The 71639-nt window shown below is 42.2% G+C and overlaps 4 protein-coding genes, 1 long non-coding RNA gene and 2 pseudogenes across 5 annotated transcripts; 1 reads left to right on the forward strand and 6 right to left on the reverse strand.

Moving 5' to 3' along the window:
• Window positions 1-6341: 6341 nt before the first annotated feature.
• On the reverse strand, window positions 6342-7524 carry LOC113896969 (interferon tau-3). The gene has a single exon (XM_027549127.1). It carries the CDS (start codon window positions 7472-7474, stop codon window positions 6887-6889), a length of 588 nt encoding a protein of 195 aa, XP_027404928.1. The 5' UTR covers window positions 7475-7524; the 3' UTR covers window positions 6342-6886.
• Window positions 7525-20066: 12542 nt separating this feature from the next.
• On the reverse strand, window positions 20067-20656 carry LOC113896970 (annotated as a pseudogene).
• An 11350-nt stretch (window positions 20657-32006) lies between these two features.
• LOC113896971 (interferon tau-1-like) lies at window positions 32007-32894 on the reverse strand. Its single transcript, XM_027549128.1, has one exon. The coding sequence runs from the start codon at window positions 32892-32894 to the stop codon at window positions 32307-32309; it is 588 nt and encodes a 195-aa protein (XP_027404929.1). The 3' UTR covers window positions 32007-32306.
• A 2545-nt stretch (window positions 32895-35439) lies between these two features.
• On the forward strand, window positions 35440-47134 carry LOC113896973. The gene is made up of 3 exons (XR_003512204.1): window positions 35440-37245; window positions 37786-37963; window positions 47024-47134. It is a non-coding gene; the product is annotated as an uncharacterized LOC113896973 (long non-coding RNA).
• Window positions 47135-49115: 1981 nt separating this feature from the next.
• LOC113897785 (interferon alpha-B-like) lies at window positions 49116-49903 on the reverse strand. Its single transcript, XM_027550763.1, has one exon. The coding sequence runs from the start codon at window positions 49705-49707 to the stop codon at window positions 49138-49140; it is 570 nt and encodes a 189-aa protein (XP_027406564.1). The 5' UTR covers window positions 49708-49903; the 3' UTR covers window positions 49116-49137.
• A 3736-nt stretch (window positions 49904-53639) lies between these two features.
• On the reverse strand, window positions 53640-54902 carry LOC113897786 (interferon omega-1-like). The gene is given in 2 exon segments (XM_027550764.1): window positions 53640-54622; window positions 54625-54902. Coding segments are annotated over 2 exon segments (471 nt in total). The 5' UTR covers window positions 54851-54902; the 3' UTR covers window positions 53640-54377.
• Window positions 54903-64621: 9719 nt separating this feature from the next.
• LOC113897787 lies at window positions 64622-65261 on the reverse strand (annotated as a pseudogene).
• Window positions 65262-71639: the final 6378 nt, after the last annotated feature.

Below are 71639 nucleotides of genomic sequence, written 5' to 3' on the forward strand. Positions count from 1 at the left end.
GCAGTCCATGGGGTCCCTAGGAGTCGGACACGACTGAGCAACTTCACTTTCACTTTTCACTTTTATGTACTGGAGAAGGAAATGGCAACCCACTCCAGTGTTCTTGCCTGGAGAATCCTAGGGATGTCAGAGCCTGGTGGGCTGCCGTCTATGAGGTTGCACAGTGTTGGACACGACTGAAGTGACTTAGCAGCAGCAGCAGCATAGTCCTCGACAGGCTGTGCTAATACCCCGACCAGGAATCCTGTTTCTTTCCTGTGCACTTAAATGTGAAGATTCTAAACCAAGATAATAAATTATATTTCCAACACTGCCTCACTCACAAGGTAGTTTTCACCTCTAATAGCATGATTCGTCTGAATGACAGTGTCCTTCACCCAAACTCTCTGACACTCACTCGTGAGGGTAGGCTTACCTCATCCTGAGAAGTTCAGGATCTACTATGGAGGGGCCTGTCTCTTTCTCTGCAAAATCATTCATCTTCCAGGATCCCCACCCTCTCCCTGGAGTGTTTCTGTGAAGGACCCGAGTTCTCAGTGGTGACCTCCTCTTCTGACCTGTGTCCCCTGGTATCAAGGGTCAGCAACCAAGATGCTGAGAGCTAAAGTGTGTTTTTGTCTATGTGTGTGCGTGTTAGTCGCTCAGTTGTGTCTGATTCTTTGCGTCCCTATGGACTGTAGTCCTCCAGACTCTATGTCTATGGGATTTTCCAGGTAAGAATACTACTTAGGTGGAGGCATTATCCAGTTGTAATAGTTACATCTTTAGTAGGCAATTTCTATTTTGCCACTACAGCTTCTATTATTCAAACCTTCTGTTTAAACTGTTGAACATTTGTTTTCCTCAGAATTTCTGAGTTGGCTATAGGGAATTCAGAGGTGGTGTTATATATTCTTAGAAGCTTGTATCACAGAAACCAGTGACCTTTAGTTGTTCATGGGGTACATCCGAATGGGCTGACTTGTGTATCCATCTCTGTTTTGTGCTGAGAATGTGGACCCATGAGGCCAGGCTGTGTCAGGGAGAAATAGCCTTGCTTCATTACTTACTCATGATGTTTGGTTTTAAATTTAAATAACAACAAAAGATTTAAGAACTTATAATTCTATAGTGATTTGCTGGTCGATGTTTGTCTCTCTCCTCCTGGCTTACGTTCCATTTCATCCTAGGGTTAATACAAAGGGAAATAAAAGAATGGCAGAGGGGCTTCACCGCATTTTCTGTGATTTTCAAGACTGGATATTTTGTCTCTCATTTGATCTTGCCTAGAAAGCAAAACAGTAGTGTTTGTGGGCAAAATAAAACATATATCTATCTCTATATCTATATATATATATCTGAATGTCATGAAAGTGAAGAAAGATAAGTGACATTTCTGCTGACAAATGGCAAAGTGCAAGTTAAATCTAAAAAAAGCTCAGCCAAACAGTGGAAGAATTGTAGTATTTAAAGGATGTTAAACAGTCACAAAGACAAGCTGGTGTGCGAGCAAAGTCGCTTCAGTCATGTCTGACTCTTTAGGACCCAGTGAACATCCTCCCTTGTCTATGGGATTCTCCAGGCAAGAATACTGGAGTGGGTTTCCATTTCCTTCTCCAGGGGATCTTCCCGACCCAGGGATCAAACCCAGGTCTCTTATGTCTCCTACAGTGGCAGGTGGGTTCTTTAGCACCAGTGCCACCTGGGAAGCCCCACAAAGACAGCCAGATGAGTCCAAAAATATCCACGTAGTCTTGCCCCCCAAAGTGTCCCCAAAGTGTTGAAGGAAGAGAGAAAATAACTCAAAACTTACTTAATATACAGGAGAAGGAAATGACAATCCACTCCAGTTTTCTTGCCTGGAGAATTCCATGGACCGAGAGCCTGTGGGGTACAGTCCATTTCAGTTCAGTTGCTCAGACGTGTCTTAGTCTTGTAACCCCATGGACTGTAGCATGCCAGGCCTCCCTGTCCATCCCCAACTCCCAGAACTTACTCAAACTCATGTCCATTGAGTCGGTAAAGTCATCCAGCCATCTCATCTTCTGTCACCCCCTTCTTGTCCCACCTTTGATATTCCCCAGCATCAGGATGTTTTCAAAGCATCAGTTCTTCACATCAGGTAGCCAAAGTATTGGAGTTTGAGCTTCAGCATCAGTCCTTCCAATGAATATTCAGGACAGATTTCCTTTAGGATGGACTGGTTGGATCTCTTTGCATTCAGTGAGACTCTCAAGAGTCTTCTCCAACACCACAGTTGAAAAGCATCGATTCTTCGGTGCTCAGCTTTCTTTATGGTCCAACTCTCACATCCATACGTGACTACTGGAGAAACCATAGCCTTGACTAGATGGACCTTTGTTGACATAGTGATGCCTCTGCTTTTTAATATGCTGTCTAGGTTGGTTGTAAGTGACAAATGTGGTCCACTGGAGAAGGGAATGGCAAACCACTTCAGTATTCTTGCCTTGAGAATCACATGAACAGTATGAAAAGGATACAGTCCATGGAGTTGCAACTGGGTTGTACTCAACTGAGCAACTGACATGTATTTAACCTAGAAATTAGAGCTGTCTGAGAGTGTCAGTTCCTAGGCAAATTGATAAGAAGTCTGGGGTCCCCAAGGACGAGAGAGGGGTCTGGCACTCTCCAGGAGGATATAGGGTCTGGAGTTCTCAAGGAGGAGAAAAAAATAAACTTTTTTTCATGATCGCTTTGTCTTAGTTAATAGAACAAGGTATCTTGCTCGAGGATGTGTTTCTCCTTAGCAAGAACCTGCTGACTTACCTTGAGATGTACATTATAGGAGTGGGTGTGATAAGATCTTTCTATTGTTAGTTCTCATCCCATTATCTTAAAATGTATATTGTGGGAGTGGATCTAGTAAGATCTGTAAACCTTGAGACTTTCTTTCATTTACTGTAATAACCAATTAAAAAGTATATAGCTCCCTCACTAAGGCTAGTGAGCGGGGCTCTGTCCGTCCCCCTTCTGATGTCTATGTCAGAAGCTTTCTCTGTCCCTTTTTATGGTTTAATAAAACCCTGCTATACAAAAGCTCTTGAGTGATCAAGCCTGGTCCCCGGTCCCAAAGCTAAATCTTCTTTTGAGATCAGATATCCGACATCCTTTACGGTAAGCTGTCAGCCCTCTCATCCATTAATTGCAGAGAAGCAATCTAAAGATGAAGTCTGTAACCTGAAGCAGAGATTTGAGAGATCTAGTCTATATTGAAGCCCTTCCCCGCTGCTTGATCAGTAAACCCATACACACACACACTCTCTCTCTCTTCCAGGTTAACTTCCTCATTTACAGTATGCCATTACCTTACTAGTTCTCAATTGGACTCAAGTAGGTACACCACAGGTTATTGGTTGGCAATAATTGTATTCTCTGAAATCCCCTTATTTGTTTCTGTGTGCTCTCTTATAGACTTCTCTGATGGCTCAGATGGTAAAGGCATCTGCCTACAATATAGGAGATGCCGGTTTGATACCTGGGATGGGAAGATCCCTTGGAGAAGGAAATGGCAACCCACTCCAGTATTCTGCTTGGAGAATCCCATGGACAGAGGAGCCTCGGAGGCTACAGTCCATGAGATCACATAAGTCGGACACAACTGAGTGACTTCTCTCTCATACTACTGACTCAAGGTGGGAAGGATGCAAGTGCAGTTATTATCAAAGGGACATTGAGAATTTTCAACTGAAGTCAAGGAACTGACAATGTACATTTTAGGAAAGAGTTAATGCACCTTCAAACAGGAGCTATTTCCGCTGATTTCCCTTGTATTTTCCTAGCCAGAATGCCATGGTCAAGGCTCAAGGGTGTTAAAGTAGGTAAAGCAAATGATGAACGTGCAACCTTGGCCAGATAAGCAGCCTGGAAGCGAGAAACACATCCTGACCTTTCTCTCCATGCAGCCTCCTTAGGCCAAGACATGTCCTACCTGAAGCTGGGAGTATTTTCCTCTCTAAAATACAAAAGCTTAGGAAGCAGGCTTTTTCAAGTTATTGGTGTCAGTTCTTTCCAGGAAAGGTCCTCCTTGAGCTCTTGTAACAAGGACATTCATTCCCAAAAATATTCATCTCAAGAAAAACAATAACCACTTATTTAACAGTTTCTTAAAAGCCTAGAACTTTCCCTCAAACTTGTAAGTGGTAGCTTTGCACTGTCAGGGCTTCCCTTGTGGCTCAGACAGTAAAGAATCTGCCTCCAATGTGGGAGACCCAGGTTTGATCCCTGGGTGGGGAAGGTTCCCTGGAGAAGGAAATGGCAATCCACTCCAGTATTCTGCCTGGAGAATCCCATGGACAGAGGAACCTGGTGGGCTGTGGTTCATGGGGTGGCAAAGAGTTGGCACGACTGAGTGACTACGCTTTGCACTCTTAAGGGAAAATCGGTGGCCAGAACCACAAACAGGAAAGAGCTGTATGAATGGCTGGTGCAGGGGAAGGACCAGTGAATCTGGGGAGCATACTGGGAATTGCCACACTGTGAGGAAGTACTGGCATACTTTGTTTTATCCCATTTCCCAGTAATTGCATTTTTTATACATTGAAGGTTTCTGACAACCCCATGTCAAGCAAGTCTATCAATGCCACTTTCAACAGCCCTTGCACACTCACTGTCTTTGTGCCACACTGCAGTAATTCTCAGGATAGTTCAAATGTTCACCAACAAAACATTTCGAAGGTCCAGTTGATCAATGGTGAAATTTAGCAGTAAAGTATTTTTTAAATTAAGGTATATATGTATGGTCAGGCCACTCAGGATGACTGTTCTCTTACTCTCTGTACATCCCCTGCCCCACCAGTACACCCTATGCACATGACTGGCTTTTCTCTGTACCTGTCCCAGGCCCCAAATTTGATCTTTTTTATCAAAGGGGTGGTGAGGAGCGTGTCCCTCTACTGCTTTCCATGATAACTAATGAGCCCACCTGATCTCACCCCTAGGACCAGCACTCTCCTCACCCACGTGCCTCTCCCTCTTTCCCCATTCCCCACTTCCCCACCCTCTACTCCCCACCCCTCCATTGCTCTCAGAATGAAGCCTGTCACCATGTATTAGTACTTCCCACCCCCAGTGCACCACTCATGGTGGGGTTGTTGCTCCAGGACCTTGCTTCAGACATGTGAGCGCCTCCCATCCATTAAAGTATCCCTGTCTCTGTTCTTGACGGGAGATTCTTTCTTTGGTCTCGAAGCTGGGCCAACATAGGTCTTGTAAGCCTGCAGGGTACAACCCAACAATTGGTGACAGGCAGGATTGGGAGAAACTCCTGTGAGTGCCAAGATAAAGGATGGGGGGATGGAAAGTTATTGGGGGCATCCACTAGCATGTGGGGCCCAAAAGTTGCTGGATGATCCTGAGGTGGCTGTCCACTAACCGAGGGGGCCCAAAAGTTGCTGGCTGTAATCCCCAAGCTGTAGGGTACTCCTGAGGTGGCCATCCACTACCATATGGTGCCCAAGAATTGCAGAGGGAATCCCAGCAGCAGCAGGGAAATCCCTGGGTGGCTGTCCACTAGGACATGCAGCCTTTCAGGGGCTGTCCTTGTTGAATGGGGGCTGCCCAGAGATCTGGAGAACAATGGCCTCTGCTAGCTCTGCTACTGTTTCAAAGTGAGCCTTTTGTAATTGGTTAAGCCAGCTTTCTGGAAGGAATTGGTGTTTCTCTTGTGCCTTTGCCATGTAAATGATCTACCTGGGCTCTCTGGAACTAATCATCTGTGATTTTTAAGAGTAAGGAGAAAAAAGTGCTTTTAGGTAAACTATAGATATAATTATGTTTAGGTAACATCTATCTAAGAACGTCACCCTGGATTTTGGTAACTTGAAACTAAGTTAAGAGAACTCATTGCCTTTCTGTGCCGTGTGCCTCACTGTGTTGCACTCTTTGGGAACCCATGGGCTACAGCCCTCCAGGCTCCTCTGGCCATGGGGATTTTCCAGACAAGAATACTGGAGTGGGTTGCTTAACCCTCCTCCAGGGGATCTTGCCAACCCAGGTCTCCGGCATTGCACACAGATTCTTTACCAATTGAACCACCAGGGAAGCCCAAGAATACTTGAGTGGTTAGATAGCCCATCCCTTCTAAAAGGGATCTTCCTGAACCAGGAATCGAACAGGGGTCTTCAGTTCTGCAGGCGCATTCTTTACTAGCTGAGTTACCAGGGAAGCCCTGAGGCAGTTTAGAAAGATATATAATATTATTTGTCTTTTCAGCAACATTTGGACCTAAAACCTCCTGTGTGAGGACATTCTTTTCCTTTACTTCTCTTTGCAGTCCTTAGTATAATTGAAATAAAATAATACTGTTTTTATGTCCTCTTCTCTGAAAGACTGAGAGTTTCCATGCAGTAGGAACTACATTTGCTTTATTCACTTGTATTCCTTGGTGAGAATTACACAGTCTGTCACGTAGGTACTCAATGTATATGCATAATATGAATGGAATGAATGAATAAACAAATGTAACCACCCATTCTTTAATAAAGTTTTAATAATAATAATAAAGTTTTTGAGTAAAGAAACTCATTTTCTTTGATTTAATAAATAGAACAAAGGACAAATTTAATAACACAAAATGGTAAACATGTTTTAGAAATTTTAATAGATGTACAAATGAAATGTAACTTTACAAATATCCTAATATTTTAAGTATGTTAGATGCAAGAAGGAATACATAAATCAACAACAGATAACATCAGGGCAGGCATCACTTAAGGACTCATGCCCCTACAGCTGAGTACTTTTATATCTACTTGCTTATTACTGCTGACAAAGTATCGGCTAAAGTAATTCAATGAATTCGGTGGCTGAAGCAGAAATCAGAGTCTTCTGAAATGAACACAGGTGAGTGTACGAAGGTGATGTGGCATCTTAGTCAGCGAGAGTCATCTCAAAGTGAGTTCAGATCTCCACCCATCTTTCTTAACCTTTTTTGCAAGGTGGTTGATGAAGAGAGGGCTCTCATCATCTCCACTCTGATGATTTCCCAGGCGCAGTCACTGTATTCCTTTTCTTTCAGGTAGACATGGATGTCCTGGAAGTACTTCTTCACAGTCAGAATGGGGCCCATCCTTCCCATGTCAGAGTCCTTCTCTCCCATCACTGGGCCCAGGCAGGCGTCCAGGTCCTCCAGCTGCTGTTGGAGCCCAGTGCAGAGCTGCTCCAGGAGGGTGGTGTTCCAGGCAGCAGACGAGTGCTCTATGTGGAAGAGGTTGAAGCACTGCTGGAGCATCTCGTGGAGCACAGAGATAGCCTGATCCTTCTGGAGCTGGCTGCCCTCCACCATCTCCTGAGGAAGACCAAAGTCTTTTCTGTCCTGCAGACAGGGATGAGGAGAGAGTCTGTTCATTCGGGCCAGGAGCCTGAGGTTCTCCCTGGCACCTAGCATGTGGTCCTCAGACAGGTAACAACCCAGAGATCGTCCCGGGCCGTAGCTGACCAGCACCAGGGCCATCAGTAGAGAGAGCACGAAGGCCATGGGGAAGATGTGGCTGCTGCTGGGCTGGCTGAGATGGGGTCTGGGTGAACCTTCAGGTAGGTTCTCTGATGATGATCGTTCTAAGCAAGGCTTTTAAATAGGGAAGACGGTACTCATTATCCGAAAATTTCTCTCTCACTTCCTGTTTGTGTTTTCAGTTAGATATTTTCTATTTGACCTAGGAAATGTAGTCAATCTAAACTCTTAATTTTTACAGTAGAAGTTTAATTTTCCCAATAAAATTTGGGTTTGTCAATGTAAATGTATATCAATTAAATGAGAAACTAAATAAAGGCTGAAGTTATGTAAGTATGCAAAGACTTATAGATGTGTACATAGTTATTATGTACAAATTTAGGTATAATATATATAAACATTCCTTTTGTTTATCTTATCTCAGGAATATAATTTTCCGTTGATTCTTAACTGCATTTTTCCCTCCTTATCTTACACATAGGTATGCAGAGTCACTCAGGCCATATTGATGTTTGTATTTTCTTTTCTGTCTCACAGAGGATAAGCTTGCAATTAAGGGTGAATGAACTACTCAGTTGTTTCTGTTCTTTTGAGAACATTCATTCAGGTTCCTGAGATTACATTTCACTGGGGCCACAAGATGCCGAGGGTGAAGTATTTCCCGCCATATCAGTAAACCAGGATGACACAGTCATCAAGAGTTTCCAGCCCTCCAGGGCGCTCAGGGAGGGGGAATACACCTGTGGGCTCAGTTCAGTTCAGTCTCTCAGTCGTGTCCCAATTTTGTGACCCCGTGAATTGCAGCACACTAGGCCTCCTTGTCCATCACCAACTCCCAGAGTTCACCCAACCTCACGTGCATCAAGTCGGTGATGCCATCCAGCCATCTCATCCTCTGTTGTCCCCTTTTCCTCCTGCTCCCAATCCCTCCCAGCATCAGAGTCTTTTCCAGTGAGTCAACTCTTCACATGTGGTGGCCAAAGTATTGGAGTTTCAGCTTTGGCATCAGTCCTTCCAAAGAACACCCAAGACTGATCTCCTTTAGGATGGACTTGGATCTCCTTGTAGTCCAAGAAACTCTCAAGAGTCTTCTCCAACACCGCAGTTCAAAAGCATCAATTCTTTGGTGCTCAGCTTTCTTCACAATCCAACACTCAAATCCATACATGACCACAGGAAAAACCATAGCCTTGACTAGACGGACTTTTATTGGCCAAGTAATGTCTCTGCTTTTTACTATGCTATCTGGGTTGGTCATAACTTTCCTTCCAAGGAGTAAGCGTCTTTTAATTTCATGGCTGCAATCACCATCTGCAGTGATTTTGGAGCCCCAAAAAATAAAGTCTGACACTGTTTCCCCATCTATTTCCCATGAAGTGATGGGACCAGATGCCATGATCTTCGTTTTCTGAATGTTGAGCTTTAAGCCAACGTTTTCACTCTCCTCTTCACTTTCATCAAGAGGCTTTTTAGTTCCTCTTCACTTTCTGCCATAAGGGTTGGTGTCATCTGCATATCTGAGGTTATTGATATCTCTCCCAGGATTCTTGAATCCAGCTTGTGCTTCTTCCAGCCCAGCATTTCTCACGCTGTCCTCTGCATATAAGATAAATAAGCAGCGTGACAACATACAGCCTTGATGTACTCCTTTTCCTATTTGGAACCAGTCTGTTGTTCCATGTCCAGTTCTAACTGTTGCTTCCTGACCTGCATATAGGTTTCTAAAGAGGCAGTTCAGGTGGTCTAGTTTTCCCATCTCTTTCAGAATATTCTAGAGTTTATTGTGATCCACAGAGTCAAAGGCTTTGTCATAGTCAATAAAGCAGAAATAGATTGTTTTTCTGGAACTCTCTTACTTTTTCCATGATGGGAATTTGATTGTTGGCCATTTGATCTCTGGTTCCTCTGCCTTTTCAACAGCTACCAAATTGCAGCTACTCCCTAAGGTGAGCCCAAGGCAACTCAGGAAGTGAAAAAATGCAAGATGCAAGAAAATGCAAGGAAAGGTGCCCCAGGAGAGCTGAGATTGAGGAAAGGAATGTTTTCAGTGAGCCCAGACACTTGCCTCTTCCCATACAAAGGAAAAGTGCTAAATTCCTTAACTTGAGATAGCTGGTTTTCTTTAATTCGCAAAACTACTTTGATGTTCAGACTACCTCCCCTTTCTTGCAAACTCCTATATAACCTGACTCTTCCCTTCTCCTCCTTGGAGCAATCTCTCAGGGTGAATTGACATACTGCCTGCCGAATTCCCATCAAATAAAGCATAACTTTCAACTTTTAGGTTGTCATTATTTCTTTATGTTTTTTAAATTAACTTATTTATTTTAATTGGAGGCTACTTACTTTATAATATTGTAGTGGGTTTTGCCATACACTGACATGAATCACCCATGGGCGTACATGTGTCCCCCATCCTGAACACCCCTCTCGCCACCCTCCCTGTCCCATTCCCTCAGTGTGGTCCCAGCGCACCAACCCTGAGCGCCGTGTCACATTCATAACACCGGGACTGGCGATCTACGTCACATACGGTATATTACATATTTCAATGCTATTCTCTCAAATCATCCCACCCTCACCTTCTCACACGGAGTCCAAAATTCTGTTCCTTGCATCTATGTCTCTTTTGCTGTTTTCTCTCTGACTTACTTCACTGTGTATAATAGGCTCCAGATCAACAGTCAGGAACAATATACAAGACATGACGGTTTCTTTCAACCTGCTTTTTATGGTAGATCTATTGGAGAAGAAAATGGCAACCCACTCTAGTATTCTTGCCTAGAAAAGCCCATGTACGGAGGAACGTAGTAGGCTACAGTCCTTGGAGTTGCAAAGAGTCGGACATGACTGAGAGACTTCACTTTCACTTTTATAGTCTTGCACAGGCTGTGCCAATATCCCCACCAGTAATCCTGCTTCTTTTCTGGTGCATGTAGGTGTGAAGATTCTAATTCCAAGGTAATTAATTGTCTTTCCAGCACCACCTCACTCACAAGGTGGCTATCACCTCTAGTAGCACTTTTCCTCTGGAATGACAGTGTCCTCAACCAAACTCTCTGGGCCTCACCCATGAGGGCAGGCTAACTGCATCCTGAGAACTTCAGAATTCTACTGTGGAGAGACTTGTCTCTTTGTTTGCAAAATCATTCATCTTCCAGCATCCCCACCCTCTCCCATGCAGTGTTTGTGTGAAGGAGGGGAGTTCTCAGTGATGACCTCCTCTTCTCCTGATCCATGTCCCCAGGTATCAAGTGTCAGCAGCCCTCAAATGCTGAGAGATAAAGTGCGGAGAGCTAAGTACGTGGAGGCATTATCCAATGGCAATTGTTACACCTTTGGTAGACAATTTTTATTTGGCCACTACAGCTTTTATCGTTCAAGTCTTTTACTTAAAGTGTTCAAGATTTGTTTTGCTCAGAATTTCTGCATTGGGTATAGGGAATTCAGTGATGATGTAATGTAATATCAAAAGCTTCTGTCACAGAAATCAGTGCACTTCGGTTGTTCATTCAGCCTACATCTTTCTGTTGGGCTGTCTTGTTGATCCATCTCTGTCTCGTGCTCAGAATGCAGAGCAGTGAGGCCCAGGCTGTGTCAGGGAGACATAGCCTTGTTTCTATACTTATTCTTGATGCTTTGTTTTAAATTTAAAGAACAGCAAAAAAAATTTAAGAACTTATTTTCTGCATATTGATTTACTGGCCAGTTTGTCTCTCTCCTGCTGTGTTCCTTTACATTTCATCCTAGGGTTAATGAAAAAGGAAGGAAAAGAATGGCAGAGGGCGTCACCATATTTTCTGTGATTTTTAAGATGAGAGATTTTTTGTTTCTCATGTCAACTTTCCTGAAAGACAAAACTTGATGGCTGTTTGTGGACAAAAATAAAACAAATATAACTTTGAAGTCCATGAAAGAGAATATAGACAAATGCCTTTTTTGCTGACGCTATGGCAAAGTGTAAGTTAAATCTAAAGAAGGTCAACCAAAAAATGGAAGGAATCATAATATTTGAAAGTTGTCCAACAGTCTCAAAGACAGCCATGTGCACGTGCTAAGTCGCTTCTGTCACGTCTGTCTGCCCATGGGATTCTCCAGGCAAGAATACTGGAGTGGGTTACCATTTCCTCTTCCAGGGAATCTTCCTGACCCAGGCATCACACCCTGGTCTTTATGTCTCCTGGTTTGGCAGGCAGGTTCTTTACCACTGGTGTCACTTGGGAAGCCTCCACAAAGATGGCCAGGTGAGACCAAAAATTGTACATGTAGTCGTGCCCCCAAAAGGGGCCCCAGATGCTGAAGGAAGAAGAAAAGGAACAAAACTTCTTTCACATATGAATTAGAGAGCCCTCTCATTTGTCAGTTGGAGAGAAGCAATGTAAAGACAAGTCTGTAAATTGAGGCAGAGATTTGATGGATCTAGGCAAAACTGAAGCCCTTCCCCACTGTCTAAGGAAACGCACACACACACACACATGCACGCACACACACGCACATACACATCATGGTTAATTCCTGAATTACAATTAGATTTCTTTAATAGTTCTCAATTCTGCCTAAATAGACACATCCCAGGCTGTTGGTTGGCAACAGTTGTGTTCTCTGAAATCCCTTTATTTGTGTCTGTGTTCTCTCTTACTCCCGAGGATAATGGAAGGGATGCAAGTGCAGTTATTATTCAAAGGGAATAGTAAACTTAAAGCAAGGCTTTCAATAGGGAAGACAGTACTCATTTTCAGAAGTTTTCTGAAAATGTTTTCTCACGTCCATTTTGTTTTCATTTAGACATTTTCTATTTGACCCAGAAAATGTAATGAATCTATAGTTTTAATTTTTACAATAGAAGTTCAGTTTTCCCCTTAAACCTTGGATTTGTCACTCCAAATGGATATCATATACATGAGAAACTAAATAAAGGCTGACATTATCTAGGGATGTAAAGACGTATACACATGTACATACTTATGTACATGTTTTAAAATATGTAAAGATTCCTTTTCTTTGTGTCAGGAACAAAATTTTTCCTTGACTCTGGACTGCATTTTTTCTCTCCTTACCTTGTACATAGGAGGTCAGAGTCCCTCAGCCCCTATAGGTTTCTGTATTTTGTTTTCTGTTTTAATCAGAGCAGAGGCTTGTGAGTATTAGTGCATGAGCTAATCGGGTGTTTCTGTTCTTTTGAGAACATTCATTCAGGTTCCTGAGGTTTCATTTCATGGGACCACAGGTCATGAGGAATGGGGTGTTTCCCGCCATATCAGTAAACCAGGATGACACAGTCATCAGAGTTTCCAGCCGCACTGGCAACCCACTCCAGTACTCTTGCCTGGAAAATCCCAGGGATGGAGGAGCCTGGTGGGCTGCAGCCCATGGGGTCGCTAGGAGTCGGACACGACTGAGCGATGTCACTTTCACCTTTCACTTTCATGCATTGGAGATGCAAATGGCAACCCACTTCAGTGTTCATGCCTGGAGAATCCCAGGGACGGAGGAGCCTGGTGGGCTGCTGTCTATGGGGTCACACAGAGTCAGACACGACTAAAGCGACTTAGCATGGTGCTCAGGAAGGAGGAATATACCCCTGGTCTGACAGCTATCAGATTGGAGCCACTCCCTAAGATGAACCCAAGGGAACTCAGGATGTGAAAAATGGAAGGCTCATGGCCCCAGGATAGGTGAGATGCATGAACAGAATGATTTCAGTGAACTCAGACTCTTGCATCTTCCCATACAGAGCAAAGTGCTAATTCCTTACCTTGAGATATCTGGTTTTCTCTACTTCACAAAAATACCTTTGAGGTTCAAGCTACCTGCCCATTCTTGCAAACTTCTATATAACCTGGCCTCTACCCCCAGTTCCTTGGAGCACTTCTCTCCAGGTGACTTGAAATACTGTCCCCTGAATTCCTACCAAATAAAACGTAACTCTCAACTTTTAGGTTGTGACTTTTTTCTTCAAGTTGACAGTCAGGAATAATATACTAGACATCTCTGTTTTTTTCCACCTTTTTTTTTATGGTAGATCTATAGTCCTCTACAGACTGTGCCACTACCCCCACCAGGAATCCTAGTTCTTTCTAGTGCACTTAAATGTGAAGATTCTAAACAAAGGTAATTGTATTTCCAACACTGCCTCACTCACAAGGTATAGTTTTCACCTCTAATAGCACTTTTCATCTGGAATGACAGTGTCCTCAGCCCAAACTCACTGGGACTCACTCGTGTGGGCAGGCTTACCACATCCTGAACTTCAGAATTCTACTGTGGAGGGGGCTTGTCTCTTTGTTTGCAAAATCATTCATTTTCCAGGGTCCCTACTCTCTCCCTAGAGTGTTCCTGTGAAGGACCCGAGTTCTCAGTGATGACCTCTTCTGACCTGTGTCCCCAGGTATCAAGGGTCAGCAGCCCTCCGATACTGAGAGATAAAGTGTGTTTCTGTCTATGTAGGTGGAGGCATGATCCAATTGCCATAGTTACACCTTTAGTAGACAATTTTTATTTTGCCACTACAGCTTTTATTGCTTAACTCTTTTACTTAAAGTGTTGAACATTTGTTTATCTCAGAATTTCTGAGTTGGCTATAGGGAATTCAGTGATGGTGTTATGTATTAATAGAAGCATAAAAGTGATGGAAAAAAGTGACCTTTACTTGTTCATGCGGTACATCCATCTGTTGGGCTGACTTGTCTATCCATCTCTGTCTCATGCTCAGAATGCAGAGCCATGAGGCCCAGGCTGTGTCAGGGAGAAATAGCTTTGTTTCTTTACAAACTCATGATGTTTCATTTTAAATTTAAATAACAACAAAAGATTTAGGACTTATATTTTACATAGTGATTTGCTGGTCGGTGTTTGCTTCTCTCCTCCTGGGTTGCGTTCCATTTCATCCTCGGGTTAATACAAAGGGAAATAAAAGAATGGCAGAGGGGCTTCACCTCATTTTCTGTGATCTTGAAGACTTGAGATATTTTGTTTCTCCTTTCAACTTACTTAGAAAGCAAAACGATAGTTGTTTGTGAAGAAAATGAAACATTTGTATATCTGAACATAAAATATATGTATATCTGTCATGGAAGTGAAGAAAGATAAGTGACTTTTCAGCTGACAAAATAGCAACATGTAAGTTAAATCTAAAAAAGCTCAGCCAAACAGTGGAAGAATCATAGGATTTGAAGGATGTTAAACAGTCACAAGACAGGCATCTGTGCGTGCTGAGTTGCTTCAGTCATTTCTGACTCTTTGAGACCCAGTGGACAGCCTCCCCCGTCCATGGGATTCTTCATGCAAGAGTACTGGAGTGGGTTGCCATTTCCTCCTCCAGAGGATCTTCATGACCCAGGGATCAAACCCAGGTCTCTTATGTCTCTTGCAGTGGCAGGTGAGTTCTTTAGCACCAGTGCCACCTGGGGAGCCCCCACAAAGACAGCCAGATGAGTCCAAAAATTATCCACGTAGTCTTGCCCGAAAATTGTCCCCAGAGTGTTGAAGAAAGAAAAAAAAAAAAGAACAAAAGTTACTTAACATACAGGAGAAGGAAATGACAATCCGCTCCAGTTTTCTTGTCTGAAGAATTCCATGAAAGGAAGAGCTTAGCGGGTACAGTCCCTTTCGATTCAGTCACTCAGTTGTGTCTGACGCACTGCGACCCCATGGACTGCAGCAGGCCAGGCCTCCCTGTCCATCACCAACTCCAAGAATTGACTCAAACTCATGTCCATGGAATCGGTGATGCCATCCAACTATCTCATCCTCTGTCATCCCCTTCTCCTCCTGCCTTCAATCTTTCCCAGCATCAGGATCTTTTCCAAGGAGTCAGTTCTTCGCATCAGGTGGCCAAAGTATTGGAGTTTCAGCTTCAGCATCAGTCCTTCCAATGAATATTCAGGATTGATTTCTTTAGGTTAAACTGGCTGAATCTCCTTGCAGTCCAAGGGACTCTCAAGAGTTTTCTCCAATAGCCCAGTTCAAAAGCATCAATTCTTCGGCACTCAGCTTTCTTTATGGTCTAACTATCACATCCATACTTGACCTCTGGAAAAACCATAGCCTTGACTAGACGGACTTTTGTTGCCAAAGTAATGTCCCTGCTGTTTGAAATGCTGTCTAGGTTGGTCATAAGTGACGAAATGTGGTCCACTGGAGAAGGAGTGGCAAACCACCTCAATATTCTTGCCTTGAGAATAAACTTTCCCTTTGTATAGTCCACGGAGTTGCAAGAGAGTCATACTCAAATGAGCAACTGACATGTGTTTCACCTAGAAATTAAAGGTCTCTGAACGTGTCAATTCCCAGGCAGATTGATAAGAAGTCTGGGGTCCCCAAGGACGAGAGAGTGGTTTGGGGCTCTCCAGGTGGAGATAGGGTTCTGGAGTTCTCAAGGAGGAGAAAAGAACAAACTTTTTTTGTACATTGCTGTGTCTTAGTCAATAGAACAGTGTATCTTGCTCTAGGATATGTTTCTCTGTAACTAGAACCTTGTGATTTATCTTAAGATGTATTTTATTGGAGTGGGTCTGGTAAGATCTTTCTATTGTTAGTTCTAATCTCATTATCTTAAAATGTATTTGGTGGGAGTTTGTCTAGTAAGATCTTTAAACTTTGAGACATTCTTTTGATGTATTGTAATAAGCAATTAAAAAAGTATATAGCTCCCTCGCTAAGGCTAGGGAGTGGGGCACTCTCCATCCCCCTTCTGATGTCTATGTCAGAAGCTTTCTCTCTTTTTATACTTTAATGAAACTCTGCTATACAAAAGCTCTTGAGTGATCAGCATGGTTGCTGCTTCTGGAGCTAAATCTTCGGAGATCAGGAATCCTACATTCTTCACCATAAGCTATCAGCTCTCCCATCCCTTAATTGGAGAGAAGCAATGTAAAGATGCAGTCTGTAACCTGAAGCAGAGATTTGAGAGATCTAGTCTATATTGAAGACATTCCCTGCTACTTGATCAGTACACACACACACACACACACACACACACACACACACACTCTCGCTCTCTCTTCCTGGTTTACTTCCTCAATTACTGTAGTTCATTACCTTACTAGTTCTCAATTCTACCCAAGTAGCTGCACCCCAGGTTATTGGTTGCCAACGATTGTATTTTCTGAAATAGCCTCATTGGTGTCTGTGTTCTCTCTTACTACTGAGTCAAGGTGGAAGGTGGAAGGTGGATGCAAGTGCAGATATTATTCAAAGGGACATTGAGAGTTTTCTCCAGAAGTCAAGCAAAGAACAATGTACTGTTTAGGAATGAGTTAATGCGCCTTCAAACAGGAGCTATTTCCTCTGATTCCCCTTGCATTTCCCTACCTAGAATGCCATGGTGAAGGCTCCAAGGGTGTTAAAGTAGGTAAAGCAAATGACGAATGTGTAACCTTGGCCAGATGAGCAGCCTGGAAGCGAGAAACACGTCCTGACCTTTCTCTGCACGCAGCTTCCTTAGGCCAAGACATGTCCTGCCTGAAGCTGGGAGTATTTTCCTCTCTACAATATGAAAGCTAAGGAAGCAGGCTTTTTCAAGTTATTGGTTTAGTTATTTCCAGAAAAAATAATCTTCCCCTAGTTCTGAAGAAAATGCTAATAAGAAGGCAGACTTCTGCCTAGAAGAGCAAGAAGCCTGTTCTACAGACTTGATCAGTGTCCTAGTCCATCTGAGCCGGTAGGTGGCACGCTTCCCCCGTAATTATTTTTAGTAGCCTCAAGAGGAAAAGGGATCCTGCTTTCTAGTCCATTTTGGCCAAGGCTGTTGTTACAGTATTGTAACAAGGACATTCTCTCATTCCCAAAAGTATTCATCTCAAGAAAAACAATAACCTCTTACATAAGAGTTTCTGAAAAGCCTAGAACTTTGACTCAAACTTTTAAGTGGTGGCTTTGCACTGTCAGGGCTTCCCTTGCAGCTCAGACAGTAAAGAATCTGCCTCCAATGTGGGAGACCCAGGTTTGATCCCTGGGTGGGGAAGATCCCCTGGAGAAGGAAATGGCAATCCACTCCAGTATTCTGCCTGGAGAATCCCATGGACAGAGGAGCCTGGTGGGCTATGGTTCATGGGGTGGCAAAGAGTGGGCACAACTGAGACACTATGCTTTGCACTCTTAAGGGGAAATCGGTAGCCAGAAGCAGAAAGAAACAGGAAAGAGCTGTATGAATGGCTGGTGCAGGGGAAGGACCCAGTGAATCTGGAGAGCATACTGGGAATTGCCACATTGTGAGGAAGTAGTGGCATACTTTGTTTTATCCCATTTCCCAGATAATTGCATTTTTTACACATTGAAGCTTTGTGACAGCCCCGTGTCAGGCAAGTCTATCAATGCCATTTTCAAAAGCCCTTGCACACTCACTGTCTTTGTGCCACACTGCAGTAATTCTCAGGATAGTTCAAACCTTCACCAGCAAAAAATTCTGAAGGCCCAGATGATCACTGGTGATTTTTCACAATAAATTATACATGGTCAGGCCACTCAGGATGTCTGTTCTCTTACTATCTGTACATCCCCTGCCCGACTAGTACACCCTATGCACATGACTGGCTTTTCTCTGCACTTGTCCCAGTCCCCAGATTTGATCTCTTTTGTCAAAGGGGTGGTGAGGGACATGTCCCTCTACTGGTTTCCATGATAACTAATGGGCCCAACTGATCTCACCCGTAGGACCAGCACTCTCCTCCCACATGTGCCTCTCCCTCCTTCCCCATTCCCCACTTCCCCACCCTCTACTCCCCACCCCTCCATTGCTCTCAGAATGAAGCCTGTCACCATGTATTAATACTTCCCACCCCCAGTGCACCACACATGGTGGGGTGTTGCTCCAGCACCTTGCTTCATGTCCTGGGGCAGCACATGTAAGTGCCTCCCATCCATTAAACCATCCCTGCCTCTGTTCTTGATGGCAGATTCTTCCTTTGGTCTCAAAGCTGGGCAAACATAAGTCTTGTAAGCCTGCAGGGTACAACCCAACAATCGGTGGCAGCCAGGAGACGGCAGAAACTCCTGTGAGTGCCCAGAGACAGGATGGGGAAAGGAAAGTTATTAGGGGCATCCAGTAGCACGTGGGGCCCAAAAGTTGCTGGGTGATCCTGAGGTGGCTGTCCACTAACCGAGGGGGCCCAAACGTTGCTGGCTGCAATCCCCAAGCTGTAAGGTACTCCTGAGGTGGCCATCCACTACCATACGGTGCCCAAGAATTGCAGGGGGAATCCCAGAAGCAACAGGGAAATCCCTGGGTGGCTGTCCACTAGGATGTGGGGCCTTTGGGTGGCTGTCCTCGTTGAATGGGGGCTGCCCAGAGGTCTGGAGAACAATGGCCTCTGCTAGCTCTGCTACTGTATCAAAGTGAGCCTTTTATAATTGGTCAAGCCAGCTTTCTGGAAGGAATTGGTATTTCTCTTGTGCCTTTGCGATGTAAGTGTTCTACCTGGCTCTCTGGAACTTTAATATTCTCTGATCTCTTAAAGTAAGGGAAAAAAAGAGCTTTTAGGTAAACTCTATAGAAATAATTATGTTTTAGGTAACACCTATCTAAAATAGTCTCCCCAGATTTTGGTGACTTGAAACTAAGTAAAAAGAATTCATTGACTTTCTGTACTGTGTGGTTCGTTGTGGTGGCCTCTTTGGGACCCCATGGGCTATAGCCCTCCAGGCTCCTCTGTGCATGGGGATTCTCCAGACTAGAATACTGGAGTGGGTAGCCCAGCCCTCTTCCAGGGGATCATCCCAACCTAGGTCTCCTACATTGCAGGCAGATTCTTTAGCGACTGAACCACCAGGGAAGCCCAAGAATACAGGAGTGGGTAGGTAGCCTATCCCTTCCTCAAGCCATCTTCTGACCCAGGAATTGAACCAGGGTCTCCTGCTCTGCAGGTAGATTCTTTACCAGCTGAGTTATCAGGGAAGCCCTGCAGGCAGCTTAGAAAGATATATAATATTATTTGTCATTCCAGTATCATATGTACCTAATGCTTCCCATGTGAGAACATTCTTTCCTTTACTTCTCTTTGCAGTCTTTAGTATAATTGAAATAAAATAATACTGTTTTTATGTCCTCTTCTCTGTAAGACTGAGAGTTTCCATGCAGTAGGAACTACATTTGCTTTATTCACTTGTATTCCTTGGTGAGAATTACACAGTCTGTCACTTAGGGACTCAATATATATGTATAATATGAATGGAATGACTGAATAAAAAAATGTAACCATGCATTGTTTGATAAAATGTTAAATGGAGGTTTGGATTTAATTTTTGAGTAAAGAAACTCATTTTCTTTCATAAGAATTTAATAAATAGAACAAAGTACCAAATTAATAACATGAAATGGTAAACATGTTTTAGAAATTTTAATATGATGTATAGAGGAATTGTAATTTTAGAAATATTTTAAGTATATTAGGTGCAGGAAGGAATAAGTCAATCAGCAACGATAACATCAGGGCCGGCATGACTTTAGGACTCATGCCCCTACAGCTAAATACTTTTATATCTACTTTTTATTACTACTGACAAAGTATTGGCTAAAGTAATACAATGAATTTGGTGGCTAAAGCAGAAATCAGTCGACTGAAATGAACACAGGTGAGTGTACGAGGGTGATGTTGCATCTTTGTCGGTGAGAGTCATCTCAAGCTGAGTTGAGATCTCCATCCATCTTTCTTAACCTCTTTTACAAGCTGCTTGATGAAGAGAGGGCTCCATCATCTCCACTCTTGATGATTTCTCAGGCACAGTCACTGTATTCTTTCTCTTTCAGGTAGACGTGGATTCCGTGGAGGTACCTCTTTAAGGGCAGAGTGAGGCTTATCCTTCCCAGGGCAGAGTAGTCTTCCTGTGCCATCACCTGACCCAGGCAGGCGTCAAGGTCGTCCAGTTGCTGTTGGAGTCCAAGCGGAGCTGCTCCAGGAGGGTGGTGTTCCAGGCAGCAGATGAGCACTCTGTGTGGAAGAGGTTGAAGCTCTGCTGGAGCATCTCGTGGAGCACAGAAATGGCCTGGGCCTCCTGGAGCTGGTCACCCTCCACCATCTGCTGGGGAAAACCGAAGCCTTTTCTGTCCTACAGACAGGAGTGAGGGGAGAGTCTGCTCATTCGGGCCAGGAGGCTGAGGTTCTGCCTGCCAACAAGCACGTGGTTCTGAGACAGATCACAGCCCAGAGATCCTCCCGGGCTGTAGCTGACCAGCACCAGGGCCATCAGTAGAGAGAGCACGAAATCCATGGGGAAGATGAGGCTGCTGCTCAGCTGGCTGAGATGGCGTCTGGTGGAACCTTGGAGGTAGGGTGTCTGATGATAATCTTTCTAAGCAAGGCTTTTAAGTAGGGAAGACAGTACTCATTGTCTTAAATTTCTGTCTCACTTGCCCTGTGTGTTTTCATTTAGAATATTTTCTATTTGACCTAGAAAATCTAAACTCTTAATTTTTATGGTAGAAGGTTAATTTTCCCAATAAAGTTTGGATTTGTCAAAGCAAATGTGTATCAGTTAAATGAGAAATTAAAGAAAGGCTGAAATTATGTAAGTATGTAAAGACTTATAGAGGTATACATACTTATGTATACATTTAAGTATAATATATATAAACATTCCTTTTGTTCATGCTATGTCAAAACAAAATTTTTCCTTGATTCTTAAGTGCATTTTCCCCCCCTTATCTTACTCATAGGAATTCAGAGTCACTCAGGCCATATTGGTTTCTGTAGTTTGTTTTCTGTTTCACAGAGCAGAGGCTTGTAATTAAGAGTGAATGAACTACTCAGTTGTTCTGTTCTTTTGAGAACATTCATTCAGGTTCCTGAGATTACGTTTCACTGGGGCCACAAGATCTTGAGGAGTGGAGTATCTCCTGCCATATCAGTAAACTAGGATGACACAGTCCTCAAGAGTTTCCAGCCCTCCAGGGCACTCAGGAAGGGGGAATACACCTGTGGACTGACAGCTACCAAATTGCAGCTACTCCCTAAGGTGAGCCCAAGGCAACGCAGGAAGTGAAAAAATGCAAGATGCAAGAAAATGCAAGGAAAGGTGACCCAGAAGAGCTGAGATTCAGGAAAGGAATGTTTTCAGTGAGCCCAGACACTTGCCTCCTCCCATACAAAGGAAAAGTGCTAAATTCCTTAACTTGAGATAGCTGGTTTTCTTTAATTCACAAAACTACTTTGATGTTCAGACTACCTCCCCTTTCTTGCAAACCCCTCTATAACCTGTCTCTTCCCCTCAGCTCCTTGGAGCAATTCCCTCAGGGTGACTTGAGATACTGTCTTCTGAATTCCCACTAAATAAAGCATAACTGTCAACTTTTAGGTTGTCACTATTTCTTTATTTTTTAAATTAACTTATTTAATTGGAAGCTAATTACTTTACAATATTGTAGTGGTTTTTTTCATACATTGACATGAATCACCCATGGATGTACATGTGTACCCCATCCTGAACACCCCTCCCGCCTTCCTCCCTGTCCCATCCCTGAGTGTGGTCCCAACGCACCAGCCCTGAGCGCTGTGTCCCATTCATTGCACCTGGACTGGTGATCTACTTCACATATGGTAAATTACATATTTCAACGCTATTCTCTCAAATTATCCCACCCTCACCTTCTCACACGGAGTCCAAAATTCTGTTCTTTTCATCTGTGTCTCTTTTGCTGTCTCACATATAGGGTCATCGTTACCATGTTTCTAAATTCCATATATATGCGTTAATATACTGTATTGGTGTTTTTCTTTCTGACTTACTTCACTGTGTATAATAGGCTCCAGATCAACAGTCAGGAACAATATACAAGACATGACGGTTTCTTTCAACCTGCTTTTTATGGTAGATCTATTGGAGAAAGAAATGGCAACCTACTCTAGTATTCTTGCCTAGAAAAGCCCATGTCTGGAGGAACCTAGTAGGCTACAGTCCTTGGGATTGCAAAGAGTCAGACATGACTGAGAGACTTCCCTTTCACTTTTATAGTCTTGCACTGGCTGTGCCAATATCCCCACCAGGAATCCTGCTTCTTTTCTGGTGCATGTAGGTCTGAAGATTCTAATTCCAAGATAATTAATTGTCTTTCCAGCACCACCTCACTCACAAGGTGGTTATCACCTCCAGTAGCATTTTTCCTCTGGAATGACAGTGTCCTCAACCCAACCTCTCTGGGCCTCACCCATGAGGGCTGGCTAACCACATCCTGAGAACTTCAGAATTCTACTGTGGAAGGACTTGTCTCTTTGTTTGCAAAATCATTCATCTTCCAGGATCCCCACCCTCTCCCAGTGCATGTTTGTGTGAAGGAGGGGAGTTCTCAGTGATGACCTCCTTTTCTTCTGCTCCGTGTCCCCAGGTATCAAGTGTTAGCAGCCCTCAGATGCTGAGACCTAAAGTGTGGAGATCTAAGTAGGTGGAGGCATTATCCAATGGCAATTGTTACACCTTTGGTAGACAATTTTTATTTTGCCACTATAGCTTTTATCGTTCAATTCTTTTATTTAAAGAGTTCAAGATTTGTTTTGCTCAGAATTTCTGAGTTGGCTATATGGAATTAATTGATGGTGTTATGTAGTATTGAAAGCTTCTGTCACAGAACTCAGTGCCCTTCAGTTGTTCATTCAGTCTACCTCCTTCTGTTGGGCTGACTTTTCGATGCATCTCTGTCTTGTGGTCAGAATGCAGAGCAGTGAGGCCAGGCTGTGTCAGGGAGAAATAGCCTTGTTTCTTTACTTACTCATGATGTTTTGTTTTATATTTAAAGAACGGCAAGAAAACATTTAAGAACTTATTTTTTGCATATTGATTTCCTGGCTAGTTTGTCTCTCCTACTGCATTCCTAAACATTTCATCCTAGGGTTAATACAAAAGTAAGGAAAAGAATGGCAGAGGGCGTCACCGTATTTTCTGTAATTTTAAACACTAGAGATTGTTTTGTTTTTCACTTCAACTCTCCTGGAAGGCAAAACTTGATAGTTGTTTGTGGACAAAAATAAAACAAAAATAAGTTTGAATGTCATGAAAGAGAATATAGGCAAATGTCTTTTTTGCTGACAGTATGGCAAGTGTAAGTTGAAGAAAGATCAACGAAAAAATGGAAGGAATCATAATATTTGAAAGTTGTCAAACAGTCTCAAAGACAGTCATGTGCACGTGCTAAATTGCTTCAGTCATGTCTGACTCTTTGTGACCCTGTGGACAGGCTCCCCTGTCCATGGGATTCTCCAGGCAAGAATACCTGAGTGGGTTGCTATGTCCTCCAGTTATCTTCCTGACCCAGGGGTTAAACCATGGACTCTTATGTCTCCTGGATTGGCAGGCGAGTTCTTTACCACTGATGTCACCTGGGAAGCCTCCACAAAGATGGCCAGGTGAGACCAAAAATTGTACATGTATTCTTGCCCCCAAAAGGGACCCCAAAGTGTTGAAGGAAGAAAGAAATGGAACAAAACTTATTCAAGAAACGAATTAGAGCGCCCTCTCATTTGTCATTTGGAGAGAAGCAAACTAAAGACAAGCCTGTAAATTGAGGCAGAGATTTGATAGACTAGGCTAAATTGAAGCCCTTCCCCACTCACTGGGCAAACACACAGGCACACACGCAGGCATACCCATGCACACATGCATGCACACACTCATGGACACATCCTTGTTAATTCCTGAATTAAAATTGGATTACCTTAATAGTTCTCAATTCTACCCAAATAGGAACACCCCAGGCTATTCGTTGGCAATAGTTGTCTTCTCTGAAATAAATCCGTTTATTTGTGGCTATGTTCTATTTTACAGTGAGACAATGTGGAAGGGATGCGAGTGCAGTTATTATTAAAAGGGAATAATAAATCTAAAGCAAGGCTTTAAGTAGGGAAGACAGGACTCAGTGTCATGAATTTTCTCTCTCACATCCATTTTGTGTTTTCATTTAGACACTTTCTATTTGACCCAGAAAATTTAATGAATCTATTCTTATAATTTTAACAATAAGTGTTTTGTTTTCCCACTAAACTTTGGATTTGTCACTCCAAACGGATATCAAATAAATAAGAAACTAGTTAAAGGCTGAGGTTATGAAGGGATGTAAAGACTTATACACATGTACATACTTATGTACACATTTTAATACATATAAAGATTCCTTTTCTTTGTGTCAAGAAGAAAATTTTTCCTGGACTCTGTACTGCATTTTTCTCTCCTTACCTTATACATAGGAGGTCAGAGTCCCTCAGCCCCTCTAGATTTCTGTATTTTGTTTACTGTTTTAATCAGAGCAGAGGCTTGTAATTATGAGTGCATGAGCTAATCAGTTGTTTCTGCTCTTTTGAGGACATTCATTCAGGTTCCTGAGGTTACATTTCACTGGGACCACAGGTCATGAGAAATGGAGTGTTTCCTGCCATATCAGTAAACCAGGATGACAAAGTCATCAGTTTCCAGCCCTCCAGGGTGCTCAGGAAGGAGGAATATACCCCTGGTCTGACAGCTATCAGATTGGAGCCACTCCCTAAGGTGAGCCCAAGGGAACTCAGGATGTGAAAAATGCAAGGGGCATGGCCCCAGGATAGGTGAGATGCATGAAAAGAATGATTTCAGTGAGCACAGACTCTTGCATCTTCCTATACATAGCAAAGTGCTAAATACCTTTACTTGAGATATCTGGTTTTCTCTACTTCACAAAAATACTTTTGAGGTTCCGACTACCTGCCTGTACTGCAAACTTCTATACAACCTGACTCCCCCTCTCCCCCCACCCCCCAGCTCCTTGGAGCACTTCTCTCAGGGTGACTTGAAATACTGTCTCCTGAATTCCCACCAAATAAAACATAACTCTCAACATTTAGGTTGTGGCACTTTTCTTCAAGTTGATAGTCAGCAATAACATACTAGACATCACTGTTTCTTTCCACCATTTTTTTATACTAGATCTATAGTCCAATGGCAACCCACTCCAGTACTCTTGCCTGGCAAATCCTGTGGACAGAGGAGCCTGGTAGGCTGCAGTCCATGGGGTCACTAGCAGTCGGACACGACTGAGCGACTTCACTTTCACTTTCACTTTTCACTTTTATGTACTGGAGAAGGAAATGGCAACCCACTCCAGTGTTCTTGCCTGGAGAATCCTAGGGATGTCAGAGCCTGGTGGGCTGCCGTCTATGGGGTTGCACAGAGTTGGACACGACTGAAGCAACTTAGCAGCAGCAGCAGCATAGTCCTCAATAGGCTGTGCTAATACCCCGACCAGGAATCCTGTTTCTTTCCTGTGCACTTAAATGTGAAGATTCTAAACCAAGATAATAAATTATATTTCCAACACTGCCTCACTCACAAGGTAGTTTTCACCTCTAATAGCATGATTCGTCTGAATGACAGTGTCCTTCGCCCAAACTCTCTGACACTCACTCGTGAGGGCAGGCTTACCTCATCCTGAGAAGTTCAGGATCTACTATGGAGGGGCCTGTCTCTTTCTCTGCAAAATCATTCATCTTCCAGGATCCTTACCCTCTCCCTGGAATGTTTCTGTGAAGGACCCGAGTTCTCAGTAATGACCTCCTCTTCTGACCTGTGTCCTCAGTTATCAAGGGTCAGCAGCCAAGAAGCTAAGAGCTAAAGTGTGTTTTTCTTTATGTGTGTGTGTGTTAGTCACTTATTCATGTCCAATTCCTTGCATCCCTATGGACTGTAGTCTGCCAGACTCTTGTGTCTATGGGATTTTCCAGGTAAGAATACTACTTAGCTGGAGGCATTATCCAATTGCAATAGTTACATCTTTTAGGCAATTTTTATTTTGCCACTGCAGCTTCTATCATTCAAACCTTTATTTAAACTGTTGAACATTTGTTTTCCTCAGAATTTCTGAGTTGGCTATAGGGAATTCAGAGGTGGTGTTATATATTCTTAGAAGCTTGTATCACAGAAACCAGTGACCTTTAGTTGTTCATGTGGTACATCCGAATATTGGGCTGACTTGTGCATCCATCTCTGTTTTGTGCTAAGAATGCAGAGCCATGAGGCCAGGCTGTGTCAGGGAGAAATAGCCTTGTTTCTTTACTTATTCATGCTATTTGGTTTTAAATTTGAATAACCATAAAAGATTTAAGAACTTATAATTCTATAGTGATTTGCTGGTCAATGTTTGTCTCTCGCCTCCTGGCTTACGTTCCATTTCATCCTAGTGTTAATACAAAGGAAATAAAAGAATGACAGAGGGGCTTCACCTCATTTTCTGTGATTTTCAAGACTGGATATTTTGTCTCTCATTTGATCTTGCCTAGAAAGCAAAACAGTAGTGTTTGTGGGCAAAAATAAAACATATATATATATCTGAATGTCATGAAAGTGAAGAAAGATAAGTGACATTTCTGCTGACAAATGGCAAAGTGCAAGTTAAATCTAAAAAAAGCTCAGCCAAACAGTGGAAGAATTGTAGTATTTAAAGGATGTTAAACAGTCACAAAGACAAGCTGGTGTGCGAGCAAAGTCGCTTCAGTCATGTCTGACTCTTTAGGACCCAGAGAACAGCCTCCCTTGTCTATGGGATTCTCCAGGCAAGAATACTGGAGTGGGTTTCCATTTCCTTCTCCAGGGGATCTTCCCGACCCAGGGATCAAACCCAGGTCTCTTATGTCTCCTACAGTGGCAGGTGGGTTCTTTAGCACCAGTGCCACCTGGGAAGCCCCACAAAGACAGCCAGATGAGTCCAAAAATTATCCACGTAGTCTTGCCCCCCAGAGTCTCCCCAAAGTGTTGAAGGAAGAGAGAAAATAACTCAAAACTTACTTAATATACAGGAGAAGGAAATGACAATCCACTCCAGTTTTCTTGCCTGGAGAATTCCATGGACCGAGAGCCTGTGGGGTACAGTCCATTTCAGTTCAGTTGCTCAGACGTGTCTTAGTCTTGTAACCCCATGGACTGTAGCATGCCAGGCCTCCCTGTCCATCCCCAACTCCCAGAACTTACTCAAACTCATGTCCATTGAGTCGGTAAAGTCATCCAGCCATCTCATCTTCTGTCACCCCCTTCTTGTCCCACCTTCGATGTTCCCCAGCATCAGGATGTTTTCAAAGCATCAGTTCTTCACATCAGGTAGCCAAAGTATTGGAGTTTGAGCTTCAGCATCAGTCCTTCCAATGAATATTCAGGACAGATTTCCTTTAGGATGGACTGGTTGGATCTCTTTGCATTCATTGGGACTCTCAAGAGTCTTTTCCAACACCACAGTGAAAAGCATCGATTCTTCAGTGCTCAGCTTTCTTTATGGTCCAACTCTCACATCCATACGTGACTACTGGAGAAACCATAGCCTTGACTAGATGGACCTTTGTTGGCATAGTGATGCCTCTGCTTTTTAATATGCTGTCTCGGTTGGTTGTAAGTGACAAATGTGGTCCACTGGAGAAGGCAATGGCAAACCACTTCAGTATTCTTGCCTTGAGAATCACATGAACAGTATGAAAAGGATACAGTCCCATGGAGTTGCAAATGGGTTGTACTCAACTGAGCAACTGACATGTATTTAACCTAGAAATTAGAGCTGTCTGAGAGTGTCAGTTCCTAGGCAGATTGATAAAAGTCTGGGGTCCCCAAGGACGAGAGAGGGGTCTGGCGCTCTCCAGGAAGATATAGGGTCTGGAGTTCTCAAGGAGGAGAAAAAAACAACTTTTTTTCAATATTGCTTTGTCTTAGTCAATTGAACAAGGTACCTTGCTCAAAGACATGTTTCTCCTTAACAACAACCTGCTGACTTATCTTAAGATGTACATTATAGGAGTGGGTGTGATAAGATCTTTCTATTGTTAGTTCTCATCCCATTATCTTAAAATGTATATTGTGGGAGTGGATCTAGTAAGATCTGTAAACCTTGAGACTTTCTTTTCATTTATTGTAATAACCAATTAAAAAAGTATATAGCTCCCTCGCTAAGGCTAGTGAGTGGGCCACTGTCCGTCCCCCTTCTGATGTCTATGTCTGAAGCTTTCTCTTTCCCTTTTTATGCTTTAATAAAACCCTGCTATACAAAAGCTCTTGAGTGATCAAGCCTGGTCCCCAGTCCCGAAGCTAAATCTTCTTCTTTGGAAATCAGGAATAAGACATCGTTTATGGTAAGCTGTCAGCCCTCTCATCCATTAATTGCAGAGAAGCAATCTAAAGATGAAGTCTGTAACCTGAAGCAGAGATTTGAGAGATCTAGTCTATATTGAAGCCCTTCTCTGCTGCTTGATCAGTAAACCCATACACACACTCTCTCTCTCTCTCTTCCAGGTTAACTTCCTCATTTACAGTATGCGATTACCTTACTAGTTCTCAATTGGACCCAAGTAGGTACACCCCAGGTTATTGATTGGCAACAATTGTATTCTCTGAAATCCCCTTATTTGTGTCTGTTTGTTCTCTTATAGACTTTCCTGATGGCTCAGACAGTAAAGGCGTCTGCTTACAATGCAGGAGACGCCGGTTTGATACCTGGGTTGGGAAGAGCCCCTGGAGAAGGAAATGGCAACCCACTCCAGTATTCTGCCTGGAGAATCCAATGGACAGGATTCTCAGAGGCTACAGTCCATGAGGTCACATAAGTCGGATACGACTGAGTGACTTCACTCTCTCTCTTACTACTCAGTCAAGGTGGAATGGGATGCAAGTGCACTTATTATTCAAAGGGACATTGAGAATTTTCTTCTGAAGTCAAGCAACTGACAATGTACACTTTAGGAAACAGTTAATGCACCTTCAAACAAGAGCTTTTTCCGCTGATTCCCTTGCATTTTCCTACCCAGAATGCCATGATCAAGGCTCCAAGGGTGTTAAAGTATGTAAAGAAAATGATAATGTATCATCATTATCATTATCATTAGCAAATGAATGTAACCTTGGCCAGCTGAGCAGCCTGGAAGCCAGAAACATATCTTGACATTTCACTCCACACAGCTTCCTTAGCCCAAGACATGTCCTGCCTGAAGCTGGGAGTATTTTCCTCTCTAAAATACGAAAGCTAAGGAAGCAGGCTTTTTCAAGTTATTGGTGTCAGCTCTTTCCAGGAAAGGTCCTCCTTGAGCTCTTGTAACAAGGACATTCATTCCCAAAAATATTCATCTCAAGAAAAACAATAACCACTTATTTAACAGTTTCTTAAAAGCCTAGAACTTTCCCTCAAACTTTTAAGTGGTGGCTTTGCACTGTCAGGGCTTCCCTTGTGGCTCAGACAGTAAAGAATCTACCTCCAATGTGGGAGACCCAGGTTTGAACCCTGGGTGATCCCCTGGAGAAGGAAATGGCAATCCACTCCAGTATTCTGCCTGGAGAATCCCATGGACAGAGGAACCTGGTGGGCTGTGGTTCATGGGGTGGCAAAGAGTCGGCAAGACTGAGTAACTACACTTTGCACTCTTAAGGGAAAATTGATAGCCAGAAGCAGAAAGAAACAGGAAAGAGCTGTATGAATGGCTGGTGCAGGGGAAGGACCAGTGAATCTGGAGAGCACACTGGGAACTGCTACATTGTGAGGAAGTAGCGGCATCCTTTGTTTTATCCCATTTCCCAGATAATTGCATTATTTACACATTGAAGGTTTGTGACAACCCCATGTCAAACAAGTCTATCAATGCCACTTTCAACAGCCCTTGCACACTCACTGTCTTTGTGCCACACTGCAGTAATTCTCAGGATAGTTCAAACTTTCACCAACAAAAGAATTTGAAGGTCCAGTTGATCACTGGTGATTTTTAGCAATAAAGTATTTTTTAAATTAAGGTATATATGTATGATCAGGCCACTCAGGATGACTGTTCTCTTACTCTCTGTACATCCCCTGCCCTACCAGTACACCCTATGCACATGACTGGCTTTTCTCTGTACTTGTCCCAGGCCCCAAATTTGATCTTTTTTATCAAAGGGGTGGTGAAGGGCGTGTCCCTCTACTGCTTTCCATGATAACTAATGAGCCCACCTGATCTCACTCCCACTAGGACTAGCAATCTCCTCCCCTAACCCCCTCTCCAACCTTCCCCATTCCCCACTTCCCCACCCTCTATTCCCCACCCCTCCATTGCTCTCAGAATGAAGCCTGTCACCATGTATTAGTACTTCCCACCCCCAGTGCACCACTCATGGTGGGGTGTTGCTCCAGACGTGTGAGTGCCTCCCATCCATTACACCATCCCTGTCTCTGTTCTTGATGGCAGATTCTTTCTTTGGTCTCGAAGCTGGGCAAACATAGGTCTTGTAAACTGCAGGGTACAACCCAACAATCGGTGGCAGGCAGGAAATGGCAGAAACTCCTGTGAGCGGCAAGATTCAGGACAGCAAATGGAAAGTTATTGGGGGCATCCACCAGCATGTGGGGCCCAAAAGTTGCTGGGTGATCCTGAGGTGGCTGTCCACTAACCGAGGGGGCCCAAAAGTTGCTGGCTGTAATCCCCAAACTGTAGGGTACTCCTGAGGTGGCCATCCACTACCATATGGTGCCCAAGAGTTGCAGGGGGAATCCCCGAAGCACCAGGGAGATCCCTGGGTGGCTGTCCACTAGGACATGCGGCCTTTCGGGGGCTGTCCTTGTTGAATGGGGGCTGCCCAGAGATCTGGAGAACAATGGCCTCTGCTAGCTCTGCTACTGTATCAAAGTGAGCCTTTTGTAATTGGTTAAGCCAGCTTTCTGGAAGGAATTGGTATTTCTCTTGTGCCTTTGCCATGTAAGTGATCTACCTGGCTCTCTGGAACTAATGGTCTGTGATTTCCAAGAGTAAAGAGGAAAAAGTGCTTTTAGGTAAACTCTACAGAAATAATTGTGTTTAGGTAACATCTATCTAAAAACGTCTCCCTGGATTTTGGTAACTTGAAACTAAGTTAAGAGAATTCATTGACTTTCTGTGCTGTATGCTTAGTTGTGTTGCACTCTTTGGGACCCCGTGGGCTACAGCCCTCCAGGCTCCTCTGGCCACGGGGATTCTCCAGACAAGAATACTGGAATGGGTAGCCCGGCCCTCCTCCAGGGGATCTTCCCAATCCAGGTTTCCTGCACTGCAGATTCTTTACCAACTGAACAAGCAGGGAAGCCCAAGTATAGTGGAGTGGGTAGGCAGCCTATTCCTTCTCAGAGGGATCTTCCTGACCCAGGAATCGAACAGGAGTTTTCAGCTCTGCAGGTACATACTTTACCAGCTGAGCTATCAGGGAAGCCCTGCAGGCAGCTTAGAAAGATATATAATATTATTTGTCTCTCCAGCATCATTTGGATCTAAAGCTTCCTGTGTGAGGACATTCTTTTCCTTTACTTCTCTTTGCAGTCTTTAGTATAATTGAAATAAAATAATACTGTTTTTATGTCCTCTTCTCTGTAAGACTGAGAGTTTCCATGCAGTAGGAACTACATTTGCTTTATTCACTTGTATTCCTTGGTGAGAATTACACAGTATGTCACGTAGGTACTCAATGTATATGCATAATATGAATGGAATGAATGAATAAACAAATGTAACCACCCATTCTTTAATAAAGTTTTAAAATGGGGGCATGGATTTTCACTTTTGAGCAAAGAAACTCATTTTCTTTGATTTAATAAATAGAATAAAGTACAAATTGAAAAACACAAAATCATAAACATGTTTTAGAAATTTTAATAGATGTACAAATGAAATGTAACTTTACAAATTTCCTAATATTTTAAGTATGTTAGATGCAAGAAGGAATACATAAATCAGGAATAGATAACATCAGGGGAGGCATCACTTAAGGACTCATACCCCTAGGCTAAATACTTTTATATCTACTTGCTTATTACTGCCGACAAAGTATCAGCTAAAGTAATTCAATGAATTCAGTGACTGAAGCAGAAGTCAGAGTCTTCTGAAATGAACACAGGTGAGTGTACGAGGGTGATGTGGCATCTTAGTCGGTGAGAGTCATCTCAAGATGAGTTCAGATCTCCACCTATCTTTCTTAACCTTTCTTGCAAGCTGGTTGATGAAGAGAGGGCTCTTATCATCTCCACTCTGACGATTTCCCAGGCGCAGTCGCTGTATTCCTTCTTTTTCAGGTACACATGGATGCCCTGGAAGTACTTCTTCACGGTCAGAATGGGGCCCATCCTTCCCAGGGCAGAGTCTTTCTCTTCCATCACCTGCCCCAGGCAGGCATCCAGGTCATCCAGCTGCTGATGGAGTCCAGTGCAGAGCTGCTCCAGGAGGGTGGTGTTCCAGGCAGCAGACGAGTGCTCTGTGTGGAAGAGGTTGAAGCACTGCTGGAGCATCTCGTGGAGCACAGAGATAGCCTGGTCCTTCTGGAGCTGGTCACCCTCCACCATCTCCCAGGGAAGACCAAAGTCTTTTCTGTCTTGCAGACAGGAATGAGTGGAGAGTCTGTTCATTTGGGCCAGGAGCCTGAGGTTCTCCCTGGCACCTAGCATGTGGTTCTCAGACAGGTAACAACCCAGAGATCGTCCCGGGCTGTAGCTGACCAGCACCAAGGCCATCAGTAGAGAGAGCACAAAAGCCATGGGGAAGATGTGGCTGCTGCTGGGCTGGCTGAGATGGGGTCTGGGTGAACCTTCAGGTAGGTTCTCTGATGATGATCGTTCTAAGCAAGACTTTTAAATAGGGAAGACAGTATTCATTATCCAAAAATTTCTCTCTCACTTCCTGTTTGTGTTTTCATTTAGATATTTTCTATTTGACCTAGGAAATGTAGTCAATCTAAACTCTAATTTTTACAGTAGAAGTTTAATTTTCCCAATAAAATTTGGGTTTGTCAATATAAATGTATATCAATTAAATGAGAAACTAAATAAAGGCTGAAGTTATGTAAGTATGCAAAGACTTATAGATGTGTACATAGTTATTATGTACAAATTTAGGTATAATATATGTAAACATTCCTTTTGTTTATCTTATGTCAGGAACATAGTTTTCCATTGATTCTTAACTGCATTTTTCCCTCCTTATCTTACACATAGGAATGCAGAGTCACTAAGGCCATGTTGATTTCTATATTTTCTTTTCTGTCTCACAGAGGATAAGCTTGTAATTAAGGGTGAATGAACTACTCAGTTGTTTCTGTTCTTTTGAGAACATTCATTCAGGTTCCTGAGATTACATTTCACTGGGGCCAGAAGGTCATGAAAGTGGAGTATTTCCCGCCATATCAGTAAACCAGGATGACAGAGACATCAAGAGTTTCCAGCCCTCCAGGGCGCTCAGGGAGGGGGAATACACCTGTGGGCTTAGTTGATTTCAGTCGCTGAGTCGCATCCGACTCTTTGTGACCCCATGAATCGCAGCACATCAGGCCTCCCTGTCCATCACCAACCCCTGGATTTCACCCAAACTCATGTCCATAGAGTTGGTGATGCCATCCAGCCATCTCATCCTCTGTCGTCCCCTTCTCCTCCTGCCCCCAATCCCTTCCAGCATCAGACTCTTTTCCAATGAGTCAACTCTTCACGTGAGGTGGCCAAGAATTGGAGTTTCAGCTTTAGCATCATTCCTTCCAAAGAACACCCAGGACTGATCTCCTTTAGGATGGACTGGTTGGATCCCCTTGCAGTCCAAGGGACTCTCAAGAGTCTTCTCCAACACCATAGTTCAAAAGCATCGATTCTTTGGCACTCAGCTTTCTTCACAGTCCAACTCTCCCATCCATACATGACCACTGTAAAAACCATAGCCTTGACTAGACGGACCTTTGTTGGCAAAGTAATGTCTCTTCCTTTGAATATGCTATCTAGGTTGGTCATAACTTTCCTTCCAAGGAGTAAGCGTCTTTTAATTTCATGGCTGCAATCACCATCTGCAGTGATTTTGGAGCCCCCAAAAATAAAGTCTGACACTGTTTCCACTGTTTCCCCATTTATTTCCCATGAAGTGATGGGACCAGATTCCATGATCTTTGTTTTCTGAATGTTGAGCTTTAAGCCAACTTTGTCACTCTTCTCTTTCACTTTCATCAAGAGGCTTTTTAGTTCCACTTCACTTTCAGCCATAAGGGTGGTGTCATCTGCATATCTGAGGTTATTGATATTTCTCCCGGCAATCTTGGTTCCAGGTTGTGCTTCCTCTAGCCCAGCTTTTCTCATGATGTACTCTGCATATAAGTTAAATAAGCAGGGTGACAATATACAGCCTTGATGTACTCCTTTTCCTATTTGGAACCAGTCTGTTGTTCCATGTCCAGTTCTAACTGTTGCTTCCTGCCTGCATATAGGTTTCTCAAGAGGCAGGTCAGGTGGTCTGGTATGCCCATCTCTTTCAGAATTTTCCACAGTTTATTGGGATCCACACAGTCAAAGGCTTTGGCATAGTCAATAAAGCAGAAATAGATGTTTTTCTGGAACTCTCTTGCTTTATCGATGATCCAGTGGATGTTGGCAATTTGATCTCTGGTTCTTCTGCCTTTTCTAAAACCAGCTTGAACATCTGGAAGTTCATGTTTCACATATTGCTGAAGCCTGGCTTGGAGATTTTTGAGTATTACTCTATTAGCCTGTGAGATGAGTGCAATTGTGCAGTAGTTTACGCATTCTTTGGCATTGACTTTCTTTGGGATTGGAATGAAAACTGACCTTTTCCAGTCCTGTGGCCACTGCTGATTTGTCCAAATTTGCTGGCATATTGAGTGCAGCACTTTCACAGCATCATCTTTCAGGATTTGAAATAGTCCAACTTGAATTCCATCACCTCCACTAATTTTGTTCGTAGTGATACTTTCTAAGGCCCACTTGACTTCACATTCCAGGATGTCTGGCTCTAGGTGAGTGATCACATCGTCGTGATTATCTGGGTCATGAAGATCATTTTTGTGCAGTTCTGCTATGTATTCTTGCTACCTCTTCTTAACATCTTTTGCTTCTGTTAGGTCCATACCATTTCTGTCCTTTATCAAGCCCATCTTTGCATGAAATGTTCCCTTGGTGTCTCTAATTTTTTGAAGAGATCCTCTAGTCTTTCCCATTCTGTTGTTTTCCTCTATTTCTTTGCATTGATGGCTGAGGAAGGCTTTCTTATCTCTCTTTGCTATTCTTTGGAACTCTGCATTCAGATGCTTATATCTTTCCTTTTCTCCTTTGCTTTTCACTTCTCTTCTTTTCACAGCTATTTGTAAGGCCTCCCCAGACAGCCATTTACCTTAATAGTTCTCAATTCTACTCAAAGAGGAAAACCCCAGGGTAATGGTAGACAACAGTTGTATTCTCTGAAATCTATTTGTGTCTGTGTTTTCTCTTACTACTGAGTCAAAGTCAAAGGGATGCAAGTGCAGTTACTATTCAAAGGGACATTGAGAGTTTTCTCCTAATTATAAATTCAAGCAACAGGATCTCATACTGGGAATGGAATTTAAAAACTGACAATATATTCTTAAGAAAGATTTAATGCACCTTTCATCAGGATCTTTTTCTTCTGACTTCTCTTACATTTCCAGACCAGAATGCCAGATTCTAAGCCTCCAAGTCTCTAAAGTATGTGAAGTGAATGAGAAATCTGGTACCTTTGCCAGATGAGCAGCCTGGAAGCAAGAAGCACATCCTGATCTTTCAGGCTGCTCATCTGGCATAGGTTCCTTAGCCCAAAGACATGTCCTGAGTGAAGCTGGAAGAATTTTCCCTCTCTCATATGAAAACCAAGGAAGCAGGCTTATTCAAATTACTGGCATCAGTTCTTTCCAGTAAAGACCGTCTTTTAGCTCTGAAGAAAATGTTAATGGAAGAAGACAGACTTCTGCCTAGAGGAGCAAGATGCCTGTTCTACAGACTTGGTCAGTGTCCTAGTCCATCTTGGCCAGTAGATGGCACTCTTCATGTGTAATTATTTCATAGCCTCCAGAGGAAAATGGATCCTGATTTCTAGTTCTTTTTTGCCAAAAGGTGTTGTTATGGTATTACAACAAGGACATTCTCTCATTCCCAAAAATATTCATCACAAGAAAAAGAATAACCTCTTATATAAGCATTTCTGAAAAATCTAGAACTTTCACTCAAACTTTTATTGATGGCTTTGCACTCTTAAGGGGAACTTATTAACCAGAACCACAAAGAAACGGGATATAGCTGTGTGAATGGCTGGGGCATGTGAAGATGGAGTGAATGAGGAGAGCTCACTGGGAATTTCTACATTAGAGTAGAAGTACAGGCATACTTTGCTTTATCTTGTTTCACAATTAATTCCAATTTTAACAAATTGAAAGTTTGTGACAACCCCGTGTCAAGCAAGTCTACTGATGCCGTTTTCCAACATCCCTTGCACACTCCCTGTATCTGTAGTAATTCTTAGGATAGTTCAAACCTTCACAAACAAAAACATCTGAAGGCCCAGATGATCATTGGTGATTTTTAGCAATAAAGTATTTTTTAAATTAAGGTTTGTATGTATGGTCAGTTCTCTGTTGTCTGTTCTCTTACTCTCTGTATATCCCCTACCCCAGCAGTATACCTATGCACATGACTGGCTTTTCTCTGTACTTGTGTCCCAGCTGGTGATCTTTCTTTTCAAAGGAGTGGTTAGGGGCGTGCCCCTCTACTGCTTTCCCTGGTAAGTAGAGCAGGGAATGAGCTCCCCTATAACTGGCAAAATCCCTCCAATCCCCACTTCCCCATCCCTTAGTCCCCAGTCCCCCCATCCCTCCCAGGACAAAGCCGGCCACCATGTACTTCCTGCCACCAGTGCACCACATATGGTGTAGTGTTACTCCAGGACCTTGCTTCAGACGTGTAAGTGCCCCCATCCATTAAGCTAGTGATGTCTCTGTTGCTGACACCAGTTTCTTTCTTTGTCTTGAAGCTGAGCAAACAGGCTTTACAGCCTGCAGTGTACAGCCTAACAATTGGTGGCAGCAGCCAGGAGACCACAGAAACTCCTGTGAGTATCAAGATATCGGGAAATACAGGATAGGGGGTGGAAAGTTGTGCAGGGCATCCACTAGCATATGAGACCCCAAAGTTGAAGGTATTATATAGAAGTTTTACAACAAAGGCTATCTGAACAAGGGTAGCCTGAACATCAAGAGATTATTGTGAATTAAAGAACACCAGATATCCCAAATTAAGGAATTCAGCACTTTTCTGCATATGGGAAAATGGAAGCGCCTGGGCTCCATCCCTTTCGTGCATCTTGGCTATCTTGTGGTCACTACCCTGTGTTTTCCACATCCTGAGTTCCTCAGGGCTCATCGTACCGAGTGGCTCCAGCCTGATGGCAACCAGATCACAGGTGTTCTTCTCCTTTCTGAGTGCCCTTAAGGCTCAGGAATTCACATTTGGAGGGGGGAATTGCTGATGACTATGATATCCTTGCTTACTGATATGGCAGGAAATATTCCAGTTCTTAATAGCAATTTGGGAAACTACCCCTATGCTAGAATTAAAACATTTTTCTTTTCTCTCTGCCTTTTCTCTCCAGAAATTGGGGACTTGAGTTCCAAGCAGCCTAATCAGATGAATGGGAAAGTCTGTCTGCTGGCATGTGCAAGAATCTCAGTATTTGGGGAACCAAGAAATCCACTGAGGCAGAGCTGCCTCACCATACCTGCCTGGTGGCTCAGACAGTAAAGAATCTGCCTGCGTTGCGGGAGATGAAGGTTTGATCCCTGGGTGGGGAAGATCCCCTGCAGAAGGAAATGGCAACCCACTCCAGTGTTCTTGCCTGGAAAATCCCATGGACAGAGGAGCCTGGAAGGCCACAGTCCATGGGGTCGCAAAGAGTTGGACATGACTGAGTGACTTCACTTTCACTTTACCATATTTAAGCTCTAACTCTGTGGAAAACAACCTATGAAGTGTTTTTAAATGTTCATTTGTATGATAATTCTTAGAACATTTTCACCTTATTGTACATTTGTGAAACCTGAAGCTCAGAGAAGTTAGGTGAATTTCTAGGATCACACATAATTGCTGGCAGAATCATGATTCTACACAGAACCCTATATTGCTTGTTATAAGCAATTTTAAAAGTTTCATTTTAGAATTCATTTAGTTTAGAATTAGAATTCATTTAGTTTTAGAATTCATCAGTTTCATTTAGAATTCAAGTTTTAAAATAAGCTTTGATCCCCAGATTAAATAAATGTCTTGTTTCCTTGTGTTCTTTTTATTGGTGCATACTATTATAAATATATATAGCTGTTTTAACCTATTGTTTACCTTTAGTTTTGTAAAAGAGAACTTCCTTGATCCAGTTGTACTCCTCCATCTTATGAAGGAATCACCCCAGACTATTATAATCATTGTAATTTGGTTATCTGTGCTTACCCAGGAGCTTGTGATTTTCATAAAATTGATGCTCCACACTAAGGATGAAATAAATAAACTTAATAAGGAAGAATGCAAATAATGTTAGGAATAGAAAAATTCTTGGCATACCTATCTTTTCTAGAAAATGAAATGAGATTATAGTAGTAATGCTAAAAACAGTGTGATAAAGGGAAATTAGGTGAACAAATGATTAAATTTCAATTCTGAAATTGAAATATCTGTATTAATTAGATTTAAGATAAAATATATATCTATTAACATGATGAAAAAAAATTTCAGTAGATGGTTCAAGATGAATACTTAGTAATCTAGAAATTGAGTGTGTGTGTTAGTCACTCAGTCGTGTCTGACTTTTGCGACCCCATGGACTGTAGCTCACCAGGCTCCTCTGTCCATGAAATTCTCCAGGCAAGAATACTGGAGTGGGTAGCCATGCCCTTCTCCAAGAGATCTTCCCAACCCGGGGATTGAACCTAGGTCTACTGCATTGCAGGCAGATTCTTGACCATCTGAGCTACTCTTCTCATCTCATATATCAGTTCAGTGGCTCAGTTGTGTCCAACTCTTTGTGACCCTATGGACTGCAGCATGCCAGGCTTCCTTGTCCAGCACCAACTCCCAGAGCTTGCTCAAACTCATGTCCATCAAGTCAGTGATGCCATCCATTTCATCCTCTGTCGTTCCCTTCTCCTCCTGCCTTCAATCTTTCCCAGCTTCGGGGTCTTTTTCTAAGGAGTCAGTTCTTTACCTCTGGTGGCCAAAACATTAGAGTTTCAGCATCAGTCCTTCCAGTGAATATTCAGGACTGATTTCCTTTAGAATTGACTGGTTTGATCTCCTTGCAGTCCAAGAGACTTTAAAGAGTCTTCTACCAGCACCGCAGTTCAAAAGCATCAATTCTTTGGCACTCAGGTTTCTTTATGGTCCAACTCTCACATCATACATGACTACTATAAAAACCATAGCTTTGACTAGACAGAGCTTTGTTGGTAAAGTAATGTCTCCTCTTTTTAATATGCTGTCTAGGTTTGTCATAACTTTTCTTCCAAGGAGCAAGCGTCTTTTAATTTCATGGTTGCAGTCACCATCTGCAGAGATTTTGGAACCCAAGAAAATAAAGTCTGTCACTGTTTCCATTGTTTCCATCTCTTTGCCATGAAGTGATGTGACCAGATGCCATGATCATAGTTTTCTGAATGTTGAATTTTAAGCCAGCTTTTTCACTCTCCTCTTTCACTTTCATCAAGAGGCTCTTCAGTTTCTCTTCACTTTCTGCCATAAGGGTAGTGTCATCTGTATATCTGAGGTTATTGATATTTCTCCCTGTGATCTTGATTCCAGCTTGTGCTTCATCCAGCCTGGCATTTCACATGATGTACTCTGCATATAAGAGTACATATCATATATGACAGTGAAATCTTGATGGAATGGAGAATTGGCATTGAGATTGGGTTTAAAAAGGAGAGAGGGGATCAGGGGTAACATTGTAACCATGAGAAATAGCTAACCAAAAAAAAAAAGTTGGTTTTTTAAAAAATATATATAAGTTTTTAACTTCAAATGATAAAGGACATGGCTATAGAGACTTATCTGGCAAGTTGACTGAATGAAGCCTGATCTCAGAATTTCCTCACCCAGAAACCAATAAAATAAGGAAAATTAAGTAAAATATACAAAATACATAAGCAGCCATCAAAGAAAGGAGAGGAATAATATTTGAAAAGCATTCGGTCTTGAATTAGGGAAGAATAGTATAATAGTTCATTTTATGTCAACTTGGCTAGGCCACAGTACCAAGATACTTAGTCAAACATTATTCTAGATGTTTCTGGAAAGTAGGTTTTACATGAGATTATGGGAATTTGACATTTAAATCAGTACACTTTGAGTAGTGCATATTATCTTCCATATTATGGGTGGGCCTCATCCAATCAGTTGAAGGCCTTAATAGAAAAAGATTGACCCTCCCAGGAATAAGAAGAAATTCCTCCAGATACTGCCTTTGGACTCAAGCAGCACAGCTCTTCCCTGGGTTTCCAGCCTGTGGCCTTCCCTGCAAATTTTGAAGTTGCCAGGACTCCATAGTCACCTAAGCAAATTCCTAAAATTACTCTCTCTCTTTGGTCCCTGCTGGTTCTGTTTCTGGAAAACCCTGACCAATACAGGCTGGGAAGCCAAATGTTTTCAAATCTTCTCCATCTACTAAATTTCCCCATCCTCCCTTCCTCCAGAAGGGAGAGCAAGACAGCAAAGGACAGAAGTCTGTTGAAATTTTACTCAGTGGCTGGCCAGCCCCAAGCTGGAGAGCAGCAAATCCAGATGCTGAGTGAGTAACCTCAGGAAAAGATTGGAGACAACCCCTCAGCCCCTCCACCACACGTACACCCAGTTACAGCCCCTGCTACCTTAGCAATTCACACACACTTCCCAGTGAAATACCTCATTGAAAATACTGATAACAGAAATTCCTCTCAGCTTATACCATATTTAATACATTTGAATTAAGAAAATGTCACTAAGCTCTCAGCTTATACCATATTTAATACATTTGAATTAAGAAAATGTCACTAGGCTCCCAGTAAAACTGATACTGTTAATTCACACTCCTTAGCTTATATCACACATCTCTCTTTTGCTATCTGGGCAGGATTTTTACTACTGGGTAAAACAGATGTCAAGATTATTATTCATCTTGACTGTAAGTCAGAAAATTATGATTGTGTTTTTCCCTAGTTTGTCATTTGGATGGGTAAATGATGAAGCACTGATTGAATTTATACTTTAACTATAATACCTATTTTACTTCCCTGGTGGCTCAGAGAGTAAAGCATCTGCCTACAATGTGGGAAAAGTGGGTTTGATCCCTGGGTCAGGAAGATCCCCTGGAGAAGGAAATGGCAACCTACTCCAGTACTCTTGCCTGGAAAATCCCATGGACAGAGGAGCCTGGTAGGCTACAGTTCATAGGGTCACAAAAAGTTGGACATGACTGAGCAACTTCACTTTTACTTTCATAATACCTATAAAAATCACTCCAAAATGCTCAGAGGATGCAGAATTGTTGCAAGTGTGTATGCTGACTCATAGAGAGGTATTAATATGATATATGCATATCTAATGCAGCAGGCTCAGGCATAAATATGTCTTATCATGGGAGGTTTTTATTTAAAAAAAGATTGTTATTCAAAGTAGCAATGAGAGCATTTTTCTATTTAATGATAGTTGAAGCCTTATATTTGTAATAAATCTGTAAAACTAAAATTTTACTGTTGAGAATTGTTTCAGTTCAGTTCAGTCACTCAGTCATGTCTGACTCTCTGCGACCCCATGAATCGCAGCACGCCAGGCCTCCCTGTCCATCACCATCTCCCGGAGTTCACTCAGACTCAACATCCATCAAGTTGGTGATGCCATCCAGCCATCTCATCCTCTGTTGTCCCCTTTTCCTCCTGCCCCCAATCCCTTCCAGCATCAGACTCTTTTCCAATGAGTCAACTCTTCGCATGAGGTGGCCAAAGTGCTGGAGTTTCAGCTTTAGCATCAGTCCTTCCAAAGAACACCCAGGGCTGATCTCCTTTAGAATGGACTGGTGGGATCTCCTTGTAGTCCAAGGGACTCTCAGGAGTCTTCTCCAACACCACAGTTCAAAAGCATCAATTCTTTGGCACTCAGCTTTCTTCACAGTCCAACTCTCACATCCATACATGACCACTGGAAAAACCATGGCCTTGACTAGATGGACCTTTGCTGGCAACGTAATGTCTCTGCTTTTGAATATGCTATCTAGGTTGGTCATAACTTTCCTTCCAAGGAGTAAGCATCTTTTAATTTCATGGCTGCAGTCACCATCTGCAGTGATTTTGGAGCCTCAAAAAATAAAGTCTGACACTTTCCACTGTTTCCCTATCTATTTCCCATGATGGGACCGGATGCCATGATTTTCGTTTTCTGAATGTTGAGCTTTAAGCCAACTTTTTCACTCTTCTCTTTCACTTTCATCAAGAGGCTTTTTAGTTCCTCTTCACTTTCAGCCATAAGGGTGGTGTCATCTGCATATCTGAGGTTATTGATATTTCTCCCGGCAATCTTGATTCCAGCTTGTGCTTCCTCTAGCCCAGCGTTTCTCATGATGTACTCTGCATATAAGTTAAATAAGCAGGGTGACAATATACAGCCTTGATGTACTCCTTTTCCTATTTGGAACCAGTCTGTTGTTCCATGTCCAGTTCTAACTGTTGCTTCCTGACCTGCATATAGGTTTCTCAAGAGGCAGGTCAGGTGGTCTGGTATTCCCATCTCTTTCAGAATTTTCCACAACTTATTGTGATTCACACAGTCAAAGGCTTTGGCATAGTCAATAAAGCAGAAATAGATGGTTTTCTGGAACTCTCTTGCTTTTTCAATGATCCAGCAGATGTTGGCAATCTCTGGTTCCTCTGACTTTTCTAAAACCAGCTTGAACATCTGAATTGTTTAATGCACTGTAAATCTGAGGTGTTCTTGGTTCTTATTGAACTCCATGTCTGGGTTGGCAGCTCTGCCTGTTGTGCAGTACAGGGGAGTGATTCAAAGGGAGGCTCTGGTCTGCAGAGTAGTTTGTAGACCACGAACACATCTTTGTGCCTTTAACTACTCCATCCCAAAGAGTCCATGCCCTGTCTGAAGCCAGAGACTCTGGAGACTCTTTCTGGTAGTAACAGACAAAGAATAAAGAAACAGCTTATGATAGCATCAAAATCTATTAGTGCCAAGAAAGCCATTTTGTACCATGAAGGGACATCCCCAGAAAGTGGTAGGATTTCTGCATAGCTCAGAAGCTTGTTCTCTGGTTTTGGTCACTGCCCTTGTTGCACTTGCCAGAGGGCTGTCTCCCCTGAAAGGACTTTCCTCTTACACCCAAAAGCTGGGTCCTACTTTGTTTCCCTTTAGCTACAGCTACAGTGTTAGGAGAGGCCTTCCCAGGCAGCACTGGTGGTGAAGAATTTGCCTGCCAGTGCAGGAGATGTAAAGAGACACAGCGATCCCTGGGTCAGGAAGATTCCACAGAAGAGGACATGGCAACCCACTCCAGTATTCTTGCCTAGAGAATCCCTTGGACAGAGGAACCTGGCAGGCTACAGTCCATGGGGTCGCAAAGAGTCAGACATGACTGAGTGACTTTCATTCATCATTCACTATGACATCATACTCAACAGAAATTAAGGAAAACCTCTCTTGCAAATGTTTCTACAAAGCCTAGACATTTTATTTAATATTTGCCTTCTATTCGTGTTGTTCGGGGAAAACTTTAAGTGGAAACCAAACAGCAGAAAGCAATTGTGTGAATGGTGGAGAGGTTAAAAAGTGAATGAGAAGGGTGGTATGGGGATTTCTACCTTGGAGGGGAAGGCAATATTGTGAAATGGGAATGTATCCTGGAATGCTGAGAAGAGAATGCACCAGGCTCCAGACCTTTAGATAACGTGTTCTTCTGCCCTTTATCTAAATATTTGTACCCCTCTCTCAGATGTTAACGTAAGCCACCATTTCACCTCTGAACATAAATGACACACTTCTTTGAAATGAGGGGAAAAAATGACATTTTTTTCAGCCTTCTGTAGAATTCATTATAGAATTCTTTTTTTAGGCTGCCTCCTTTGGAGGTCAGTTACTGAAAAGTAGGTCACAGTTCCTGAGAACTTTATAGAGACAAATAATATTCACTTATATAGCTGTCTGAAGGAAAACAGGAAAATACCTACCATATTTTAATTCCTTACTCTAATATATGATGCTAAATGCCTTTAAATGCCTAAGTTTATTTAATATTCACAAAAACTCTATAAATATTTTGAACTCGTTTTATTTATGGAAAAGCTGAGGCTTAGATTAAGTGGGTTTCTCAACATCACACGTGTGTCCAAACAGAATGGAATTTCAGTGAAAAATGCCTTATTGTGAGTTATGGGTGATTCTGTGAGCTTTGTATTCTGGATTTCTGTTCCAATTGTTAAATCTGTTCTTACTCCTGATTTAAACACAACACTCTCTCGCTCTACAGATTTTGATGGTTCATGTTGTTTTTGAGCTGATTTTGACCATTTTCTTTTCCTTTACCTGAAGTTTTGAGAAAGAGGTTGCCTGATCCAGTTTCCCACTTTCCTTTTTGAAGAAAGTCTCAGTCTTTATATTCAGTATAATTTTTGTTATTTCAGAATCCATCACATCCTTTTAAATTACAAACGCACACATCCAATTAACTAGCAAATGATATTTGCATATAAATGTCTGCCAGTCAACTAGAGAGGGTATCTACTGCTTTTGCTTTTGTTTCCTGACATTCTCCATTCTTGCTCTTACTGAGAGAATTCATTTGTTTTTCCTTCTTCTTATTATTGCATTCGTTGTTATTATTTTTGTTTAGTTGCTGAGTCATGTGCGACTTTTTTGCAACCCCATGGACTTTTTTGCAAGCCCACAAGACTCCTCTGTCCGTGGGATTTTCCAGGCAAGCATACTGAAACAGGTTGTCATTTCCTACTCCAAGGGCTCTTCCTGACCCAAGGATCAAGCCTCCATCTCCTGCATTACCAGGCAGATTCTTTACCACTGAGCCACCTGGGAAGCCCATTATTGCATTAAGTATGATTGCTATTTTTAAATTTCTTTTCCTTCAAAAATCAAAAATATAAGAAGTTTTCTATAATAAAAATTTAATAAACAGAAGGACAATAAGCTAATTATGGACACATTTTTATTACAGTGTAAAGGTACACAAATATATAAATAAAAGTACTTTAATTCTTTTAAATAGTCAAATAAATATTTTTTTAAAGATAAATACTTAAGTAGATAAATAAATAAAAAGATTGTCTTGGGCATGTTTGAGGGACTAGCATGTCAGACTTCCCTGTCCTTTACTATGTCCTGTAGCTTACTCAAACTCATGTCCATTGAGTCAGTGATGCCATCCAATCATCTCATCCTCTGTTGTCCCCTTCACCTCCTGTATGTGTATATATCTGACATGGCAACCCACTCCAGTATTCTTGCCTGGGAAATCCCATGGCAGAGGAGCCTGGCAGGCTCCGGTCCATGGGGTCGCCAAGAGTCGGACACGACTGAAGCGACTTAGCGGCAGAAGCAGCAACTGATTTACTTTGCTGTACAGCAGAAACACAGCATTGTAAATCAACTATACGCCAATAGAAATTACTTTTTAAAAAGATCCGTTATCAAAAATAATATTTAAAAACTAGGAAAGTAGGCTTCCTCGACTATTACAGATAGCTCTTTCCAAGAAAACACCTTTTTAACTCTGAAGAAAAATCTCCTGCTAGAGGACAAGACTTTTGCCTAGAACAGAAACCAGGTTTTCACATTGGTCGATGACATTATCTATCTTGGCCAATAGGTGGCATTCCTCCCTTATAAATAGTCTAAGTGAAATGGATCCTGCTTTCTATTTCCTTTTTCCTACAGCTACCATTACATCATTGTAACATTCACTCACTTCCAAAAATATTCATCATGAGAAAAAGAAAAGAAAAATTCCTGTCACGTGAGAGTTTCTGAGAAACCTAGAACTTTCACACAATTTTTTATTTCAGTTAGAGATTTTATGCTCAAGTAAAATAGACAGCGGGCTTCCTTGATGGCTCAGTTGGTAAAGCATCTGCCTGCAATGCAGGAGTTGTTGTTAGTCACTCAGTCGGGTCTGATTCTTTGCGACCCCATGGTCTGTAGCCTGCCAGGCTCCTCTGTCCATGGGATTCTTCAGACAAGAATACTGGAGTGAGTTGCCATTTCCTTCTCTAGCAATGCAGGGAGACCCCAGTTCAAGTCCTGGGTAGGGAAAATCTGCTGGACAAGAAATAGGCTACCCACTCCAGTATTCTTGGGCATCCCTTGTGGCTCAGCTGGTAAAGAATCTGCCTGCAATGTCAGAGACCTGGGTTCAATCCCGCAGTTGGGAAGAGCCCCTGGAGAAGGAACAGGCTACCCGCTCCAGTATTCTGGCCTGGAGAATTCCATGGACTGTATAGCCCATGGGATCTCCAAAGAGTTGGACACGACTGAGCGACTTTCACTTTCAAAATAGACAGCAAGAAACCACAAGGGAATAGGAAACAGCTGTATGAAAGGATATTACAGGTTACTGCAGAGTGAGTGAGGAGAGCACACAGGGCCTTTCTTCACTGGGAGGAAGGAAGCAATTATGAAACGGAGTGAAAGAATGGGATCCAGGAAAACAGAGAGGAAAAGGGGAAGTAAGGCAGGTATCAGAATTGTTTATTGCAAATAGATATATATTTTAATATGTTCTATACAGTAATGCATGCCATCAAACATTATATACTATATATTATTTTTACATATATATATTTTTTTTTTCAACTTTCCTTTAGGAGGCTGGTCTCTGTACCAGTGCTTGAAGCCCAAGATGGAATCGAGATTGCCAGGAGAAATATTAAAAACCTCAGATACACAGATGACACCACCCTTATGGCAGAAAGTGAAGAGAAACTAAAGAGCCTCTTGATGAAAGTGAAAGATGAGAGTGAAAAGCTGGCTTAAAACTCAACATTCAAAAAACTAAGATCATGGCATGTGGTCCCATCACTTCATGGCAAATAGATGGGGAAACAATGCAAACAGTGAGAGACTTTATTTTCTTGGGCTTCAGGATCATTGAAGATGGTGACTGCAGCCATGAAATTAAAAGACACTTGCTCCTTAGAAGAAAAGCTATGACCAACCTAGACAGCATATTAAAAAGCAGAGAAATTACTTTACTGACAAAGGTTCATCTAGACAAAGTTATGGTTTTTCCAGCATTCATGTATGGGTGTGAGAGTTGGACCATAAAGAAAGCTGAGCGCCGAAGACTTGATGTTTTTGAACTGTGGTGCTGTAGAAGACTCTTGAGAGTCTCTGGACTAGAGGAGATCAAACCAGTCGATCCTAAAGGAAATCAGTCCTGAATATTCATTGGAAGGACTGATGCTGAAGCTGAAGCTCAGTCACCTGATGGTCACCTGATACGAAGAACTAACTCCTTGGAAAAGACCCTGATGCTGGGAAAGATTGAAGACAGGAGTAGAGGGGCACGACAGAGGATGAGATGGTTGGATGGCATCACCACCTCGATGGATATGAGTTTGAGCAAGCGTTGGTGATGGACAAGGAAGCCTGGCATGCTGTCGTCCATGGGATCACAGAGTCAGACACGATTGAGCAACTGAACTGAACTGATAAAGAATACTAAAATTGAGACAAAAGATAACAACTATTAAGCCAATGGAGATAAAACAGAAAATAGAATCATATTTAAGGTCAATTAATTCAAGAGAGGGGGCTTCCCTGCTGGCTCAGATAGTAAGGAATTGGCCTGTGATGAGGGAGAATTAAGTTCAATCCCTGGCTTGGGAAGATGCCCTAGTGAAGGGAACAGCTATTCCAGTATCCTTGCCTGGAGATTTCCATGGACAGAGGAGCCTGGTAAGCTACAGTCCATGGGGTCACAGAGAGTTAGACATGACTGAGCAACTAACACACACAATACCCACAATCCAAGAGAGGGCAGGAAATTAAGAGAACAAAGTCACAATAACAATTAAACATAAAATAGATAAAAGGAGAATAGCAAAAGTCAAGGAAATAGGAAATCTATAAAGAAAATAAGAAAAAGCAAGAATTTGTTTAAAGAAAAAGTTTAATAAATTATAGAACTCTAACCAGACTGATCTAACTAAAAAGAGGAAACAATTTACCACACTAGTATTAGTCATCCCTCAATCTACACCAGTCTAGTTTCTGCCCTACTTTTCTGCCAAACCGGATCTTACTAAAGTCACCAAAGGCATCTGTGCTTCCAGAGCCACTGGAGAGTTTAGCCCTGTGTGAAAGTGGTGGTGGCTCAGTCGTGTCCGACTCTTTACGACCCCATGGAGCCCGCCAGGCTCCTCTATCCATGGGGATTCTCCAGGCAAGAATACGGGAGTGGGTTGCCATGCCCTCCTCCAGGGGATCTTCCCAACCCAGGAATCAAACCAGGGTCTCCTGCATTGTAGGCATGTTCTTTACCAGCTGACCCACCAGGGAACCCCCTATATATATATGACACAATGTAATTAAAAATAATAATAATAAAAATAGAAATTTTCTATACCCCAAAAATTTAATGAACAAAGAAAATAATAAATTGACTAAATACAAAGTATGTATTTTTTTTTTCTGAAACCACTGTGTAAAGATTCACATATTATTATATGAACAAAAGTTATTTAAATCTTTATAAATAGGTAGATAAATAGATAAATAGATCAGCTTGGGCATTTGTGAGGGCCTAGTGCCTGTAGAATAGAACATGATGTAGCTTAAACTTCTTGAAAACATTTGACAACCTGATTTATTTCGGGGCGCAATGACAGCAGAAATGAGAGTCCTTGACATGGCAGCGAAGGAGGAAGTGTGGTCTGTTGGTCCGTGAGAATCATTTCCGTGTTGAACCAGGTGTGTGCTAGTCCTTTCTCCTGAATCTCTCCTGCAAGTTTGTTGAGGAAGAGAAGGCTCTCATGACTTCTGCTCTGACAACCTCCCAGGCACAAGGGCTGTGTCTCTTCTCTTGCAGATAGAGAGTGATTGTGTGGAAGTATTTCCTCACAGCCAGACTGGAGTCCTCCTTGAGCAGGGGAGCCCCTCGCAGCCCCTCCTTCTGCCTCAGACAGGCTTTTAGGTCAGTGAGTTGCTGATCCAGTGCAGCGCAGAGCTTGTCCAGGAGGCTCTCATCCCACGTGGTGTCAGAGCCCTCTGTGCTGAAGAGATGGAAGGTGTGCTGGGTCATCTCGTGGAGCACAGAGATGGCTTGAGCCTTCTGCAACTGGCTGCCACCCAGCGCCTCCTGGGGGAATGAGAAGTCATTTCTGTCCTGCAGGCAGGAGGAAGGGGAGACCCTCCTCAGCTGTCGCAGGAGCGTCAGGACCCTCCTGTTGGCCAGGCTGTGGGTGTGAGGCAGGTGGCAGCCCAGAGAGCAGATGGCGTTGCAGTTGAGCAGCAGCAGGGCCAGGAGGAGGGACCAGGCTGGGGCCATCGGGGACCTTGCAGATGCTTGTGGCCTGGGGAGGTGGGTGACTGTGAACCTGCTTTCTAGGTTCCCTGAAAACCTTCCTTCAGGCCTGTCTTAAATAGGAGCCCATGGGTTCCATATTATGAAAGTTCCCTCTTACTTCCCACTTCTCTCTTTGCTTTTCATTTTGTACTCTCCAAGTGGGTTAGGGCAGAATTTCTCAACCTTTTTTTTTTTTTCATGTTACCCTTATTTCTTCTGCCCACAAAGCCTTTTTAGATATTTTTTTTCCTAATTCCTTCCCACCCCATGAAATTTTGATAACACTGATATATTGTGTATGTATTTATGTAACCTATGGATATCTCTACTCTATAGATAGAAAAAGAAAGTGCAAATCTTACTCTTTAAATTCAGTGCAAAGTTAAAATTTCAGCTATAACTTAAATCTGAGAGCTACTGAATTTTAATTTAACTTTAAAACTAAGTTTTCAGAGTGACTTTTGATGTAACATATTTACTTATATAAGTAGGAATTATCAAATTACATATTCAAGTAAAATTTAGATAAATATTTTATAATAACACCAAAGTATAGACATATATAAAAGTCATTCAAAGCTGCTTAGAATCATTGAAAAACTTATTTCTTTCATGTTTATTTTAGGTACTTAACATTTAATTTCGCTTCATATCAAAAAAAGAATTGTTACTTCACTGCCTGTTAGATAGTCATCTGCATATTGTTACCATTTTCTTCTGTTTACCACTCACCACAATTATGGATATGTTGAACAACTCTAGTAGAATTACATAATAAAATGGAATTTTTAATTTTATTTACAAATAAAATTTTCTATTTGTATTTAATTTCCAGAGTCCAAATCACACTGAAACTCAAATACAAGCAACATCCACAAGACAGCCAATGGTTGCTCATAAGTGTGGAAAGGCCACCTCTCACGATATGACTTTGAGATCACGCAACTGATGGAGAGAATGTTCGCCAATGAACCATCAAGTCACCTTAGGTTGTACCACTGTTGGCATACATAATTTGTTTTTCTTCCTTGAACTCAATCTCAATGCTTCCCTTGTGCATAATAGATTAGAAAGCCCAAATACAGAAATAAATACTAAGGAGTAAGAGTTTGTTATATCTGGTTGAGCTTTGAAGTACCACAAATAATTGTAATGACAGGATTTGCTCATATTCCAAAAAACAAACATCTGCAAACGTGGAAACATATCATCCCCAGTGAGAAAGCATGATTTAGGAGTCACCGTCCATTTGAATCTATCTCTTTATTGTTGCATTAAATTTAGATTTCCCAGGGGACATTCAAGGTTCCAATCCAAGTCTGTTCTTTTCAAACAAAAGAAACACCTCTGTGATTTATTCAGAACCGGATAAATATTGATTTTTTTCATGGGAAGAATTAGCTTTCAGTTCTGCTTCTGACTTTTACAGTGAATTTTCTGTTGCCTCAGCCTCTATGTTCCAAACTTCAGGCAATAGGTTGTGAGCATCTTTGACAAATCAGCTCTGTAGTGACCAGACTCCGTCTCACTGTCTCTGAGCTCTTTGGCACCAGGCCCAGTATAATCGAGCAACAAGCAGTTTCCACTAGAGCAGTTTCTCAGATTTCCTCCTACCACTGGGAGGTATTTACAGATGACCGAGCTATTTTGCTTCCTTTTGAACATATCTGCTAGGATTGTAATAGACAATAGCTAATATTTTTACTCTACTCCTACTAGTATCAGTAACGCCTACTAGGGTCTTCCCTAGTGGCTCAGTGGTATCTGCCTGAAATGCAGAGACACCAGTCAAATCCCTGACCTGAGAAGATCCCAGGTGCCGCAGAGCAACTGAGTCCATGAGCCACAACTATCGAGCATGTGCTCTAGAGCTGGGGAACTGCAACTACTGAGCCCATGTGCCACAACCGCTGAAGCCAAAGAGCGCTAGACCTGTGCTCTGTAACAAGAGAAGCTACCACATTGAGAAGCCCACACACTGCAACTGGAGAATAGCCCTGACTCACTGCAACTAGAGAAAAGCCCTAGCAGCAAGGAAGACCAGCACAGCCATGAATAAGTAAATAAGTTATTATTTTTTTAAATAATGCCTACTATGTTTATTAATAAAACCAGTAGGATTCTCTTTCCTTGAAGGTGCATATAGCTCTAGGGATTCAAATGGCAAGAGCAGCACAATCTTCAGCTTTTGCCTGGGCTTCCCAGGTGGTGCTAGTCATGATGAACCCGCCTGCCAATGCGTAAAATTTGTGGGTTCAATCCCTGGGTCAGGAAGATCCCCTGGAGAAGGGCATGGCAAACCACCCCAATATTCTTGCCTGGAGACTCCCATGAAGAGAGGCGCCAGGCAGGTTACGGTCCATGGGGTCACTAAGAGTCAGATACCTCTGACACACAGGAGGATGCCTTGTCTCTAATTTGTCCTCTACTAGGTCATGATAGAAAAGAATAAGCCTGGTGTCATCTACAGAGCCATGTATCTGAACTCAAGCTTGCCCTGATTCACAGTGAACAGCTACCAGACAATTTCCCACATTACTGTTTGGTGCATCCTTACTGACGTGGCAATTACTACTTGCATCCTGATGTTCTTTGGAGATTCCTCACAAAGAATGATGAATGGCCATCTTCATCCTGTATCTTCATTCCCCTCCATGGGATGGTGGGCTCCATTCCAGTCTGATTTCCAAAATTTGGCATATGAGAATTAAACTCTTACTTCAGGTTCAAAATCAGAGTTTGGATTCTGAGTCCTTTGTCTGCTCCTTTGGCAGAAATTGAGAAATGAAAAATTGCTCATTCTCCTTTATTTACTCAGCATAACTATGTCCTCTCTTCTAGATGTCAAGTATGTAGCCTTCAGTGACCTTTCTGGTCTGAAAGTTTCAGTCCCCACAAAATTCTTATCTTGAAGTCCTAATCTCCAGTATTAGGTGACAAACCCTTAGGGATGTGATTAGGGTGTGAATATGGAGGTCTCAAGAATGGGATTAGTGCCCTTATAAAAGATGTGGATATAAAATCCTCCCTCTCCGGTCCTGCAATTATACAAGAAAGAACTCTACAGTGTGAGACCTGAAGCAGGCTCTCACGAGAACTGGGCCAAGCTGACACCCAGATCTTAGAATTCCAGACTCTAGAACTGTGAGCAATACATTTCTGCTTTTTACAAACTACCCAGTCTATGCTATTTTGTTGAAGAAGCCCAAATAGTGAGATCTGGCCTGATCTGTTGTATCTTCAGAATACCTCTCAGGAGTCTGTAAAATAGCTATAGGGAGAGACACATCCAACTCAACCCCATTTCCTAGACATCTAGTCTGAGCCCTATCACTGCTTGAGCTCAACCATATTTATGTAACGTCAATTCACAATGATGACAATGATAGGAGAAAGAGTAACACCAACATCTATTATATAGGATGTGAGAAGACAAAAATCTAAAGATACTTTAAAGATTCCTCATGGTTCTACAAGGGAAGCTACAGTGGAATATTGTGAGAGGCATTTTTCTAAAGATCATTTATAGGAATATTTTATTCAAGTTTGTGTTTTTAATATTTGGAAGGTGTGATGAGTGGAAGACCCACTGTCCCCTTTTAGTTCAGTGATTCTCAAGTACTTGCAAGGAGCTGCCTGGTCATTCTTTCCTTGTCTCCCTCAGGTAATAAGGAAACACTTTGTCTACACTTGTAGATGTTCTCCTCATTGGCCTATGCCTTTGGGAGTCAACCTGAATGCTTCTTTCAAATGGTCTATGATACTGTGAACTCTGAGTGACAGCTCTGTCATCTTCTCCAAGTTGAAACTGTGATATAAGGTTTGTCAGAGTGTGTGCAAGCAAGAACATTGAATTTCCCCTTGCACACCCACCCAGAGCTCCATTAGGACAAATAGTGCAAAAATGAAAAAACAATCTTGTGCACTGAACTTGTATTCTCCTCTTTTAATCATCCAATTATTTCCCAACTTCCTTGCAGTAAGATTCCCATGAGGATAAGTCCAGGCCATGTAATGTGAGAAGTGCTATTACCCCATCTGGTCCTGATCCTTGGAAGCATCCCATGTGATCCACTAGACTTTTCTCTTTGCCTTCAAGGAGAATAGACTCAAGTGCTACAGAGAAATTCAGAGTCACATGTTGATGATAGGAAAAATGCAAAACAAGGGGACCCATGTCCTCAACTCACTGCTTGAAGGAGAGCAAGTTACAAGATTCACCTGATCAAGAAGGCCTGCATTGTGCTCTTCAAAAAGGAAAGAAAAGTGTCCATTAGAATCAAATTCCTGACACTTTGCTTTTACCTGTTACAGAGACTAAGCGTTAGGTTAACTGACAAATACCTTTAACAACATACTATCTTAAAAACTTTTCCATAAAAAAATAAATTTTATATGTTGAAAATAGCAAATACCCACAAAACACATAAAAAGATCTTTTACATTATGTTATAAAATTGTTTAGTAAAGAAAAGAGATTGTGTTATTCTGTCTAAATATTTTTGTAAAATTGTGATTTTCATTTCAGTCATTTTTCACCTCGTAAGCAAACAGATGATCACTTTGGAGTCTTAAGCAAACAACAGTCTGATTGAGTGGAGAGTGTCACAAGTATAATTTTCATTTTATCTGTTGACTTTTCTTGAGGATTCTTACATGAGGGAAAGACACTTTTCAATTTCCACTCTGACAACCTCCCAGGCACAGGGGCTGTATTCCTTTCCCTTCAGGTAGAGATGGATACCTTGGAAATACTTCCGGACAGCAATTCCCAAATCGGGACAATCCACAGTCATTTCTTCCAGCTGTTCCAGGCTCTGATTCAGGCTGGAGAGCAGTTTGTCGAGGAGGCTGCTGTTCCAAGCAGCACAGCTGCTCTCCGTGGTGAAGAGGCTGAGATCTGCTGGAGCATCCGTTGGTGATAACTGGTGCCTTGAGTCATCTGGATTGGGCTGATATTCTCTCTTCTCCAAGGAAACTTGAAGTCGTGTCTGTTCTCTAGGCATGACAAAGAGGGGATCGTTTTCATCTGTCTTAAATGTGTGAAGATTTCTTTGCTGTGCAGAGGACAAGCAGGAATGGAACAGAGCATCACTCCTGCCACTAGCAAATAGATCTTGGCCATAGGGAGTTTCCACAGTTTATTGGAAAACTGTTTATTTATAAACTGGAAAATTCTTTAAGAGATGGGAATACCAGACCACCTGACCTGCCTCTTGAGAAACCTGTATGCAGGTCAGGAAGCAACAGTTAGAACTGGACATGGAACAACAGACTGGTTCCATACAGGAAAAGGAGTATGTCAAGGCTGTATATTGTCACCCTGCTTATTTAACTTATATGCAGAGTACATCATGAGAAATGCTGTGCTGGAGGAAGCACAAGCTGGAATCAAGATTGCCAGGAGAAAAATCAATAACCTCAGATACGCAGATGACACTGCCCTTATGGCAGAAAGTGAAGAAGAATTAAAAAGCCTCTTGATGAAAGTGAAAGAGGAGTGTGAAAAAGTTGGCTTAAAGCTCAACATTCAGAAAACTAAGATCATGGCATCCGGTCCCATCACTTTATGGCAAATAGATGGGGAAACAGTGGAAACAGTGGCTGACTTTATTGTTGGGGGCTCCAAAATCACTGCAGATGGTGATTGCAGCCATGAAATTTTAAAAGACGCTTACTCCTTGGACAGAGGAGCCTGGTAGGCTACAGTCCATGGGGTCACAAAGAGTCGGACACGACTGAGCGACTTCACTTCACTTCTACTCCTTGGAAGGAAAGATATGACGTACCTAGACGGCATATTAAAAAGCAGAGACATTAGCCAACAAAGGTCCGTCTAATGAAGACTATTATTTTTCCAGTAGTCATGTGTGGATGTGAGAGTTGGACTATAAAGAAAGCTGAGTGCCGAAGAATTGATGCTTTTGAACTGTGGTGTTGAAGAAGACTCTTGAGAGTCCCTTGGACTGCAAGGAGATCCAAGCGGTCCATCCTAAAGGAGATCAGTCCTGGGTGTTCATTGGAAGGACTGATGTTAAAGCTGAAACTCCAATACTTTGGCCACCTGATGCGAAGAGGTGACTCATTGGAAAAGACCCTGATGCTGGGAAAGATTGAAGGTGGGAGGAGAAGGGGACAACAGAAGATGAGATAGTTGGATGGCATCACCGACTCAATGGACATGAGTTTGGGTAGGCTCCTGGAGTTGGTGATGGACAGGGAGGCCTGGCATGCTCTGGTTCATGGGGTCGCAAAGAGTCGGACACGACTGAACGACTGAACTGACCTGGACCAAACTGAACTGACACAGAGTTTCCGTGATTCACTGGAAGGCCAACAGGGGGCGAGCGGACACCACTAATCAAAGAGCGAAAAGTTTCTTCGCCCGGTCCTGGGAGAGCGCTTCTCTAGGAGGCCGCAAGAGGGCGGAGGATGTCTTCTTATTGGTTTTATTTGGGAGTTTGCCGAGTTCTGAGACTTCCTTTTAGCGGGTTTGGCAGCCACAGAGGAAAGGCGTCGCAGCTCAGAGACCAAGTTGGTGCTCATTTAATAGTGCACTAAGAAATCTTCAATCCGAGCCCTCGCCAGACACATTTTGTGTGATGGCAAGCCAGGAATCTTGCATTTCTGGGCGTCCAATGAATGTTGTGCTTTCTTTTCGCTCAGAAACTAGAACGAGGCCATTTTTACAAAGAAAATGCGTTTACTGAGGCGTTTGAAGCGGAGAATTAGAGCGAGTTGGGGCCGATTTTACAGATTGGGCCGTTTCTGGTTTCTCGTTTCTGGTTCGATGAAGGGACAGCTCAGGGAATGGGGAACTTGGTGGCGGCGATGGGACGACTGGACGGTGTTGGGGACGCCCTGGGGTGAGTCCCAGCATGGTCCCCACCCGGGTCGAGGACGGGGGAGCTGTGCGCCCCTGGAGATGCTCTGGGACTTTTAGGGTGTCGTTCAAAGAATTGGCCTTGAAGTGGGGGAGTAAGTATTGAACAACTGAAAAGCAGGAATATTCAAAAACGAACAGGAATGTATGCCCTTAAATTTATACTTAATTATATTTGTCTCATTAAATATTTTAAAACTTTTATTTTTGCAATATTTTTATGAAAACATTTTAAATATTAGATATATGATGTTAAAGTGTATGAGTATTAAAACATTCATTTTTATGAAAATATGTTAAATATTAGATATATGATATTAAGGTATGAATATTAAAATATATATTAATATTTATTCTATTTTATTAAATTCTTTTTAAGCTATGATTTATACTGAAACAAGAATTTAATATGATTTTACTTTCCTGGCTTTAATGGAAGCAAACTCAATATATTCAAGATCACTTCTATATTTGTTTGACAATTTCTTGTGACTGTGTGACAGTCTTAAATAATTTTTATTTAACCTGAGTTTCTGAAACACCACTGCCAGCACCCCACCTTGCGTGTAGTGTAGAAAAAAGGATTAGTGCAGATGTCCCTGGTCCAATGAGCAAGACTGAGCTTTCAAAGCAAGAGGTGCCAATTTGATGTCTGGTCTGGGAACTAAGATCCCACATGCAGTGCTTTGCAGTCAAAAAGAAAGGAAAGAAGGATGGAAGAGAAAGAGGGAGAGAGGAACCAGAGGAAGAAGAGGCAGTGTCCTGTACAAAGCGTTGAGGGCATTTACAGGTTTGATCTTTTCATTTTCTTTGGGAAGAATTTTATTGGTGAAATGAAAATTGCCCAGATTTCATTGACAATATGAAGCCTTTCTTTGTAAGACACATATGGTCTTGCAAATAAAAGGACATTTCTTGTCTTTCTTGAAAATTTAGATGTTTTGTTCAGCATCTATATTTTGGCACTTTCATTTTTTAATACTGAATTACAATATTATTTATCTTGCTGTCTTAGACTTGGTGCCTTTTTACATATCACGCTTAAGAGAAGTCCTTTCTTACTTCACCCCAGTACTAACCCAAGAAATCGCTTTAGAAGTACTGTTGCCATCTTCCTTGGATGAAAGTATAGGAATGTCACATTTCATTCCTGTTTCATTGTATAACCGATTTCCTGGTCTCTTTAACCATTAAAAAAGTCTTTGTCTTAAAATAATATCACCAAAGGTGGTCTGAAACTAACTGAGCATGATGTAAGGAACTGTTTCAGTTCAGTTCAGTTCAGTCCCTCAGTTGTGTCCAGCTCTTTTCGACCCCATGAACCGCAGTACACCAGGCCGCCCTGTTCATCATCAACTCACAGAGTTTACCCAAACTCATGTCCATTGAGTCGGTGATGCCATCCAACCAAGGGACTGTTTACCTCATTTATACTCTTCACAGAGCAGCCATTATTTTGTCAGACAATTTTTCAAAATGCTGGTTCTCTGCAAAAGGATTCAAGGGCTGTAAGATTTCTTTCCATAATGTTCTAGGACTGCCATAAGCCTGGAATCTTGGGATCTGCTCCTTCAGAGACTTTTTGGCCGCCCCCATCCTAGACTTTGCTTTTGGGGGGGCCTCAAAACACAGCATTTTAGCCATTTTCCTTCTCTCCGTATCTTTTTTTTTCTAATATATCTTTTTTTTTTTCTATTAAGAAAAAAAATTCCCTTTAGACTGCCTTCATCTAATTTCCTCTTCAGCCACCCCTTACCTTTTGGTAACTACAAATCTGGTTTCTTTTTCTCCCAGTGTGATTTTGAAGTATAACATAATCTGTGTCTTAAAAAGTAGCATCAAAGGTGGTCTAACTGAAACTAACTGAGGTTGAGGAATGGGACGACTTATTTATTAACAGAGTTGCTGCTGCTGCTAAGTCACTTCAGTCATGTCCAACTCTGTGCGACCCCATGGACTGCAGCCCACCAGGCTCCTCCATCCATGGGATTTTTCAGGTATGAGTACTAGAGTGGGGTGCCATTGCCTTCTCCATATTAACAGAGCAGTTGTGTTTCATTAGACAACTTTCCTAGAATCTGTTTCTCTGCAAAGAACTTCAAATGCTGTGGGATTTCTCTCCATAATGTACCAGGCACTGATCAAAAGGGAGGAAACTTGGGCTCCTGGGCTCCTTCAAAGTCCTGCAGGCAGTGCCTCTCCTAGAATTAACACTTGGGGCCTCAAAATGCAGACCCTTGACTGTGTTAAGGGACTTTCAGGCAAAGCTTCTCTTCGTTGGACTGAGGGTGAAGTTAACAGGTGATTCTTGGTTATATTGATATAAAGACTACTATTATTCATTAATTTCCACGTGCTCAGCCTGTAATTTGCACACTTTATATTATTTGGACTATACGATGTCCTCTGTGATGGTACTAAAGTTGTCTTCATCTTTTAGGAGAGGAAGTGAAAGTCTGGTGTCGGCTACACTCAGGACCTCAGTTAGTGTGAGAGTAGAGCTTCCTGCTGCTCCCAATCCCTCCTCCGTCAGCTCTGAGTACTGGCCCTCAGCTGCTCTGAGCTCCTGCTGCCTCCTTCCTCCTCATCCTCCCTCCAGTGTCCTCTCTCCTGCTCCCAGGAGGGCAGACACCATCCCCGCATGACTCTCCTGGAATCCACATCTCCAGGCACACTGTCCCATGTGTGTGCGGTCAGCACACTTTGGTACAGAATGAAGAGAATTGTATGAATTAACCCATGTTCAGTATTATGCCACTATTATCATAGACCATCTCAAAATGAGAGCTATGGTCCTGTAAATAATTGTGGAAGAATTAAAACCTTATGTATTAGACCTTAAAAAGAAAATGCAGAGAGTTATGGCTAGATTTATTTTGGTTCAATTTAAAAACTGTCAAAATAGACTATGGAGTCACACCTCTAAGTTCTCTTTTAGACTAAAGAAGAGAGTTAGACTGAGCTTCAGGTTTTTATTTCAAGCTGAGTTGACTCATATAGATGAATATCTCCTTTTGGATTGAGACTTTTCCATGAATAAAATTTCATTTCCAGTGTAATAACACAAAAGAAGCATCGAAGCTGTGACGTTCCCTAATACCCAGAATAGAAGGGAAGTTTTTCAGTGGAAAGAAAATAGAGAAAAGTGCAGAAAGTGACAATTCTGACCTATTTACAGACCTTACTTGCAGGAAGGTGCTGAGAACAGCTGGATAAAGCCTGGCACAGCCTGACATCTGCAGCATCACCAAGCCCACCAGATGCCAACCCCTTCCCTGATGACATGGAGGGTGGTGTTCTCCAGCCCTGGAGAATGGTGATCATCACCATTGCCACCCTCTGAGAGACCAGGAATCCCCCAAACTCAGCACTTCTGTGAAACTGAGGGCTACAGCTCAACAAGGTGCCTTAAGCTGCCTTCCCTGTGCCCCAGCGACCAGGAGGGCACCACAGAATCCGTGTAACAGAGCAACTGGCCTTTCTCGCCCAGCACACCTGTGTCCAGGTCCAGCGCCTCGAACTCCAGCTCCAAGTCCACGGGGAGAACCGGGGAGTCCCTGTAGGCAGGAGCCTCCAGCTGACTAGGTGCTGCTGGGGCCCAGGGAGTGCGTGGGGCCCCAGGAGCAGTGACGAACCTTCCTTTTCGGGCCAGACTGCCCAGGGGAGCCTTTCAGTGGCTTTGCTCAAAGCCTTTGATTTCTGCACCTGCCCCTGCATACGTCCTCACCTTCCTGGGTGGAGATTTTAGCCAGAGCAGTTTATACTGGTGCCTGTTTATGCTGTGATTGATGGCTGGAAATCTGAGCATATTGTGGTATGTTTTCAGATTCCGGGTTGTTTCTGGGAAAAAAGACTAATTCGGAGAAAGGGGAAAGACTTCTAGATTCCAGACGGTAATCTAGATATTGGGACCATCCAGTGGGAAGACTTGAGGATAAACTTGAGGAGCCCCTGGGGAAAGGGGAAATTATTTTATTTAATATAAACGGTAATTTCTTCTGCAACGTTCAAGTAGTTGAAAAATATTTTTAAATGTATAGATAAGTCTTAAACTCACACCAAGTTTAAATATTTTCCTTATGCCAAAACAAGACTTTAAGTCCTGGATTCAGTGGAAGCAAAATGATCTGTAATGTTTTCAAAATTACTTCTTTGTTCATCTCAGTTCAGTTGAGCAAAAGCCATATTTGACAAACGTATGACCCAGTTACTACCGTAAGTAATTAATCTCAATTTTCAAAATATTTTTTTCTTCTCATTTCTTTTAACTAAGGATCTTATGTTAAGCTTTCAAATTTGTACATAGTTTTTCATTGGAGAGTTTTATTAATTTTTAAAAAATGTTGTTGCATATAGATAAGTTGCTTTAAAATTCATAATCAAGATGTTTTTTATTTCAGCATAATGTAGGTAGGTTTACACTTAATATACCATTTACTTCTTAATAAGCATCTTATATGCCAAATGAACTGATTTGCATGTTGATCTGATGCCTATTAAATATCTCAGTGTGCTTGGTACAGTCATGAGATCATTTTATTTGTTAGTAAAATTTCAAGATGTGTAGATATGCTTTGTATGATACTAGAAAAGATTAATGTATTCTCATTTGCAGAGGTAGAATTTTTGCATTAAAAATTAGAGCTGAGTAAGGCACAGATACAGCATAATCATCTTTAGGGTAGACATGAAATAATGGCGAAACCTTTGTATACACCTGTCACAGTAACAACTCTCACAGCTGTTTAATGTGTCCCTGATGATTTATATAATCTACTCAATTAAGATAATTTTCTAAGCTGTTGTATTAACATCATATAGAATACAGAACATGAGATGGTATATTGAATGGACTACAGTATTCCTGTTATCCCTATTTTGTTTTTAATTGGAGAAAAATTGCTTTACAGTGTTGTGCTGGTTTCTGCTGTACAACAATGTAAGTCAACTCTAAATACACGTATATCCACTCTCATATTCATATTTTAAAGCTGAGAAAACAGTAGCATAGGACAGAAAAATCAACTGGACTTAATGATGCAGGAAATTGAGGGAAAACTAAAGAGACGCCCAGATAACAAATATACTGGTCACCTGAGAAAACAAGAGAAACCCACAAAAAATAAAACGAAAAAATGCAGCAAGTTTATCATTTTCAAACAGTTTAACTGGTAAAACTCTTTTAAGCTTATCATTATTATTATCATTATTACACTTACATTTTTATTGACAACCCTGAGGACCAGTAGTATCCTACCGTTGTGCAGGATGCTGGGTGGGAATAAGAAATGCAGACTTGCTCCTGCTCTGGGGAATCAGTTCCTCCCCATCTAAGGGACTCTCAGTTAGAAAGTCCTGATGGAGGATGTGTGTGGGGAAGAGGTGTTTAAAACTAAAAAGCAAGACCTTGATCTTGAAAAGTACAGACTACAGGAAATTCTTAAAATAATAAAAGTTGAAATATGGTAAATGTATAAATTGGTGGAATCTTTTTTGATCACTTTTTATAAATGAACCCTGACTTGTTACTGCAGGAACTTGGATATGCCTCGATAATAATATTTTCTGTACAGCACACTGACATTTGATTTTTAAGATCTGTCTTAGAAAATCATACTATTTGAAGACAGGCAACATACCTAATTCCAGTAATTAACCTCCTGTTCAAATCTCAGCCAAAGTATGTCCATGGCGGTGAATAAAAGATATGATGGGTGTGCATGAGATACTTCAGCCTATTTCAATGGTGAAATATCAAAGTTTTGGCTTAGCTTCTGGTTCAAAATGGCAGAATAGAAGGACATGCACTCATCTCGTCCTGCGAGAGCACCGAAATCGCAACTAGCTGTTGAAAACCATCCACAGGAGGACTCTGGAGCCCACCCAAAAAAGATACCCCACGTCCAAAGCCAAAGAAGAAACTGCAACGAGGCAAAGGAGGCGCTCAATCACAATAAAAATAAACCCCATACCTGCCAGATGGGAAAGCAACAAACTGGAAAACAATAATACCAAAAAAGTTTTCCCACTGTTGTGAATGTTCTGAGCCTTATGTCAGGCTTCCAAGCCTGCAGATCTGGCAAAAGGACTGGGTATCCCCAAGGAATCTGACTCTGAAGGCCAGTGGGATTTAATTACAGGACTTCCACAGGACTGTTGGAAAAAGACTCCATTCTCAAAGGGGACAAACAAAATCTTGAGTGCACCATGACCCAGTGGAAAGGAGCAGTGACCCCACAGGGTACCAAACCAGACCTACCTGCTAAAGGTGGAGTCTCCTGTGGAGGTGGGTCAGCAGGAGCTTGCCGTGGGGACAAGGGCACTAGCAGCTGCAATCCTGGAAGGTGGCCCTTGGCGTGAGTCCCCTTGGAGGTTGCAGAAAATCAAACACTTCATTCATTAATAATGTTTCTTACTTTTATAGTACAAGAAGGGCAAAAATTGGCTTCTGAACTCTTGGGTTTTGGTCTTTCACTAGCAATGCAGAGGCTCCATGAGGTGAAATTACCAGCAAGGATGGACAAGGGACTTTATGGAAAAGAGAACTAGGATCCAACCCGAAACAGCCCAGGACTGGAGAGCAGAACCACACACTTCACAGCCCCTGCTCTTTGCTTCCTGCCTCTGCATTGATATGAGATGTCTATTCTTTCCCTATTATTCATGTTTGTCTTAGATCAAAGCATTTTCTACTAATCTTGCTTTCTCAAAGAGTTTCTTCAGAACTCATAGAAATGCTTTTAGAAGTATGAAACCCAGAAATTGGAATGCTCTTCAGCATACAGCAAAGGAAAGTTCTCACACTCTGAAACTAGCACCCAAGTTGAAAACAAAATACCTTTGTCAGGGGCCAGCACCTTTCCATGCTGCCCTCCAGTCACTGTCTCAGGGCGGCTGTCCTGTCTCCTCCCTGAGGGCAGCCACTCCGTGATTCTCACGGTCCTGATGATTTCTGCCAGGAGCGTTTGAAGCCTCTTGTGTGATATGGACTCATTGAATCCAAACAGTAATTGTATGAAAACTACACTCATGTCCCCATATTAAAGATGAGGAAACTGCCCTGCAGAGCCGATCTCCTGGGTTCCCTTATCCTCCTGCCCTCGTGTGCTGTTAACACATGGCCGTTCCATCGCTGTGTCCTTGTGCCATTCCCTCCCTTTTAAGACTGAGGTCATGGGACTCCATTTTAAGTCCTATTCTCATTCCATACTCTCATCCTATTTGATGAGTTCTTCTGTTATGCCTTACACTTTATGAAATTGCTTGTAAATTGCCATCTCCAATATCCATTGAACATTTGCACTGAAATGTCTACTATAAGTAGTTACCTTTTATTTTTATCTCCTCTCACAGCTTGATCCACCTTCTACCGGGGGAATTCCATTTTTCTCCCTTTCATTGTAGCATTCAAGCTAACTGATAGTCTTTCTACTACTAATTATACTATTTTTAAAATAGTTAACATTTTATTATAAATTAACTCATTATTATTTTTTAGGTTACTTTCCATTAAAAAAACCAAAGTTATGAAAATGATTGGATGAATTATGTTCATGTCTACATCCTGAGAGCAACATACCACCTGGCTAGAAAGTATATTTTTACTTGTAATGTGCAAATCATAAATATGGGTGAAGGAATTGTAAAATGCATTCTTTAATCAAGTTGCCCATTCAGTCTTGATGTTTCTTTTTTAAAGAAAAACAAAGAAAGTTTTTTATAGTAAGGTTTAATGAATATATATATAATATATATATATACAAAATATATTTTCCCCTTAAGTATACATACATAATTATATGAACAAAATAATTTAATTCTTTAAATATAGATAAATAAATATTAAATTAGATAAATAAATGTCCAAATAGATAAATAAGTAGATGGATCAGTTTGAGTATCTGCAAAGGAGTAGTGCCCGTAAAGTAGATCATGATGTCGCTTAATATACCTGAAATCATTTGACAAATAGATTCAATTCAGTGTATGATGACAGCAGAAATGAGTCTTCCACATGGCAGCACAGGAGGAAGTGTGGTCTGTTGGTCCATGAGAATCATTTCCGTGTTGAACCAGGTGTGTGTCCGTCCTTTCTCCTGAATCTCTCCTGCAAGTTTGTTGAGGAAGAGAAGACTCTCATGACTTGTGCTCTGATAACCTCCCAGGCACAAGGGCTGTGTCTCTTCTCTTGCAGATAGAGAGTGAGTCTGTGGAAGTATTTCCTCACAGCCAGGCTGGAGTCCTCCTTGAGCAGGGGAGCCCCTCACAGCCCCTCCTCCTGCCTCAGACAGGCTTGCAGGTCAGTGAGCTGCTGATCCAGTGCAGCGCGGAGCTTGTCCAGGAGGCTCTCATCCCACACAGCGGCCAAGCCCTCTGTGCTGAAGAGCTGGAAGGTGTGCTGGGTCACCTCGTGGAACACAGAGATGGCTTGAGCCTTCTGCAACTGGCTGCCACCCAGCGCCTCCTGGGGGAATGCGAAGTCATTTCTGTCCTGCAGGCAGGAGGAAGGGGAGACCCTCCTCAGTTGTTGCAGGAGCATCAGGACCCTCCTGTTGGCCAGGCTGTGGGTGTGAGGCAGGTGGCAGCCCAGAGAACAGATGGCGTTGCAGCTGAGCAGCAGCAGGGCCAGGAGTAAGGACCAGGCTGGGGCCATCGGGGACCTTGCAGATGCTTCTGGCCTGGGGAGGTGGATGACTGTGAACCTGCTTTCTAGGTTCTCTGAAGACCTTCCATCAGGCCTGTGTCTTAAGTAGGAGCCCATGGTTTCCATTTTCTGAAAGTTCCCTCTTACTTTCTCTACTTTTATTTTTGCTTTTCAATGTGCACTCTCCAAATTCGTTAGAATAGTGTTTCACAAACATTTTTTTCATTATTGCCTTCCCTTCCCCTATTGACAGAGTCTTCTGAGAGTTTTTTTTTTCCTAATTACCCCCACCATGAAATGTTGACAACACATTTATGCTATGGATCCATCTTTGTACTCCATGCATATCTTTATACATAGAATAAGAAAGTGCAAAGCTTACTTGTTATATTCACCCTAGGGTTAACAATGCCATAAAATGAAAGGCGTACAATAAATGTAAAATTTGTTGAGTTTTATTTAACTTTATGAATGAGTTTGAAGAATGACTTTTAATGGCGGATATTTACTTATATAAATAGTAATGTACCAAATTACATATTCATATGAAATTCATATAAAAATATATAATAATACCATAGTATGCTACTGCTAAGCTGCTAAGTCACTTCAGTCATGTCTGACTCTGTGCGACCCCATAGATGGTAGCCCACCAGGCTCCACCATCCCTGGGATTCTGCAGGCAAGAACACTAGAGTGGGTTGCCATTTCCTTCTCCAATGCATGAAAGTGAAAAGTGAAAAGTGAAAGTGAAGTAGCTCAGTCATGTCCGACCCTCAGCGACCCCATGGACTGCAGCCTTCCAGGCTCCTCCGTCCATGTGATTTTCCAGGCAAGAGTACTGGAGTGGGGTGCCATTGCCTTCTCCAATAACACAGTACAGATAGACTTAAAAATCTTTGAAAACTCAAAATCACTGAAAATCTTAGGTTCTTTTCTTCATATTTATTTTGAAGTACTTTTAACTTTGTTTCCTTTCAGAAATCAATTTTTAATTCCCTGTCTGCTGAATATTCATCTCAATTTTATAACATTTCTTTCTGTTTAGCTCTTGACATACTTATGGATGTTCTTAACAACTTTGATAGGAATAAATAATAAAATACCATGATACCAGTCCAATGGAGGAGAGCGAAGAGGAACTAAAGAGCCTCTTGATGAGGGTGAAAGAGGAGACTGAAAAAGCTGGCATAACACTCACCATTTAAAAACCTAAGCTTCTGACATCTATGGCAAATAGATGGGGAAAGAGTGGAAACCGTGACACATTTTCTTTTCTTGGTCTCGAAAATCACTGTGGACATTGACTGCAGCTACAAAACTAAAAGACACTTGCTCCTTGGAAGAAAAGCTATAACAGAACTAGACAGCATGTTAAAAAGAGTAAACATCACTTTGACAACAAACGTCTGTATAGTCAAAGCTATGGTGTTTCCAGTAGTCTTGTTTGGATGTGAGAGGTGGACCATAAAGAAGGCGAGTGCAGGAGAATCAATGCTTTCAAATTATGGTGCTGGAGAAGACTCTTGAGAGTCCCTTGGATAGCAAGGAGATCAAACCAGTCAAGAAATCAACCCTGAAAAGCATTGGGAGGATTGCTAATGAAGCTGAAGCTCCAACATGTAAGTAAATGTTAGTTGCTCAGTAGTGTCTCATCTTTGTGACCCCATGGACTGTAGCCAGCCACTTGCTCTTCTGTCCATGGAATTCTGTAGGCAAGAATACTGGAGTAGGTTGCCATTCCCTTTTCCAGTGATCTTCCTGACCCAGGGATCAAACCCAAGTCTCCCACACTTGCAGGTACATTCTTTACCATCTGAGCTACCAGGGAAGCGCTGTACTTTGGCCATCTGATGTACAGAGCCAACTCAATGGAAAAGACCCTGATACTGGGGAAGATTGAGGGCAGGAGGAGAAGGGGGAGATAGAGGAGGAAATTGTTGGATGGCATTACCAACTCAGTGGTTATGAATTTGAGCAAACTCCAGCAGATAGTGAAGGACAGGGAATCCTGGCATGCTGCGGTCCATGGGGTTGCAAAGAGTCAGACAGGATTGGCACAGTATTTAGCAACTCAAAAATAGCAATAAAATCTCCTTCCCTTGAGCCCTGGACAGCGCACTTCTCCAGGTGTAGGAGGGCCAAAGAGCTCTTTTTCTCGGGTTCCTTTGGGATGCCCACTTTGGAGAGTTTTCAGTTCTGGGCTCTGCAGACCATCAGGGCACAGCATCCTCAGTGAGTCTTTTGATACTGATTTACTATTAGGGGGAAAACCTTTTTGTTTTCACAGTGCTGAGAGCTGAAGAGGGAGACTTGTAGCCCTTCCAGCGACAGTGTCCTCTGGTTGGAAGCTCAGAACCTTGCATTTTCCAAGCCTTCCCTAGAGTTTTGTGCTTTATTTTCCAGGAAGGATTCCATTTACTGAAGGGCTTCAGGCGAGGAGTCAGCGAGTTGGGGTCGATTTTACCTATTTGGGTCCCTTCTGGCGCCATCCAGCAATGGCTCAGAGACAGGGAACCTAGTGGTGGTGATGGGACCACTGGAAGATGTCCAGGATGTCCTGGGGGTGAGTCAGAGCACAGCCACCACCAGGGCCAAGGCCAGGGGAGCTGTTACTTCCTGCCTTAAGAATATTTATCCCTGTACAGATTAAACTAAAAAAAAATATTTCCTGGCCTATTCATGTATAATAAGAAAAAGAAAATTAGAACATGAAACCGACAGATTTCTTCTTGAACAAGTGGCAGGAAAACTCAGGAATTAAGGGGAAATATTTTAATTCTCAAGATACTGAAATTTACTAACTTTCACCAAAACATGAAGTTAAGCAAATTGGTTAATTTCACTGCCCCTCTCTGACTGGTTCCTGATGAAAGGAATGGTTCATGCAAATATTTGGATCAAGCCATGGATAGGGAACAATTGGCTAAACGGTTAAATGACTTTTAAAATATCCAAGTGTTTTTCAAAATATATTAAAATAAAAATTATTTTAGGTATATTTTTCCCATTATCCCTTGGGAAGAACCAGAAGGCAGAGCATTCTTCCCTGTTGTCTCATTTTTCTTGCTGTTTCCTTTCGTTCATCAGTACTCTTAATGTCCTTTAGATGTCCTTTAGATGGGCCATCATTCCTCTCTCTGATTCAGACTCTATGGTTTTTACTTGTGAGTGTGGATTATCAGTTTTCTTTCTGAAGAAGGGGGTTGAGAGTAATTACACATGACAATGTCTTCTCTGTCATGTATGCTTTGAACATGAAATATTTACATACAACCTCAACTAGTGGACTGCAGGCGCTAAATGTGCCATGCCCTGGGTCTTGGTTCAGGCTGCTCTAACAGGTCCCAGAGTCTGGTGGCTCATCAGTGGCAGAAGTTTATTTGTCACAGTCCTGGGGGCTGCATGTGTGAGCTCAGGGTGCCAGCAGGGTGGAGTTCTGGTGAGAACCCTCTTTGGGGTTGCAGACCACCAGCGTCTCTCAATGTCCTCACATGGTGGAGAGCAGAGACGAAGCAAAGTGTCTTGTGAGCCTCATGAAGACAGTAATCCTGTGCATGAGGAATCCCCCCTCATAACCTCCTCTAATCCTAATGATTTCTCTAATATCCCACCTCCTGATATGATCACATGATGGGGGTAGATTTCAATATATGAATTTTGGGAACACACACACATTCAACCTGTAACATGGTAACAAGAAGATACCGAGGCACTGTGTTTATTGCAGATTCATTAGAATATATTTCATTCTTGATATTTATTTGAGGATAATGCATTCCTTGATGCTGTCATCCCTCATTATGGCTCATTCATCCTGAATTGATTACTAATTAAATGTTACAATGCTGCTGTGAACATGATTACCAAGAACTTGCCAAACAAATTCCACAGACTTTCAGTCTTTATAAAAAATGACATTGACAGAAACTATAAATTCCTTTGCCTTTAAAAGGGACACTTAATCCTTCCAACATAGTTGAACCTGAGTTGTAAATATTCTCATTTCCAGGAGCCACCTGCTAAGACTTTACTTGAATAAAACAATCTAATAAGAAAATGGCAAGTCCAGGTTTCAAAACCTATTATGTCAAATTCCAAACTCTACCTCCCTATCCATACCATAAACACTGTGCAAATTGTATGTATTGAACCATCACTTATTTTCCTATTTCACTAACACACATTGTGCCTTTGTATTCCTTACCTTGCTTTTACAGTACTCTATATTTTCATTAGTTTATCGTCTACCTCCAAATTTCTAGATGAATTGAACAATTGACAAAGTATCCTGATTAGTTTATGTAATAAACAAAATGAAATTATCAACTGTTAATTCTTTCCGAGAGTCTAAATGTGACTGACAAAATTAATATTTCTAATAATTATAAAATAATCATATTTAACTATCCAAGATGATTCATATAGATTGCTCAATTAACCGTCACCATAAACTTGAGATGCATGATAGATAAGACCCTTGAGAATTATAGGCATTGCAAGAGATTGGATTACAAACATTTCAGTGAGTCTCTGTAGGAAACAGGCTTCCCTCGTGGGAGAGAATCTTTCAGTGGATTAAAGAATCCACGTGCCCATGCACGAGAGGGGTGTTAGATCCCTGGACTGGGAAGATCCTCTGGAGGAGGAAATGGCAACGCACTCCAGTATTCTTGTATTCTTGTCTGGGAAATCCCACTCAGAGAAGCCTGGCAGGCTACAGTCCATGGGGTCACAAAGAGTCGAATAAGACTTAGCAACTAAACAATGAGAACAACTGTAGAAAAGACCAAGCTGACAGGGCTCTTGTGGATTTAGGTTAGAAATACTTAATGCTACCAAATTACATGAATATGGGAAATGACTGGAAGAATAGAAGACGACATATGCTAACAGGTGAAATGTTAGGGATGGAGCAGAGCATCCCCGTTGCCATCAGCAGGGAGACCAGAGTTTCAGAAATTCAGCACTTCACCTGGGTCTCAGTGAAATAACTCAGGTCCTGCACTAAGCTAAGTCCTCCAAGTTCCCTTCGCTGCGCCCCAGCGGCCGGGATGTGCACCTAAACTCTCAGTAATGGACCGGACGCGCCTCCAGGTCCAGCGCCGCGAACTCCTGCGCAGGATCCAGGGGAGAACGAGGAGTCCCGGTAGACAAGAGCCTTGACCCGGCGAGGCGCCGCCATAGCCAAGCGAGCCCGTGGGGCCGCGGGAGCAGTGAGGAGGCTTCCTTTTTGGTCCCACTGCCCAGGGGAGCTTTAATGCTACTTTGCTCAGATTCTTAGATTTCTGACCTGCCCTTATGTCCACCCTCCCCTTCCTAGGAGGAGATTTTGGCCAGAGCGGTTTACATCGGTGTTGTTTATGCTGGGATTGATCGCTGGAAATCAGAGCATGCTGTGAAGTATTTTCAAATTCAGGATTGTTTCTGGGGATAAAGACTAATTCTTTCAGGGATTCAGGGAAAGAGAAAGGCACCTGAACTCTGGACAGGAATCTAGGAGATATTCGGACCCTCCAGTGAGAAGACTTGGGGACAAGACTGAGACTGAAAATTATTTCATTTAATATTAATATAAATGGTTAATTTCTCTTGCAATGTTAATTGGTTAAAAAATATTTCAAAATTTATAGTGAAAGTCATTCAGTCATGTCTGACTCTTTGTGACCCCATGGATTATACAGTCCATGGAATTCTCCAGGCCAGAATACTAAAGTGGGTAGGCACTCCCTTCTCCAGGGGATCTTCCCAACTGAGGGATTGAACCCAGGTCTCCCACATTGCAGGCAGATTCTTTAGCAGATGAGCCATTAGGAAAGCCCAAGAATACTGGAGTGGGTAACCTATTCCTTCTCCAAGGGAGTCTTCCTGACCCAGTCATTGAACCGGGGACCTGTGCATTGCAGGCTGATTCTTATAATTTATAAGTAATTATAAATAACTTAAACTTTATAAGTCTTAAATATCAAGTTAAGATATTTTAAGACCAAATTTTTAAGTTCTTGGCTTCAGTGGAAATAAAATCATCAGTAATGTTTGCAAAATTGCATCCTAGTTTATCTCACTTCATTGCATGAATGTTATATTTCACTAACAATGTCAAAGAATGCTAAAAGTACCTCACAATTGCACTCATCTCACACGCTAGTAAAGTAATGCTCAAAATTCTTTGAGCCAGGCTTCAGCAATACATGAACCGTGAACTTCCAGATGTTCAAGCTGGTTTTAGAAAAGGCAGAGGAACCAGAGATCAAATTGCCAACATCTGCTGGATCATCGATAAAGCAAGAGAGTTCCAGAAAAACATCTATTTCTGCTTTATTGACTGTGCCAAAGCCTTTGACTGTGTGGATCACAATAAACTGTGGACAATTCTGAAAGAGATGG

Source organism: Bos indicus x Bos taurus, chromosome 8, assembly GCF_003369695.1.
Source record: "Bos indicus x Bos taurus breed Angus x Brahman F1 hybrid chromosome 8, Bos_hybrid_MaternalHap_v2.0, whole genome shotgun sequence".
Taxonomy (NCBI): Eukaryota; Metazoa; Chordata; class Mammalia; order Artiodactyla; family Bovidae; genus Bos; species Bos indicus x Bos taurus.

Bases quoted from the DNA above. Each gene is read 5' to 3' on its own strand.
- LOC113897785 (XM_027550763.1), bottom strand. From the start codon at position 49,707: ATGGCCCCAGCCTGGTCCCTCCTCCTGGCCCTGCTGCTGCTCAACTGC.
- LOC113896971 (XM_027549128.1), bottom strand. From the start codon at position 32,894: ATGGCTTTTGTGCTCTCTCTACTGATGGCCTTGGTGCTGGTCAGCTAC.
- LOC113896969 (XM_027549127.1), bottom strand. From the start codon at position 7,474: ATGGCCTTCGTGCTCTCTCTACTGATGGCCCTGGTGCTGGTCAGCTAC.